At 43.2% G+C, this 72089-nt stretch overlaps 1 protein-coding gene across 1 annotated transcript; it reads left to right on the forward strand.

Moving 5' to 3' along the window:
- The first annotated feature begins 20586 nt into the window (after positions 1–20586).
- On the forward strand, positions 20587–46457 carry GAL3ST3 (galactose-3-O-sulfotransferase 3). Its single transcript, XM_033957222.1, has 2 exons — positions 20587–20763; positions 44399–46457. The coding sequence occupies exons 1-2, from the start codon at positions 20642–20644 to the stop codon at positions 45603–45605; spliced, it is 1329 nt and encodes a 442-aa protein (XP_033813113.1). The 5' UTR covers positions 20587–20641; the 3' UTR covers positions 45606–46457.
- Positions 46458–72089: the final 25632 nt, after the last annotated feature.

Raw genomic sequence — 72089 nt, forward strand, 5'->3', positions numbered from 1 at the left:
TGCCACATAATAGCTTCATGGCACTGTATGTCTGGTTGCGTGTCATCATCTTCTCGATCTGGTGAAATTTTCTCTTAACCCAGCATGTTAGCCAAATCATCAGAATGAGAGAGCAGAGCTGACCAATTTTATCACAAAAGGATGAAAGTCTATATGGAATAACATTTCCCAGTACGTGATTTTTCAAGGAAAATATTTCCTCATGACTATTTAGCTTCAATGCTTTAGTTACAATAAACACCCCTAGTGGTAAAAGAGAAGATAAGAGAAAAAGGAGAAAAACCGCTTTATGTACAGAAGGTGAGAACATGTGACACAATACTTGTGTTTAAAGTAGTATTTGTGTGAGATGAGAGAAACAATACTAATGCACTTAAAGGTCTTCTGTAGGACATTCAGAAAATACACCTTTTTATGTTCTGGACATAATTATTATGTCATTTAAGAGAGACCATACACACGTACAGAATGTGATAACATTTGACACAATACTTGTGTGTAAGGTAGTATTTGTGTGAGATAAGAGAAACACCACTAATGCACTTAAAGGTATTCTGTAGAACATTCAGAAAATACACCTTTTTATGTTCTGGACATAATTATTATGTCATTTAAGAGAGACCATACACACGTACAGAATGTGATAACATTTGACACAATACTTGTGTGTAAGGTAGTATTTGTGTGAGATAAGAGAAACACCACTAATGCACTTAAAGGTATTCTGTAGAACATTCAGAAAATACACCTTTTTATGTTCTGGACATAATTATTATGTCATTTAAGAGAGACCATACACACGTACAAAATGTGATACCAAAATAACTTATGTCAGAGATGTGCACTACACTGTTTATACCTGGTAAGTTAAATAAAGAGAGACCATTTTTTTATTTTATTTAGCAAATATCAAATACCAATGAACACCATTTTACCAGGTATAAAGCTTTCTAATTATTTCTCTTCAGATATCCTTTTATAATATAACCCCTAACTAAATTATCATTGGGCTGTATAGAAACATAGAAACATAGAAAAATGACGGCAGAAAAGGGCCAAGGCCCATCAAGTCTGCCCACTCTATAGACCCTTTGCCCTGACCCACATAGGGATCCCACATGGGCGTCCCCTTTATTCCTAAAATCTGGCACGCTGCTGGCCTCAATTACCTGTGAGCCATAGCATAAAATCATTGTGAGCATGGTTTTCATAAGATACTTTCTGGTATGTGGGGGAATCTTTTTTGGAAAGGGATATGGTACCATTAGAAGGGGTGGAATAAACTCTGGAAATGGCTAATGTGCAATATTGGGGTACCCCTTAAGCTAAAACAGACAACACATAACAGAAACAGACAAACACAGAGCTCCGGCATGCTTTCTTCCATCGGTAATGATTCAGGGTTGAATTTAATCTGTAAATAAGCACACTATTAATCAAAAGAGTCACAAACAAATGTGGTATCCATTGGATTCCCACTATCAGGTCACAGTACTGGACGTATTTTAAATGTGGCACAGTGAAATTGGTTCTCCATACCATGTCTGGATACTAAGCTTCTAAAAGAAAGAGAGATAGAAACTTAAGTTAATTGCTCTATATAGTTTTGCTGGTCTTCTTTTCTATTTTCTTCCATTTCAAAGCTCTGTCACACAATCGTAAGAGAATGCACGCAGGGAATTTTTAATCTATAAAATATACAAGAGAGGTTTACGTGCAGGTACAGTGGTTCACAATGTTAGTGTTTTAGGTAAAAGACACATTTGCAAAATTCCTTGGAGTGCAACTTCCTTATACTATCTAACAAAACTTTATACATTATAAAGGTCACTTAGCAATATTTCTACTTTTTTATTGTCCAACCAACCCCATATGTTACCCCAGATGTGAAATATGTTGCCTCCAAAATCCAAAAAGGCCCAAGTCTGTTTTTAACTTTGGGGAGAAGGGAAGTTTAGCTTTCTCTATCACCTCTCGGCATCTGTAAGTATTTTTTGTGGTAGTTTGGTATATGTATATTGCCTCCCTTGCCAAGTGGATGTAAATGGTTCTGGACATTGCTCCACTATAGGAATAGTACAATTTTTGTGGCGATCAGTACTACTATTGGTTTCTCCACCACTACTGATCTCATAGGAATGTCTGGCAATTTACCAAAACTATAGATTCCATCGGAAAGCTGTCATGTTAACCCTTTTTGGATATCTGGCAAGGAATCCCATAGATTAATCCCAAATTGGTAATTGTCCAATTTTAAAATTTGTTAAATTTTTCTTCCTGCTTGTATAATTTTCCCCCCAATCCTGATATTTATATTCCTACACCCCAGCGTCCACTACAGCTTGTACCTGTTGCTCCCCAGGTTTCTACTAAATATTTATCTCTACCTGTGGACGCTGTTCTAATTTGGTCCAGGCACACACTGAGGTTCGGCATTCACATTATTGATCCTCCCAACACTTCCACCCTTTTAAATCAGGATAAAGAATGGAAGCAGTTTCCTTAGGGGAAGCCGTTGGCACCCTCTCTCCTTTGTTCACTTGTGCTTGAGGCATAGATTTCTTTCCCAGTCCTCTACTTTTGTACATTCCCCATAATGTCCTTGTATTTTTTCCACCTATTTCTTCCCTCTTTACACCATCTTTTATTAATGCCAAAAACATATTCCTCCGAGACACCCGCTTAGCCCTGTTTGAATTGGATTGTCCTGTTCTCTTTTTATCAAAAGTATTTTGAGGTCCCCAGTCCCCCCGATCTCCTAACTGTCGGACCGCTTCTAAGGCTTCCAAAATAGTCCTGTCTATTTGATTGATCAACAAAGTTATCTTTACCTGTTTGTATGCTGGTGCAGCATACTTAATTATTTTATTTCTCATGGACTCAGTAAAAGGTAATGACATATATGTGTCAGCGTGACCTATTACTAAGGCTGCCTTCATAGACTCCTCCTTAATTCTCATTTGAGCATCTTTTAATGTATACCAAATCTTATCATTTGAGGGCCAATCAGATTCAAGTGGATATCGCCTCGTGACACCCCTACTAATTATCTCTAATAAAGACCATTGGGCATTTTTTGCAGGATAAGGATCCTCCCGCAACGCATGTTGCATTGCTACTTCTTGACTAATTTGAACAAATTTAGGGGCATCTGTGGCATCTAACATAATCCCTGCTGCGCCCAGCTCCTGCACCCGAACTACCCACTGTATTAGTGGTTCCCCAGGCTGCTGTGTAAAGCGTGCCATCATATCCATGATTTCATGTGGAGTAACATCCTCCCTAACTAGATTTTCTCCTGTTTGCAGATTTCCCTGTAATCTTTGTCTCCTCACAAGCTCTGCTTCTAAACTTTCTGCCTGTTCTCCTTTAACACATATATCCTCCTCACTGTTATTAGAATTTGAATCCCAAATATTCCCATCCTGTTTGTTTGGATTCCAATCATTCGGCAGATGATAAATTAAGATTTTAACTTTTCTGTAACTCACTTTCCACCTGCGTTTCTTGTATTTATATCGTGCATATTGCATAGCTGACTGTTCTATTACATTTTGATAGGTTTCTACCTTATCCATTAACAACTCATTCTGACATTGTAGCATTGTAATGGCATGCTGTTGTTTATTCCTTTTCTTTTCCAGCTCTTCTAATTTCAATTGTAATTCCTGTTTAGCTTCATGCAAATTCCTCCAGTCTGACAAAATCATCCTTCCTTGTCTAGAAATTACTTCTTGCTCTTCTCCTTTTGAGATTTTCACCTTTTGTAAGGAGGCACATAATTCATGTGGATCCCCACTTCCAAAAGTACAGGATTCACACAATCCTGCTTCTACAGACCACTCAGTGGCCATTAATTTTCCCATAATTTCATTCCCATTTGGAATGGAGGGATTGGGAGCCTGCTCCTCCACCCCTTGTTTTCTAGTTAGCTTTCCTGACCACATGATTACCCCACTTCTGGTACCAATATGTTCTGCCACTAATTTCTGACAGGTGGGATGATCAGTAACACTCAGAAAAGCACCCAGACATAAAAGCATAAACAATAACACTTTATTATACATATATATATATATATATATATATATATATATATATATATGATAAGAATTAAATACCTTCACCGTATCCCAGGCAAACACCTTCACAATTGGAGAATCCATACAATTGATAGGTGAGTGGACACGGGAGACTGACCCTTTAGCCTCGTGGCTTCTGTTCCTGTAGCCGGCTAGGATTCTGGATTCTAGGAGCAGAATTCCGTCCTTATAAGCTGCTGAGTTAAACAGCTGGTCCTGCAGTAACAGCGTCCTTTGATTCAGGCACACCCCAGGTCGGTCCCTTTGAAGTTGTTTGGACAATATTCAGGTCAAAGAGGTCAAGATAGCAGATCTCAGTTCTTTTGATGTTATGGGCCTCTTTTGTTATCTGTTTTGACAACACCCAGGTCAAAAGAGGTCAAGATAGCAAATACTTGTCACCGTCCCTTTCTTTTTGATGTAGTTTCCCATCTGTCTTTACTGATGTTATTTGAGCGGCAAGGAGGTCAAAGAGGTCAGGATCTATTGTCTCTTTGATGCTATCCAGTTGTTACTCAAATAAAGGAAGTCAGGATAGGTGTTGCACTGTCTCTTTGATGCTATCAAGAAGGTGTTACAGAGGCCATCTGTCTTTACTATTCTTTTGGTGTGGTCAAGGTAACACTCAGGACAAAGAGGTCAGATAAGCAGACTTGAGGAGACATATCAGTAATATTTAGTAAGTAATATGCTGAACATGTCAGTAATATGCTGAGGTATAACACTATGTTAAATTTAGGAAAGAGGAGGTGATGGCGTCCCATGGTTGGCAAACTGGATTTGGCTTTACTACAGACTTTGTATCTGATTTACTACAGCAACCTTCTGTTTTTCAGCTCCCTGAAACCTTGAATGTTAATGCTACCTGGGTTGAATATATGAACTTGGCTAAGAAATGTGTTAGAGCCACCCTTCATGGGGCTACATTATTAGAATATTGCAATCATCCCCAGGGGACTTAGGATTGTCAAGCCTCCCACTTTATTTACAGATGATTCCATTTTTTTAACTCAGTGGGCTGGCATCCTAAATAAATGCTCATTAGATCTCATGGTACTTATAATTGAAAAAACTAGGGTCACAACGGAATCTTTACAATTTGAATTGGACACTAAACTTGGTGAACTTAAAAGTAGTTTAGATACAGATACATATGATAAGGAACTGACAGATACACAGAAAAAAATTGATTCTTTTCGATCAAATTTACAAAAGAATAAAATCAAGAAATTCAAGAGAGACGAGGATGACTATGCGAAGAAGATGTTTATCCTTGGTTGACAAACCCTCCCAAACAAAAACGCAGAGAATTTGATTCCTCTGATCCCTCAGAAGGTGGCTCTATATCTAATTCAGAGGAGGATTTTTTAGACCGGGACAGCTCTGCAGGTTCAGGACAAAACAGAACCCAAAGCAAACAGAGGGGGCGCAACACCAGGCGCCCAATGACTCGTGCACAACGCAACAAATCGAAAAATGTCACTAGCAAGACCAGGAACAAATAGTTTTCAATTTATCTTCATATGAGTTAAGTCGAGTTGAAACCTCTGTATTATCTCGTGGCCTGACATTTGTCCCTGTTCATCCATTACAAACCTTTAAGCTTAGAACTAATATTGAAAAATTCTTTAGAAAACTCCATCTTAAAGAATATTTTGCTCAACACTCTTTTGATAATGTTGATGATTCTGTCATACGGAGGACATCCACATGGACTCCTCCTACGCCTCCTAGTCCTCACTTGATGTTGTATAAAGAATTAGTTGTAAGAGACATTAGGAAATTCATCCATAAAAAGAGAAAACTATATCAACCGTATAATCTTTCTAAAGAAGAATTCTCTGCTTTAACTAACTTAAGAAATAATCAACAGATATGTATTTATAGGGCAGATAAAGGAGGTGGAGTGGTGGTTCTTGACATAGACAAATATAAAGCGGAGGTGATCCAGTTATTGAATGTTTCAACAGATTATCGAGAACTTGAGGAAGATCCTACTCCTCAGTTAACCTTGGAGATTCAATATCTGACTTTTTCAGCTTTAGAACAAGGTCAGTTGACTAAGAAAGAATTTGACTACCTGAACAATCCTGATCCCAAAATTCCAACCTTTTATATTCTACCCAAGATCCATAAAGATCCACATAATCCTCCAGGACGACCCATTGTATCGAGTAGGGGCTCTTTGTTAGAGCCTTTATCTTCTTTTGTGGATGTGTTTTTGCGCCCCATTGTATCAAAAGGTTTTTCTTATTTACGGGACTCCTCTCAATTTTTGGTGAAGCTGTCTGAAATCACTGATCTTACTGAGATTACTTTTTTTGTTACTTTTGGTGTTAAATCACTCCATACCATCATTCCCCAGGATGAAGTCACTGTTATTATTAAGGAGTTTCTTCAAGAAAATATAAGAACATAAGAATTGCCGCTGCTGGGTCAGACCAATGGTCCATCGCGCCCAGCAGTCCCCTCACGCGACAGCCCTCAGGTCAAAGACCTGTGCCCTAACCGAGACCAGCCCTACTTGCGTTCGTTCTGGTTCAGCAAGAACTTGTCCAACCTTGTCTTGAATCCCTGGAGGCAGTGGCGTACCTAGGGGGGGGCGGGGGGGGCGGGCCGCCCCGGGTACCAGCCCTAAGGGGGTGTTCCCGGCCTTGCCGTTCAGTCCCCCGCCACCCCCGAAGGACCGCTCGCCCCCCTGGCCTCCCCGCACCACCTATGAACAGCCGCAGCAGGATCGCGAAGTCAGCGTCAGCATCCCTGCGCTGCTTCCTACGACGCGATCCCGCCCCTCCTCTGACGTCAGAGGAGGGGCGGGACCGTGGCGCAGGAAGCAGCAGGGATCGCTGACGCTGACTTCGCGATCCTGCTGCGGCTGTTCATAGGTGGTGCGGGGAGGCCAGGGGGGCGAGCGGTCCTTCGGGGGTGGCGGGGGACTGAACGGCAAGGCCGGGAACACCCCCTTAGGGCTGGTACCCGACGCTGACTTCGCGATCCTGCTGCGGCTGTTCATAGGTGGTGCGGGGAGGCCAGGGGGGCGAGCGGGTCCTTCGGGGTGGGTCGGGGCATCAGGCCTTCAGGGTGGGGCGGGCGGGCAGGCAAGCAGGCTTTCAAGGGGGAGGGGGTGACAGGCAGGCAGGCAGGCCTTCAAGGGGGGACAGGCCTTCGGGGGGGGTGCAGACATTCAAGGGGTGCAGGCCTTCAAGGGGGGCAGGCAGGCCTTCAGGGGGGTGCAGACCTTCGGGGGGGGGGTGTAGGCCTTTGGGGGGGTGCAGACCTTCAAGGGGGTGCAGGCCTTCAAGGGGGGAAAGGCAGGCAGGCCTTCAAGGGGGGGACAGGCCTACAAGGGGGGGGGGACAGGCCTACAAGGGGGGGACAGGCCTACAAGGGGGGGGACAGGCCTTCAAGGGGGGGTGCAGGCCTTCAAGGGGGGGTGCAGGCCTTCAAGGGGGGTGCAGGCCTTCAAGGGGGGAAAGGCAGGCAGGCCTTCAAGGGGGGGACAGGCCTACAAGGGGGGGGACAGGCCTACAAGGGGGGGGGGACAGGCCTACAAGGGGGGGGACAGGCCTTCAAGGGGGGGTGCAGGCCTTCAAGGGGGGGTGCAGGCCTTCAAGGGGGGTGCAGGCCTTCAAGGGGGAGACAGGCCTTCAAGGGGGGGAAAGGCAGGCAGGCAGGCCTTAAAGGGGGGACAGGCCTACAAGGGGGTGGGACAGGCCTTCAAGGGGGGGGACAGGCCTTCGGGGGGGTGCAGACCTTCAAGGGAGTGCAGGCCTTCGGGGGGGGGTGCAGTCCTTCAGGGGTGGGGTTTAGGCCTTCAGAGGGGGACAGACCTTCGGGTGGGAGGTAATGTATAAGTTTCTGTACAGACCATGGTTGCTTGTCTGGACCTTTTGCCATTCTCAATAAAAATACTTTGGAAAAAAAAAAAAAGAAAATTTTCACTGCCTGTTTCTATTCTGACCATTTATTCCATTTCATGGTTATTGCAAAAAAAAAAAAATTTTACATGAGGGGGGGGGGTGTCAAAAAATGATGGGCCCCGGGTGCCACATACCCTAGGTACGCCACTGCCTGGAGGACTTAGTGATTACCTTAATGTCTCTTGCTATGCGTAAGAACTACTTCAGATTTTTGAACAGATTTTTTCAACAAATTTCGGAGGTGGCCATGGGGGCCACTATGGCCCCATCAGTGACTAATCTGTTCATGCAGAAGTTTGAAAACATGTGGATCGTGAATAACCCTTTTTCTACTTTGATCCTTACTTGGTTACGTTTCATTGACGATATTTTTGTCATTTGGAAAGGTACAAGAGAGGAGCTAGATGCCTTTCATCTGTGGTTAAATTCAAGATATCCTACTGTTGAATTTAGTTTGACATGTCATTCACATCAAATTTCCTTTTTGGATATTCTGGTCACTAGAGATGATGATTCCATCAAGACCACAGTATTTAGGAAGGCCACGGACAGGAACACATTTCTTGATTTTTCCAGCAATCATCCTGGTCCTTTAAAACGTAGTCTACCTACCTCTCAATTTTTCTGCTATCGTCGCTTGTGTTCAGATATGAGCGACTACAAGTCCAAGAGTAAACAACTTTATACAAGATTGAAGAGGAGGGGTTATCCGACACAAATTTTGAAGAAAGCCTACAAGAGGGCTAAATTTCTAAATAGAGATCTGCTGTTTACTCCGATTAATAAAAATACTGATGAAAATATAGTGACTTGTATTTTACAGTATTCGCCAGGTATCAATGATGTCACCAAGATACTTTTGACACCCATTTTCGAATTGCGTTTACAAGACAGAAGAACTTCAAGGAGCTTTTAAGTCCTTCGAACCTGAGTAAATCATATGAACCTCAGACCTCTCCCACTGGTCATTACAAATGCGATAAATGTTCTATTTACCAAGTGACTCTGGAACTTACCAACAATTTTGTACATCCTTGTACAGGACAAATTTTTAACCTTAGACATCTGACTACATGTACATCGACTTTTGTTGTGTATGTTTATATGCCCATGTCCTAAGATCTATGTAGGCCAAACCACATGCTTATTCAAAACACGAGTCATAGAACACAAGAGCTGCATTCGTAATAATAGATTGCAGGCTCCTTTGGTGGTACACTGCTTGGAATATAACCATACCTTTTTAGATCTACGCTGCTGTGCCATTGATCACATTTCAGACAATCTGACTAATAGATCTCAGCGACTTTTACGAGAAGAGCAGTTTTGGATCCATATGTTGAACAGTGAAGAACCTATTGGTTTGAATGTAAGGTCTGATTGGAATAGTATCCTTTAAATTTAAATTCAAATTTATATCACCTCAATGCTTTCTCAGGGTTACAGGATATCTTTTTCTCCTTCCTTTTCTGTTGAAAAGATAAGAAAAGTAAATCTTTGAAAAAACAATTGAAAAAAGAAAAAATAATATAATAATGGGAAATAAACAAAAACAAATATAAAACAAAATAAAAAATAAATAGAAATATAAGGACAAATTTAGGATTTTAGATTGTAGTAATGTTTTTCACTGTAAACTATTCACTGAACTTTATGGGGTTCCAATATAAATGAGATATCTGAGCCATAAGTGGTGGATAAAAAGAGAGAAGGGTTTTTTTCAGTAAACATACTCTCCCCCCGCCTCATTTTGTATCATATCTAAATATTGATGTCATCACCGGCATTACTTGTCAGACTGCCACTTCCGGTGCTGGCGTATGCTTATGTCATTGCACTGGGAGGATTTAATCTGGCTTGTCTCTCATGCCGCCATCTTAGGATCTTTAAGACGCGGTTGGCGTCCGCATTAAAGGTATGTTGCCGGTTTCTTAACATAATTTTATGAAGATTATAAAGTTTTACACCGGTTTTACATGTTTTAAAAAACTTTTTGTATGCTTTTTAGTGCGATCATTCATGTTACACCCTGAGGCAGCTTAATAGTGAAACGCTGGCCACCATCGGTGTACCGATCCCGAAGAAAGGAAGATAAATTGTTTTTCTTCTATTTTTCATACAACTTTCAAAGCAATTATAAGTAGCATATTGCCTGGACCATCTGCAATAGGAGGTTTTTAGCCAGTGAAGTGATCGCTCGAACACCTCCACCATTGTGGAGGTGGGCGGGCCCCTGTCTGAGGCTTTTCCTCCATTTAGACTGGTCTGCTGGTTTGTGCTGCAGTCTTACTGTTATACCATTTATTATTTTCCATTTTTGTGAAAGTGTGTTGTTAACTACCAGTGGTTTTCACAATATCCGAGTATTTGTGGCATATTTTCAGCACAAACAGGACGCGGTTAAGTCACTTAGTCATAGTGCAGGCAGCTTAATATGTGAGATAAGTCAGATGCAGATAAGTCAGATCCTATGATTAAACACAAACCAGCCTTCTTGATAAAGCGAAAACTTAATTCAGTTTTTAGGGAAACCAGTCCCAGACTCCTTCCCAAGGTCAACGCAGTACACATTAAAATATGGACTAGGGGTGAGCGATGGTGGAAAATACATAAAACGTATGCAATGGCTTTTGGAAAATCAAAACTCCTTTTCATGAAATACAAAAAACAGAAATGGTAATGAAAAAACCCAACCCTGCAACCTTTCCAAAAGGACCTTTTCCTGTTGTTTATTTTTCTTTTATTCGAGTTGGATTTGTCCACAGTGGTACTGCAGTCCTATGCGCCAGCTTTAAAGTCTACCCTTACCGTTTCTCTATCAGTTCGCTGTTCGCTCAACAGATCAGAGGCGAAACTGAGCTAACTTATATTGGAGGGGGGTGGGCGGATTTGCGGATTTGCTTCCGACAGGGCAGAAAAAAAACAGTCAGATACTCTCCCTCAGCCACTGTGCCCCACTGTGTGCCATATTGCCCGGCCAAGGTTTCTGCCGTTACCTTTTGTGACCTCAGCCATGCAAACCAACTCAGGGGGCCCAAAGGAGTGGGTTGCATGGGCATGCCACCGCCAGTAGGAGGGTACCAGCGGCAGAGAGAAGAGAGAGCAGCGCCACCCCAGAGGTGGGGACCTTGCACAGAACCAGCCCAAAACTCACATAGAGGTGGTTGGGGAGGAGGAAGCGGCGGCAGCAGCGCCTGCTGCTACTAGCCCAGCCCTTTCCCCGTGCAAGGTGAGCACGCACGCAGCCACATGCCTCCAGACCATGGGTTCAATTCGCTACAGGCTAAGGAGATAGGGCAGCGAATCAAAGGAAGGGAGAGAAAGAAGCTTACAACTTGCTTGCTTCGAGCCTTCCTCGCTGCCGGGTCCTACCTCCGTGGAAACAAAGTAGGCAGGACTCGGCAGTGAGGAAGGCACGAATCAAGCGAGTTGTAAGTTTCTTTCCCTCCCTTCCTTTGATTCACTGCCCTATCTCCTGCCTTAGCCTGTAGCGAATTGAATCCCTAAGCCGGTGAGAGGGTTTTAAAAAAAATGTTGAGCTGCGGCACCTTCCAGATGACAGCCAGGTGCTCACCTAAATTAGCCAGGCGGAGCGCCCGGCTAAAAGGCGCTAGGGAGAGTGGTGACAAGGAGTCTCACTGAAATATTCCTCACTAGATCCTGGAATTACCCATCTTCATACTTTAGATGAAGTGTGGTTTGCCATATTTTCATGGTGAAGCTAATGTTGGCATCTATTGCAGTGAACAGCTTATTTAGATTGTAGGTAGACAAGTAATTGGTCTGTAATTTCTGGGTAAGTTACTTGCATCTCCCTTTGGAAATAGAAGCATTCTTCTTGTTAGCCAATGTGCCTGGTGGCGGCCTGCAATAAGTCTGGGAGGGGGCTGCTGACCTGAATATAAACCTGGACTCCCATTTTTGGTCCCCAAAATCCCAGTTTATATTCGAGCATATACGGTACTATATCAAGTGATTATTAAACATGAAATATTAATTCTACAACACAAATAGGATATACAAAGGTAAATTTAAAAGTAAAGGAGATTTTAACAGCTTTAATAGAATTAACTGTGAGCAATTGAACATATCACTTTTCTTCATAGTCCCCATGCAAGACAACACATTTGTTGTATCATTCAACTAGCTTCTGCATTCTTGCAGAGAAGTTTTTGCCTGTTCCCAAAGTCAGGTGAGCACCACTTCCTTTACTTCATCATCAGAGATGAATCTGTGGCCTCATAGCATCTCCTGCAGTGGACTGAAGATACAATAATTGCTAGGCACCAGATCTGGGCTATAAGGAGTATGTAGAAGATGTTTTAATCCAAGCTGTTGCATTGTCTCTTCTGTCGCTGCTGCTGCTGCTGCATGGGGACGTGAATTGTCATGGTGCAGCAAGACTGCTTTGGACAACATTCCTCTTCTGTTTCTGCAAATTGCAGGTTTAAGTTAATTTTGCAGCAATGTACAATAATTTTCACTGTTCACTCTTTGCCTGTGCACTTGGAAATGTGCTAGAATAGGCCCCTTCATGTCCCAAAATAAGGTTAACATGATTTTCTTGGAGGAGGGCTAACGTTTGAATTTCTTCTTTGCTAGAGAAGACGGATGTCTCCACTCCATACTTTGTTTTTTGCTTTCTGGGTTGTAGTGATGCATCCATGTCTCGTCACTGGTGACAGTTCTCTCCAGAATCTTCTTCATACCGTCTCAGGAACAGGTTCTCAACTCCACACGCTGTTGCTTGTGCAGAACAGTAACCTGTTTGGGAATCCATGTATGCAGACTTTCCTGTATCCGAAATCATCATGCATTATGGGAAATGCAGATTCATAGCTGATATCCAAATTTGAAGCCAATTGAGACACCGTTATCCATCGGTCTTCTCTAATTAAGGCATCCACCCTGTCAATGTGCTCTTGTGTACATGATGTTGATGGGTGACCAGAACGACCTTCATCAGTTACACCAGCTCTTCCCACTTTATTTATTTGCTCAGTTTTTTAGCCCATCCTCCCAAAGGAGTCCACAATATGATCGAGACAGGACAAAGATGACATAATTTACAATATACTGTAGACATGACAATAAAACATATTACACTAAGCAGCATCTGGAGATAGTAGGTGGTGTAGGTGCGTAGACTCTGAGTGGTTTTTCTAGGTGCATGTCCTTAAGGTGTTGGTTTTGTGAACAGGAAGGTTTTCACGGCTTTCCTGAAGCTCCAAAGTCCATCTAGTGTTCTAACAGATGGAGGGATGGTGTGCCATAGTCTGGGTATGAAATGTGAATAGGAACGTTTGCATGCAGTTTCAGTCTTGAGGGAACGGCCAGGAGGCATGGTCAGTCATTTTTCTCTTTGGAACTCAGTGGTCATTTTGGGAAGTAGATTTGTAGTTTAGTTGTCATGTAGTATGGAATCATTTCGTGGAAAGTTTTGAAAGCGAGGACCAGGGCCTTGAAAGCGCAGCATTTTTGAATGGGTGGCCACTGCATGGAAGCTAATGCAGGGGTAACGTGGTCAAGGATGCCTAGGTTTTTCAGGAGGCAGATTGCAGCGGATAGCACCTGTTCTTCCCGCTTTAAACCTTTTTACCCACTCATAAACCTATCATTCATTCATGGTGCTATCTGACAGTGAATTTCCTCAGGTTTCACTCCTTCAGCCCAAAGAAAACACACTACTGCACATTGTTCTTCGATGGTGTAATCTTGCAATGGAGCGTCCATGTTTCTGACCTCGTGGCTGCCACATGACTAAAGGCCGAGTGCTGCACTGTGCGTGGATGAACTATCCAACAGGCAATGCACGAGCACATATGTTGCATTTCGCTAGCTCCGTTCCGGTTATCGCATAATTTAACAATTGCCTTTAATTTTTGATTTGCCCTCCTATTTAAACTGTGGCTTATCAACTGTAGCAAATATCATTGAGACCTGTGTGCGTATTTTGTTTATCAGCATAGCAAATTGTGGCTCATATTTGTCTTGAACATTCGTAACAGATTTAAGAGACTACTTGCAGTTAGTCTGTTCCTCAGTTTTGACTTTAAAACATTCGTAGCTGAAAAAGTTTGTTCACATAGATAAGTGGAGCCAAAAAATGAAGAAATGTTTCCTGCACGTGCATCTGAATATGAATTCTGACTTTGATCTGTCCTGGGGCCTTTACTTATGCACACATAGTGCAAGTGTAGTATGGTTATAGCTTTACTAGTTTTTTAGCCCGTTACATTAACGGGTGCTAGAATATATGTGTAGACTTAGGCATTTCTTTCTTTCTATCTTTCTTTCTGTATGTCTGTCTGTCTTTCTCTCTCCCTGCCCCCCTGTCTTTCTTTCTGTCTCTCTCCCTGGCCCACTGTCTGTCTGTCTTTCTATCTTTCTGTCTCTCTCCCTGGCCACTGTTTATCTGTCTTTTTTTCTTTCTTTCTGTCTCTCCCCCCTGTCCAACAGCACCCCTTCCCTGCTCCCCCTGTCCAGCAGTAGCCCTCCCTTCCATTTACCTCCCCCCCTGTCCAACAGCACCCCTTCCCTGCTCCCCCTGTCCAGCAGTAGCCCTTCTCCCTTCCTTTTACCTCCCCCCTGTCCAGCAGCACCACTTCCCTGTTCCCCTTGTCCAGAAGTTGCCCTATTCCCTTCCTTATACCTTCCCCATGTCTAGCAGCACCCTTCCCTGCTCCCCCTGTTCAGCAGTAGCACTTCTCTCTTCTCTCTTCCTTTTACTCCCCCCTGTCCAGCAGCACCCCTTCCCTGCTCCCCTGTCCAGCAGAAGCCCTTCTCCCTTCCTTTTACCTCCCCCCTGTCCAGCAGCACCCCTCACAATGCCAAAGAGCCGCGGTCATGTTCTCACACGCTGTCTGTGCGCCCCGATAGAGAAACTGCTGTTTTTTAACTTTTCGTCGCCTCATCTTCCATGTCAGTGCGAGTAAGAAGGGGGACATCACACCCGCTATAATGCAGCAGCCAGACCGGAAGAGCAGAAATGCCCTCTCTCCTCCCCCCACCTGCTCCGCACACACGCCCCCTACAGCCCGTAGTACATCAATCCCAGTGGCCAACTGCCGGCGCTCGGTGTACTGCGCATGCGCAGGCACGACACCACGGATCACGGACTCACAGAGTTTGAAGTGCACATGCGCACTAAGGGTTTTATTATAGCAGATGGTTATAGAAACATAGGTGGAAATACCTTTTTCAGGAGGTCGTTACTTCAGATTAAACACGGATACCAATTGTGACTCCATGGGGGTGATTTATTATATCCAGTGCCCATGCCATAAAATATACATTGGGCAGACAACTCACAGGATTAAGACTCGAATTATAGAACATCTGAGCAATATTCGCATAAAACGAGTCTCCGCCCCCTTGGTGTCCCATTGGCTGAGTGAATCCCACTCGTTAGAGGATTTACAGTACACGGTGTTGATACACATCAAACAATATGAGGGGGACACCTCCAAACTTTTGATCCAAAAAGAACAGCGCTTCATTTACAACTGGCGAACTTTTAACAACGGAGGGTCTAAATTCAGACTAGAGAATGACACGGTGACAAAATTCATCACCGTCCCCATCTCCGCGGATAACCGCGGGAAACCATCTTCATGTCATTCTTTACAGAGAGAGCGAAGAATCAGGGTATGAATGGCCACAACCACTGACCCGCAAGCTTTGCTTTGAAGAATGCTGGTGTAGAAGGCTTGAGATTGAAATAGACACTAGAAAATGTTATGGGATTATTTCCCGCGGTTATCCGCGGGGACGGGGACGGTGCTGAATTTTGTCACCGTATCATTCTCTAATTCAGACATAGATTGGTTACTGGTGTAAAGGTCCATCTAGGGTTCTGTCCCCTTATTTTGACATCATTTCTGGTTCGGCCCAGAGGAGCTCCTCTCTCCCCTCCCCCCCCTGTCAGTTTACCTATAAAACCAAAAGTCCTGAGGTCGGAAGTTCAGTTCTCCCAACACTTTGGATTAGTCCTGTCCTAGTGAGCCAGTAACAGGTATGAAAATGTATTGATTTGATCCAATTGGGTATAAGAGATCTATTTAAATGGAATTAGTTATATTATATGATATCCAGGCTTTTAAATGACTTTTGATTTAATAAACATTTTTTTTTATTTGTTTTTAGTATTAGTGTGCCTCCTTGATGAAGAGATGAAACTCGGGTCGGGGGGACAGGGACTATAGAAAGAACGGCTTACAACAGCTTATTTTAATTCATCAGCACAAGTTTTAGGCACTTTATCATTATTGAGGAATAACGTCATACTATCAACCACCCGGCAAAGATAAGTACATTGTTGGATATTTCAACGCACGTGGAGTGCTTTGTATATAAAGGGTGGTCAGGGGACAGTGAAGGCGATGATGGTCCCCTTGTTAATCTCAAGTTAGTGACATCACTAAAGCACTGGTTAAAAGGTCTGAGCACTTCACTTTGATTTAATTTAAGAAATATTTTATTATTAAGTTGAGAATTTAACTAGAGCTGTGATAACAAAAGCTATAGAAACATAGAAACATGAAGGCAGATAAAGGCCAAATGGCCCAACTAGTTTGTCCATCCGCAGTAACAATTTCTCTCTCCGAGATCCCCGCCTTTCCTCTGCAGATATCAGACAGTAAGCAGATGCTCTAAGTCAGTGGTCTCAAACTCGCGGCCTGGGGGCCACATGCAGCCCGCGGTACTATTTTGAGGCCCTCGGTATGTTTATCATAATCACAAAAGTAAAATAAAACAGTTTCTTGATCATATGTCCATGATCATATGAATCCATGGCCAATGCAGAAGACATAGACATCATTGGAGTCTCTGAAACGTGATGGAATGAAGAAAACAAATGGGATACAGCACTGCCAGGGTACAAGCTCTATCGCCAGGACAGGTCAGGACAGAAAGGAGGTGGAATAGCCCTATACATAAAAGAAAGCATACAGTCTACAAAAATGGACAAAGCAGAGACGACCAACAAGCTGGAATCGCTATGGGTTAAAATACTGGGAAGGAAAGGGCCCGAAATAAAGATGGGTCTATACTATCGACCACCCGGGCAAACCAGAGATATCGATGAAGAAATGGAAGACGAGATGAAGCGTGAATGCAAAAGCGGTAACACGGTTATTATGGGAGACTTCAACTATCCTGGGATAGATTGGAGTCTTGGAAGCTCAAAATGCGCTAGGGAGACAGAATTCCTGGAGGCTATACAAGATTGCTTCATGGAGCAGCTTGTAAGAGAACCGACGAGAGGAAATGCCACTCTGGATCTAATCCTAAATGGGTTAAAGGGACCTGCAAAGGAAGTGGAAATAGTAGGACCGTTGGGAAACAGCGATCATAATATGATCAAGTTCAAGGTCGAAGTAGGAATACCGAAAGGAAATAGAACCATAATGACAACTTTCAACTTCAGGAAAGGAAACTACGAAGCAATGAGAAAAATGGTAAGGAAGAAACTTAAGAACACTTCCAGAAAATGGCAAATGGTAGAACATGCCTGGTCTTTTTTCAAGGACACTGTGAGCGAGGCGCAAAATCTGATTATCCCCAGATTCAGAAAGGGGTGTAAAAAGAGTCGAACAAAAGACCCGGCGTGGATAACTAAAATAGTGAAGGAAGCGATAGGAAATAAGAAATATTCATTCAGGAAATGAAAAAAGGACAAAACTGAGGACAACTGGAAAGAGCACAGGAAGTATCAAAAAGAATGTCACCGTGTGGTTCGAAAAGCCAAAAGAGAGTATGAAGAGAGGCTAGCCAGGGAAGCTCGAAATTTCAAACCATTCTTTAGATATGTTAGAAGGAAGCAGCCAGCCAGGGAGGAGGTGGGACCGCTGGACGATGTAGACAGGAAGGGAGTGGTGAAGGAAGAGAAAGAAGTAGTAGAAAGACTTAACATGTTCTTTTCGTCTGTATTTACAAATGAACACATCCAACATACCGGAACCTGAGCAAATCTTCAAGGGAGATCAAGCAGAAAAATTAACATCCATGGAAGTGAGCCTGGAAGACGTACGCAGGCAGCTAGAAAAACTAAAAACTGACAAATCCCCGGGTCCGGACGGAATCCATCCAAGGGTTCTGAAGGAACTAAAGGAGGAGATAGCGGAATTACTGCAGCAAATTTGCAATCTATCCCTGAAAACAGGTGTGATCCCAGAGGACTGGAAGATAGCCAATGTTACGCCCATCTTTAAAAAGGAATCAAGAGGTGACCCGGGAAACTACAGACCGGTGAGTCTGACCTCGGTTCCAGGGAAAATGGTGGAAGCACTTATAAAAGACAACATCGACGAACATTTTGAAAGAAACAAACTTCTGACAACCAGCCAACATGGTTTCAGCAAGGGGAGATCGTGCCTAACAAACTTATTGCACTTCTTTGAAGGAATTAACAAACGGATGGACAGAGGTGACCCCATAGACATCATATATCTAGACTTCCAAAAAGCCTTTGACAAAGTACCCCACGAACGCCTACTTCGGAAACTGAAGAACCATGGGGTGGAAGGAGATGTACATAGATGGATCAGAAACTGGTTGGCGGGTAGGAAACAGAGGGTGGGAGTGAAGGGCCACTACTCGGACTGGAGGAGGGTCACGAGTGGTGTCCCGCAAGGCTCGGTGCTTGGGCCGTTGCTATTTAATATATTCATAAATGATCTAGAAACAGGGACGAAGTGTGAGATAATAAAATTTGCGGACGACACCAAACTATTTAGTGGAGCTCGGACTAAAGAGGACTGCGAAGAATTGCAAAGAGACCTGAACAAACTAGGGGAATGGGCGACGAGACGGCAAATGAAGTTCAACGTTGAGAAATGTAAAGTGCTACATGTGGGAAGCAGAAACCCGAGGTACAATTATACGATGGGAGGGATGTTATTGAATGAGAGTACCCAAGAAAGGGACTTGGGGGTAATGGTGGACATGACAATGAAGCCGACGGCACAGTGCGCAGCGGCCGCTAAGAAGGCAAATAGAATGCTAGGCATAATCAAGAAGGGTATTACAACCAGAACGAAAGAAGTTATCCTGCCGTTGTATCGGGCGATGATGCGTCCGCATCTGGAGTACTGCATCCAATATTGGTCGCCGTACCTTAAGAAAGAAATGGCGTTACTCGAGAGGGTTCAGAGAAGAGCAACACGTCTGATAAAAGGGATAGAAAACCTTTCATAGGCTGAGAGATTAGAAAAACTGGGACTCTTTTCCCTGGAGAAGAGGAGACTTAGAAGGGATATGATAGAGACTTACAAGATCATGAAAGGCATAGAGAGAGTAGAGAGGGACAGATTCTTCAAACTTTCGAATAATAAAAGAACAAGAGGGCACTCGGAAAAGTTGAAAGGGGACAGATTCAGAACGAATGCTAGGAAGTTCTTCTTCACCCAGCGTGTGGTGGACACCTGGAATGCGCTTCCAGAGGACGTAATAGGGCAGAGTACGGTACTGGGGTTTAAGAAAGGATTGGACAATTTCCTGCTGGAAAAGGGGATAGAGGGGTATAGATAGAGGATTACTGCACAGGTCCTGGACCTGTTGGGCCACTGCGTGTGCGGACTGCTGGGCACGATGGACCTCTGGTCTGACCCAGCGGAGGAACTGCTTATGTTCTTATGTTATGTTCTTATGTTAGCTATAAATGACAATATTATTATTAAGACTTAGCCAAAAGGAAAGATTTATAAACTATAAAGAGTTTCACCTCTTGCAAAATTGTCATTTCTTTAATAAGACATTAACTGTTTTTTCTGTGACCCTCCAAATACCTACAAATCCAAAATGTGGCCCTGCAAAGGGTTTGAGTTTGAGACCACTGCTCTAAGTAGTAGGTCCTACATACCCGGCCTATAGCAGTCCTTTTGTAAGATATTTAGGCCCGGATTCTATAAATGGCTCTTTTGTCAATGGCTGCCTTAAAATCAGCCACCGATCGTGTGCCAATCAAGCGATGGCGCCATTTATAAAATGGCAGCTTCGGAAAAGGTAGGCTCCGGAAACATAGGCCAGGGTTTTCAAGGCCTACATTTCTGGCACCTACCTTTTGCATGAATTGCGCCTACAGAACCAGTCTGGACACCTGGACAGTCCTCTAAAAAGAGCACATGTCTGGATTTTCTTGGACAGGTGGTAATCCTATTCTAGCCATCATTTTTACTCTGAACCTGGTAATTTGCAAATTTGTAGAAAAAAAATTCCAGACAGTTGACAATCCAGGGTTCCCGAGTCCTTAGCACATTTAATAGGACCCCCTCTAAACTTCTGAGCCCAAGACACATGTCTAGTTTGCCTGTGTCTTAATCTTACATACATACAGTACTCCCTCTCTCAGCTGTCAGCCGTCTCCCTCCATCTTATCTATGTGACTTCTCTAAGTTTTATTTATTTAAAAGGTTTTGTATACTGTGACTCAAGTAACGTACTGTTCTATAAATTGACTATGTTTTTCTTTTCTCATAGGTTTTTCTTCTCATAGCTACGGCGACACACAATCCCCATGAGCTAAATCTGCATCTCACACACCAATGCATTCTGACTACGTCTACCAGATGGTGCCGGGTTAGAAGGGTGGGGGTGGAGGCTAAACCTCCCCCCTCTGAGAGTTCAGTGTCTGATGCTATGACTTGTACCCTGTGGTCCTACCAACTGCTGCTTAACATGTCAAGGAAAAAAGTCCTGCTGATGCTGGTGGGATTCTTCACCCTCAGTGTCCTCATCCATCAGGGCACCCTCTTCAACTGGTATGTGTCTACCCTATCCCTACTTTGAGCTCCTGTTCCACAGCAAACTCACCATTCTCATACACCAGAGTGTCCACCTCACCCCTATGGTCTAGCAACTTCCTGTCCATTCTCCTTTCCCCTCTACCCCTATGGATCAGCAGCTCCCTGTCCACTCTCTCTTGCCTTCCACGCTTATGGTGCAGCAGCTTCTTATCCCACCCTCTTTTCCTCTCCACCCTTGTGATCCAGCAACTCCCTGCCTCCTCTTCTTTCCCCTTTTCTCCTATGGTCCATCAATTCCCCGTCTGCTATCCCTTTCCCTCCACCCTTGTGGAGCTTCCTCTCACATTAGCTCCCTGTCTCCTATCCTATCATTCCCCCCCCCCCAGTGTAGCATCACTGCTCAGCAGCTTAGAGAGGAAAGTGGTATTAGAAAACCCTGCCCAACCACAGGAAATGCAGCTACAATAACCCCAAAGCTGAGTTCCTTTCTGGGATGTGTAGGCAACACAGTGGCGTACCAAGGGGGGGGCGGGGGTGCAGTCCGCCCCGGGTGCAGCCTTAGGGGGGTGCACAGCCTGCCAGGTCCGGAAAATTCTACCAGGCCGATCAGCCTGCCTCTTCCCGATGTCAATACTGCTGTCGGAGAGGAAGTTCGGGCCAGCCAATCGCTGCCTAGCTGGGCAGAACTTCCTCTCCGACGGCAGAATTGATGTCGGGGAGAGGAATGCTGGTCGGCCCGATGCAGGGAAGACGCAGGGAAGAAGAGATTGGGGCTGCAGCGGCTTTGGGGCATGTTACCCGATGGCGGTGACTTGGGGGGCTGTTCCCCAATGGCGGCGGCAATGGCTTGGGGGAGGGCAGGGAGAAAGAAAGAAAGGGGGCAGGCAGGGAGACAGAAGGAAAGAAGGGAAACGGAGAAAAAGAAAGGGGGCATGAAGAGAGAAAAAAGAAAGGGAGGCAGGAAGAAAGAAAGGGCAGGGAGAGAGGAAGAAAAAGTTGGGGGAGGGAATGAGGTCTGGAGGAGAGGAAGCATACAGGCTGAAAGAAGGGAAGAAAGATTTGATGCACAGTCAGAAGAAGAAAGTGCAACCAGAGACTCATGAAATCACCAGACAACAAGGTAGAAAAAATGATTTTATCTTAAATTTAGTGCTCAAAATGAGTCTGAATTTATATCTGCTATCTATATTTTGCACTATGGACCCCCCTTTTACTAAACCACAATAGCGTTTTTTAGCGCAGGGAGCCTATGAGCGTCGAGAGCAACCCTGGGCATTCAGCGCAGCTCCCTGTGCTAAAAACTGCTATTGTGCTTTAGTAAAAATGGAGGGGGGTATTTGTCTATTTTTGTATGGTTGTTACTGAGGTGACAGTGCATAGAGTCATCTGCTTGACCTCTTTGAAAAAACCCCCAGAATAGGAATGATAATTAACATTTTCTCAGCGTACAGTGTGCTTTGTGGGTTTTTAAAAAATTTTTATTGTTGATAGATCATTTTGACTTGGTCATTTTAAAAGTAGTTCGCAAGCCCAAAAAGTGTGGGCACCCCTGAACTAGAGCGTTGAAACTCCGTGTTTCTGCCGTAAAGGTAATCTCTGATGCAACCGGAAGTTGCATCAGAGATGACCTTTACGGCAGCCATATGCAACTACAACGCTCCGGCTGCTGTAAGAAGGCAGTTTAAACATCGCCGGCCACAGGGCAGGGAGGTTTGTCGGACCGGGCCGGGGGGGGGGGGGAGAAAGCGCCACAAAGGTAAGGGGCAGGGAGGGAGAAAGGGAGAAATGTGGGGTGGAGAGGAAAACAGGGTAAAACAGAGGGGGGAGAAGGATGCTGAAAGCACATGGGGAAGACAGAGGGGGGAGAAGGACGCTGAAAGCACATGGGGAAGACAGAGTGGGAAGAAGATGCTAAATGGAAATGGGGAACAGAGAGTGGGGAGAAGATGCTGAAGGGAAATGAGGAACAGAGTGGGGAGAAGATGCTGCAGTAAAATGGGGAAGAGAAAGTGGGGAGAAGACACTGGCAGGGAAGAAAACAGAGATGCCAGACTATGGGAGGAGCGGTGGGAAGAAGATGGGTGCCAGACCAATTTGGAAGGAGGGAGAAAGGGAGAGGCACAGTAACAGAGCAAATGGAAGATGCAGAGAGAAGAGAGACAGTGGATGGAAGGAAGAGAGTAACAAGAAGATGAGGAAAGCAGAAACCAGAGAAGACAAAGGTAGAACAAAAATTTTCTATTTATTTATTGCTTTAGGAGACATGTGTCACTGTTTCTGTGGTGTTGCATTGTATGCAGAGTCCAGCTTCTTGCTGGTTCAATTTAACCTTTGTCTATGTATTTCTATTTTATCCCCCCTTTTACAAAACTTTTTTCTGTTGAGTGACTTCATTTTTGGCAGCACTTTCGGCAGAATTAATATACAGGCAATTGTTGTTATCTTCATTTTTTGCGGTACACTTTATACCTTATTTACCATGGACCCCTGATGAAGGTGTTTGTCCGAAACATGGACCGTGTTGGGTCCCTTGGTTGTTAATAAGGTTTTTATATTCCTGCATTTTATTTTGGGATAATAAATTTTTGCCTGCATCGTGTACATTGTCTGCAGTTTTTGTTTGTTCTCCTGCTTCGCTGTTTATTCTGCAGATCTGGTTGGATTTCTTTTTGTTGTTCCAGAATTCTATGAGCATCAGAGCTGTTACCACCGTGGCTAAAATCTACACTACAGTTTTGTAAAAGGGGGAGGGGTTAGTTTGTGATGACATATTCCATACTAGGCAAAGGTGTTTTCTGTGTTCTGTGTGTTCGAAAGACATGGTTTTTTGTTAGGATTGACGTAGGATTGATCTGTACTAGTCTGGCTTGTTTAGTTTTACAATGGGTGTATTGATGTTGTACTGCTTACTGCAGTATGTAAGATGCTGCCTTTTCCTAGGTACTCATGTGTGATATGTGGCTTGTTACTAAAAATCATGTTTTTCGTACAGATGGGGAGGGGTGTGTGCCAAAAAATGATGGGCCCCGGGTGTCACATATGCTAGGTACGCCACTGCTTGTGCCTTTTCTGTACAGCCTGGAATCTTAATCTGATTTTTCGCTCTCTGGCTCGTCCGCCATATGAGCCTCTGGAGCAGGTGTCTCTGATGCTACTAAATAAGGTGTCTCTGATGCTACTAAATAAGATGAAATCAATGGGGTTGGGCGAGACGATAACCGCATGGGTCAATGATTGGCTGAGTGGTAGACTTCAGAGGGTGATGGTCAATGGTACCCTTTCTGAAACATCAGAGGTGACCAGCGGAGTGCCGCAGGGCTCGGTCCTGGGTCCTCTCCTTTTTAACATATTCATAAGGGACTTGACACGAGGGCTACAGGGTAAAGCAACGTTATTCGCCGACGATGCAAAACTGTGCAACATAGTAAGTGAAAGCTTTTTACAGGATAGTATGACACAGGACCTTCGTACGTTGGAAAACTGGTCCTCGACATGGCAGCTAGGCTTCAATGCTATGAAATGTAAGGTCATGCACCTCGGTAGCAGAAATCCATGCAGAACTTACACCCTAAATGGAGAAACATTAGCCACGACCTCAGCAGAACGAGATTTGGGAGTAATCATCAGTGCAGACATGAAGGCTGCATCCAAGGCAAGGCAAATGATGGGATGTATCAAAAGAAGTTTCGTCAGTCGGAAACCAGAAGTCATAATGCCGCTGTACAGGACCATGGTGAGACCTCATCTGGAGTACTGTGTGCAGTTCTGGAGGCCACATTACCGTAAAGATGTGATTAGAATCGAGTCGGTTCAGAGGATGGCCACTAGGATGATCTTGGGGTTCAAGGGTCTCTCATACGAAGAGAGACTGAGCAGACTGCGGCTCTACACTCTAGAGGAACGCAGGGAGAGAGGGGACATGATTGAGACATTTAAATACATCACAGGACGGGTCGAGGTGGAAGATGTCATCCTCTTGCCCAGGGGACCCTCGACCACAAGAGGGCATCCGCTTAAACTCAGAGGAGGGAAGTTTAGTAGTGACACCAGGAAGTATTTTTTCACGGAAAGGGTGGTAGATCACTGGAATAAGCTTCCAGTGCAGGTGGTCGAGGCCACCGGCGTGCTTGACTTTAAAAGTAAATGGGACATGTACGTGGGATCCCTACATAGCACGAATCACTAGCATCTAGACTTATCAGGGTGGGTCAGTAGAGTGGGCAGACTTGATGGGCTATAGCCCTTTTCTGCCGTCATCTTTCTATGTTTCTATGTTTCTATGATGGATCTCACGATCAAGACGTTTAAATACCTACGTATTATAAAAGCGCATGAGTTAAGTCTCTTTCATTTGAAAGGAAACTCTGCAATGAGAGGGCATAGGGTGAAGTTAAGAGATAAATAGACTTCGAAGTAATCTAAGGAAATACTTTTTTACAGAAAGGGTGGTAGATGCATGGAACAGTCTCCCGAAAGAGGTGGTGGAGACAGACTGTGTCTGAATTCAAAAGGGCCTGGGATAGGCATGTCTGATGGGCCATTTGGCCTTTATCTGCCATCATGTTTCTATGTCTTTCTGGTGGCTATTACTTCAGCCTGCAGGGGTTCGGAGCATCAGGCTCTCTCCTGCAGGGATCCCTTTCTGCATATTATGGATTCCACTGTGATACTGTGTACTGTTCCTTCGTTTCTTCCGAAAGTAGTCTACGTTTTCCATATGGATCAGGAAGACCGGCTTCCTGCTTTTGCTTCCTCTGGTTCAAGGGAGCAGGACCAGGTGGCATAAAAGATACAGTTTTTGCTCTAATCTCTTGTATATTTTATTAATATTTTGTTAACTGAGTCAAGCCCTTTTGTAGGAATGAATCAGTATATAAAATCAAAGATTAGATTTATAGATTATTGTTATGACACCTGTTTGTTCTGACAGGTCCTGCCCACAAAGGTAGTCCAGCTTCCAGGTGGATTCGCCTGGACATTTGATGGCTGGAAAGAAGCCCTCCCCACCCCTCCCTCGTGGTGCAGGCTCATTCAACCAGAGGTGACTCTTGGGCAGAGTCATTGGATGTTTCTCGGGATGAGATTTGCAGGGCCGCTAACTGGTCCTCCTTACATACATTCACCAAGTTCTACAGGATTAATGTGGCAGCCAAGCAGGATGCTTTTGGTGCCTCTGTTCTAGCATCAGGCTCATCAGTCCCACCCTGATTTTTTGGGACTGCTCTATTATATCCCACTGGTCCCGGAATAAAGTGGGATTGTACAAGAACAAAAGATTAGGTTCTAACCTTTGCTAATCTTCTTTCGTGTAAATCCACACTTTATTCCAGGAACCCACCCTATTCTTTGCTGATTTGCCAATCAGCAAAGTACTGGTAAGCTGGATTTCTGTTTTATGACCAGCCTTTATAAGACTGCAATCAGAAAGGGTTTAGCACTTGGTTTGGGAGGGTCCCTGTTTCAGGTATCCCCTTCTGACAGTGCAGGCTGTGACTCCTTATAACACTGTTTTATCGTTCTGGTTTCTAATGTTTCCTAACCCTGTTCTCTCGTTTTTCATTGTTGCTCTTTTTGCATTTGTGCATTTGTTGATATTAGCAGAATTAATTTACTTGTCGGGAAGTTGTCTGTGTTCCCCTTTCTCTTGTTTTTGTCCTTTACAGATTTCCTGGCTGCTTTTAGGCTGACTGAGGAACTGAGGCACTCACACAGTGATGAGGTATGAGGGGGATGGGTTTAGTTCTCTTAAATTTTGTTGCTTCCTTCAAAGTCCTGGCGGGTAGATGGAAATAACCCACTAGTCCTGGAATAAAGTATGGATTAAAGTATGGAGTTCAGTTTCACACGGGATAAACCAAAGTGTTCCTGCCTGTCTCCCATCAGGAGAAGCTTCGACAGGTTGTTCAAAGTGTTCCTGCCTGCCTAATCTTTCGTTCCAAAAAGCATACGAGTCCTGAACTTGTGGGTAGTGCATCTTCACCCATGAGGAATGCAGAAGGCACCATCTACGTTCTCAATTCTGCCTCCGTGCATCACCGGGCATTGCTCTCTTTCCTTAGTTTTATCCTTTTGCAAGCAAGTGAGAGGGTGTCTTTTTCATCTGCTCTGTTTAAATTTCTTACTTTCAGGTGTTATCCAATGTTTTTTTTTCAAGGCATTGGGTGCTATAGAGTTCCCCAGTAGTCCTGGGACACCTCTGCCTGGGAAAAGCTACAGATTCGGTGTTCTGAGGTTTCTAGCTGGGTTGGCTACCTTTGCTGCGGGGCACCTGTCTGGCCAGCCTGCTCTAACACTTGGTTCGGTTCAGGGTTCGGCTCTCAGAAGTCTGCTCACTTGGTTTTATTTGATGCACATGAGCGCAGGCTGTATTTGGGCTCCACACTGGTCAGGAGACCTTGCAGGTGCTGGCTGTGTCCCCCCCACCCCTCCAAGAATCGAGTAGAGACTGGTGAGGGTAGAGAGTTTCAAGCTTGTTCAGTCTATGTAAAAGGCAGCCCAAAGAGACAAGCCCCTAAATATCCTGCTTGTTTGTCTGAAGCATAAAAGCTTTTCCTTTATCCAGCTACAGTGAGAACTAATGCAGACACAGCACATTGCAGCACAGTGAGTATAGCCCATTATTGTTTATGACAGACATCGGGAGGAGTTGTTTTGGGATTTTTTTTTAAAAAGAGTTTCTGGTGCTTCCTTGAGAGTCATCCTCCCCTAAAATCCTGTTGTTGTTGGTTGGTTGTTGTTTTTTTTTACATATTTTGTTCATTTCTGTAGCTCCCCCAGGCTGTTTTTAGCACCAAAATTACTGCTGTGGTGGCCATCTTAGATTTTCTGATTTTTTTTAAAAAGCCTCTCCCTGCCTCAAGACACCTCATTTAGATCTAATAACAGTCAGGATGGACTCCACAAGTGGTTTAACCACTGTATCATGTGCTTTTTATGCTGGATGGGCACCTGAGGAGCACCCATGCACTGCGAGTCATTGCACATGAGGGGAGGAGCAGTGGGCTTAGCTCCCTAGGATCTTCCAGAGGTTCAGAGGCACAGAAAGCTTGAGACGTGGGACACAAATCCCTCCTGGAACTTTCTACTTGCAATTCAGCACCACAAGCAAAGCAAAACTGCACGGACGTCATTATTACAGGGAGATCCCTTGAGGGAGTCCTATAGAGGTCCTCTGGGGGGGTCCTCCAGGGACTCAAGTCAAGTTTTTGACTCTGATTTTGTGGCTCTCATGTATGATGCCTATGTGAAGTGCAAACAGTCCCCAGGTCCAGCTGAGGCTGTTCTTGGTATCACGCAAGCAGGTTTATCCTACAGAATTTGGCTCCCTTATAAGAAAGGGGTCTCCAGAGAAAGATTGGGGTACCAAATCTATGCCTCTTCTCTCCAGAAGTGTTTCCTCTGTAGGAGACGCAGGTTTTTGTGGGGTGAGTGTAACCAGGAGGCTATAGCAGCCCTAGACCAGGGAGAGGATTCAACATTGTACATACAGGCTCTTTTAAGCCGGCCAGCTTAAATGAGATCATTGCAATCTCACTGAGGGAACTAGATTTAGATGTTCAGCAAACTGCCTTGACACAACGCTCATTTTGCTGAGCAGCTCCAAGACACAGCCTACATTTTTTCCTTTGCATCCTGATATCACTAAGATGCTGACAGAGCATTTGGAGATGCCAGAGGAGCCCTTGTTAAGGGCTAGGGCGATGACTAAGCTGTTTTCCATGGCTCCCGATTTCCAGCAACTGTTTACGCCACCTAAGATAGATTCCTTGGTGGAACAGGTTACAAAGCATACTTCTCTTCCTAGTGAAGGCAGTGTGGTCCTGAAGAATGCTTAGGACTGTGAACTGGATCTGATACTGAAAAGGAAATTTGAGGTCTTGGCTTTGAGTTCTAAGGCAGCTATAGCGGCTTCCTTTGTGGTGTATGCTTGCCATAAAATGCTACACTAGGCTCCGACTTTGGACTGGAGGCAAGTGCATACCCCCAGACTGTACTGTCTGGTGTCACAAATCATAAGAACATAAGAACTGCCATCTCCGGATCAGACCCTGGGTCCATCAAGTCCGGTGATCCGCTCACGTGGAGGCCCAGCCAGGTGTAACCTGGTGAAAACTTAGTCATCGGTATCCCTCTATGCGCCTTTCGAGGAGATGTGCATCTAACTTGCCCTTAAATCCTAGAACAGTGGGTTCTGCAGCAATCTCCACCGGGAGAGCGTTCCAGGTGTCCACCACTCGCTGTGTGAAGCAGAACTTCCTGGCATTTGTCCTGGGTTTGTCCCCCCTCAGCTTCAGTCCATGACCTCTTGTCCTAGTCACATTTGACATCGTAAATAACATAGTAACATAGTAACATACATAGTAGATGACGGCAGGTAAAGACCCGAATGGTCCATCCAGTCTGCCCAACCTGATTCAATTTAAATATTTTTTTTTTTTTAATTTAATTTTTTAAAATTTTTCTTCTTAGCTATTTCTGGGCAAGAATCCAAAGCTTTATCCGGTACTGTGCTTGGGTTCCAACTGCCAAAATCTCTGTTAAGACTTACTCCAGCCCATCTACACCCTCCCAGCCATTGAAGCCCTCCCCTGCCCATCCTCCACCAAACGGCCATACACAGACACAGACCGTGCAAGTCTGCCCAGTAACTGGCCTAGTTCAATATTTAATATTATTTTCTGATTCTAAATCTTCTGTGTTCATCCCACGCTTCTTTGAACTCAGTCACAGTTTTACTCTCCACCAACTCTCTCGGGAGCGCATTCCAGGCATCCACTACCCTCTCCGTAAAGTAGAATTTCCTAACATTGCCCCTGAATCTACCACCCCTCAACCTCAAATTATGTTTTACCATTTTCCTTTCTCTGGAAAAGATTTTGTTCTACGTTAATACCCTTCAAGTATTTGAACGTCTGAATCATATCTCCCCTGTCTCTCCTTTCCTCTAGGGTATACATATTCAGGGCTTCCAGTCTCTCCTCATACGTCTTCTGGCGCAAGCTTCCTATCATTTTCGTCGCCCTCCTCTGGACCGCCTCAAGTCTTCTTATGTCTTTCGCCAGATACGGTCTCCAAAACTGAACACAATACTCCAAGTGGGGCCTCACCAATGACCTGTACAGGGGCATCAACACCTTCTTCCTTCTACTGACTACGCCTCTCTTTATACAGCCCAGCATCCTTCTGGCAGCAGCCACTGCCTTGTCACACTGTTTTTTCGCCTTTAGATCTTCGGACACTATCACCCCAAGGTCCCTCTCCCCATCCGTGCATATCAGCTTCTCTCCTCCCAGCATATACGGTTCCTTCCTATTATTAATCCCCAAATGCATTACTCTGCATTTCTTTGCATTGAATTTTAGTTGCCAGGCATTAGACCATTCCTCTGACTTTTGCAGATCCTTTTTCATATTTTCCACTCCCTCTTCGGTGTCTACTCTGTTACAAATCTTGGTATCATCTGCAAAAAGGCACACTTTTCCTTCTAACCCTTCAGCGATGTCACTCACAAACATATTGAACAGGATTGGCCCCAGCACTGATCCCTGAGGGACTCCACTACTCACCTTTCCTTCGAGCGACTTCCATTAACCATCACCCTCTGGCGTCTGTCCGACAGCCAGTTTCTGACCCAGTTCACCACTTTGGGTCCTAACTTCAGCCCTCAAGTTTGTTCAACAGCCTCCTATGAGGAACTGTATCAAAGGCTTTGCTGAAATCCAAGTAAATTACATCTAGCATATGTCCTCGATCTAGCTCTCTGGTCACCCAATCAAAAAATTCAATCAGGTTCGTTTGGCACAATTTACCTTTTGTAAAGCCATGTTGCCTCGGATCCTTAACCCATTAGATTCAAGGAAGTACACTATCCTTTCTTTCAGCAAAACTTCCATTATTTTTCCAACAACTGAAGTGAGGCTCACCGGCCTGTAGTTTCCTGCTTCATCCCTGTGACCACTTTTATGAATAGGGACCACATCCGCTCTCCTCCAATCCCCAGGAATCACTCCCGTCTCCAGAGATTTGTTGAACAAGTCTTTAATAGGACTTGCCAGAACCTCTCTGAGCTCCCTTAGTATCCTGGGATGGATCCCGTCTGGTCCCATCGCTTTGTCCACCTTCAGTTTTTCAAGTTGCTCATAAACACCCTCCTCCGTGAATGGCGCAGAATCTACTCCATTTTCTCATGTAACTTTGCCAGACAATCTCGGTCCTTCTCCAGGATTTTCTTCTGTGAACACAGAACAGAAGTATTTGTTTAGCACATTTGCTTTCTCCTCATCACTCTCCACATATTGGTTCCCAGCATCTTTTAGCCTAGCAATTCCATTTTTTATCTTCCTCCTTTCATTAATATATCTGAAAAAATTTTTATCTCCCTTTTTTACATTTTTAACCTTCGCCAAACTTATCTCTCTCTTGGCTTCTTTCAGTTTCACCCTGTAGTCCTTTCTGCTCTCCTCTTCTTGGGTTTTTTTTATATTTCATGAACGCCAACTCTTTCGCCTTTATTTTCTCAGCCACTAGGTTGGAGAACCATATCGGCTTCCTTTTTCTCTTGTTTTTATTGATTTTCTTCACATAAAGGTCCGTAGCCATTTTTATCGCTCCTTTCAGCTTAGACCACTGTCTTTCCACTTCTCTTATGTCCTCCCATCCTAACAGCTCTTTCTTCAGGTACTTTCCCATTGCATTAAAGTCCGTACGTTTGAAATCTAGGACTTTAAGTATTGTGCGGCCGCTCTCCACTTTAGCCGTTATATCAAACCAAACCGTTTGATGATCGCTACTACCCAGGTGAGCACCCACTCGAACATTAGAGATACTCTCTCCATTTGTGAGGACCAGATCCAATATCGCTTTTTCCCTTGTGGGTTCCGTCACCATTTGTCTGAGCAGAGCCTCTTGAAAGGCATCCACAATCTCCCTACTTCTTTCCGATTCCGCAGACGGAACATTCCAGTCCGCATCCCGCAGGTTGAAATCTCCCAACAGCAGAACCTCCTCTTTCCTTCCAAACTTTTGGATATCCACTATCAGATCCTTATCAATTTGCTGCGATTGAGTCGGAGGTCTGTAGACTACACCCACGTAGATAGAAGTTCCATCTTCTCTTTTCAGAGCAATCCATATCGCTTCTTCTTCTCCCCAGGTCCCTTGCATTTCGATCGCTTGGATATTGATCTTTACATAGAGAGCTACTCCTCCACCTTTATGACCATCTCTGTCCTTCCTAAAAAGATTATATCCCGGTATGTTTGCATCCCATCCATGTGATTCACTGAACCATGTCTCTGTGATAGCAACAATATCTAGATCTGCCTCTAATATCAGGGCTTGCAGATCATGAACTTTGTTGCTTAGACTGCGAGCATTTGTGGTCATCGCTTTCCAGCTATTTTTCAGCGATAATCTCCTTTTTCGTATGGATTTTTGTGTCGTTTCACTTTCCGTTGCAATACTAAGAAATGAGTTGCTGATATTGCTTATGTTGCAGCCTTTACTTCTATCACATCTTTTCTTTTGCTGGGGGTGGTCTCTATAATTGTCCTTCGTACATACACCACCCCCACCTTCTAGTTTAAATGCTTAGAAAAATATTGTCTAAATTTCTCTGCAAGGTTTCTTTTTCCTGCTGTAGTAATATGTAGCCCATCAGTGCAATATAGCTTCTTGTCCTTCCATGGATTTCCCCATCCTCCTATGTACCTGAAGCCTTCTTGATGACACCAGGCTCTGAGCCATCTATTAAAGTCCTCTGTGTTTTTCACTCTTTGCTCTCCCTTTCCATATGCAGGCAGTATTTCAGAAAAAGCTAAAGTCTTTACAAAAGGTTTCACGCCCTCACCAAGCTCCCGAAAAGCTTTCTGTGATGCAAGTGTGGAGTTGTTGGCCAGGTCATTTGTTCCCAGATGGATAACAACATCAGTGTTAAAATCCTTAGTTTCTTCCTTAATTATAGTCAGTATTTGCCTGGAACTCCTGGTAGCTGAGGATCCTGGAAGACATTTCACTTTTTGTCCTGCTCTATCTTGTCAATTCCTTTTATTATTTTAAAAGTCTCAATCAGACCCCCTCGCAGTCTCCTCTTCTCAAGGGAGAACAGTCCCAGTTTTCTAAGTCATTCTTTGTATTTCAAGTTCTCCATACTTTTTACCAGCTTCGTTGCTCGCCTCTGCACCCTCTTGAGCAGTTTTATATCCTTTTTTAGGTAGGGAGACCAGTGTTGGACACAGTATTCCAAGTGTGATCTGACCATTGCTCTATAAAGCGGCTTTATGACCCTCTTCAATCTACTCGTGATTCCCTTCTTTATCATGCCCAACATTCTATTTGCTTTCTTTGCCGCCACCGCACATTGTGCTGATGGTTTCAGGGTCCTATCTTTCAGTACCCCCAGGTCTTTTTCTTGTTCACTCCTACCCAGAATTGCACCTGACATGCTGTACTCATGCTCCTTGTTCTTTCTGCCCAAATGTATTACCTTGCATTTTTCCACATTAAACTTCATCTGCCATTTCTATGCCCATCTCTCTAACTGGCTCAAGTCTCTCTGTAGTTCCTCGCTGCCCTTTTGTGATCTGATTGTCCGACATAGCTTTGTGTCGTCTGCAAACTTGATGATTTCACTGGATGTTCCTTCTTCTAGATCATTGATAAACATATTAAATAAGATGGGCCCAAGAACCGAGCCCTGGGGCACACCTCTAGTCACTTTCTCCCAGTCTGAGTGCTTCCCATTTATGCCTACCCTCTGCATTCTGTTTTCCAGCCATTTGCCTATCCACCTTAGTATGTCTCCCTCTATTCCGTGGCTTTGTAATTTCCTGAGAAGTCTTTCGTGTGGAACTTTGTCGAATGCTTTCTGGAAGTCCAAGTATATTATGTCCACTGGTTCCCCGTTATCGATTTGTTTGTTTACTGTTTCAAAGAATTGTAGTAAATTCATCAAGCATGACTTCCCTTTCCTGAAGCCATGTTGACTGGCTCTCATCAGGTCGTGTGTATCCAAGTGCCGGACTATGCTATCTTTAATCAGTGCCTCAACCATCTTTCCAGGGACAGACGTAAGACTCACCGGTAGTTGCCCGGTTCTCCTCTTGATCCTTTTTTGAAAATTGGGGTGACATTCACTATCTTCCAGTCGTCCGGTATCTGTCCAGTTCTAATTGACAGGTTGGCAAGGTTTTGCAGTAGTTCACCGATTTCTACCTTCAGCTCCTTTAATACTCTCGGGTGAATTCCATCCGGTCCAGGGGATTTGTTGCTTTTAAGTTTGTCGATCTGGTAGTATATCTGGTCCAAATTCACTTCTAATGTGGTGAGGCTTTTCTCTATTTCTCCCTTGAATACTTTCACTGTTTCAGGTATTGATGTAATGTCCTCCTTCGTAAAGACAGATGCAAAGAAGGAGTTTAGTCTGTCAGCAATTTGTTTGTCTTCTATTATGCACCCTTTTCTTCCCTGGTCGTCCAGCGGACTCAGTGCCTCTTTTGCAGGTTTTTTCCCTTTTACGTATCTAAAAAAGGGCTTGAAGTTATTGGCCTCTTGTGCTATTTTCTCCTCATAGACCTTTTTGGCATCCCTCACCGCCTTGTGACATTTCTTCTGATTGTCTTTGTGGCTGTTCCAGGCTTCTGTAGTTCTTTCACATTTCCATTTTTTAAAGGAGTTCTTCTTTTCTCTTACGGCATCCTTCACCTCTTTAGTAAGCCATGCTGGTTCTCCTTTGCTTTTATTTTTCCATCCTTTGGATATCTGCGGAATGTAGAGATTTTGTGCTTCCGTGATAGTATTTTCCAGTAGGGACCATGCCTGATCCACCGATTTAATTGCGTTCATCCTTTTCTTGAGCCGTTTTTTTTACCATGGCTCTCATGCTATCGTATCTTCCTTTCATAAAGTTGAGGGTCGTGGTTAAGGTTTTGATACGTTTCCCCTTCCCGATGTCAAGTTTAAAGTTGATCATGTTATGATCGCTTGTCCCTAGCGGGACCGTGACTTCTACTTCTTTAGTCTGACCAGTAATGCCATTTAAGACCAAGTCCAAGGTGGCATTCCCTCTCGTCGGCTGTCCCACCATTTGATCTAGGAAGCAGTCCCCTATCATTTCTAGGAACTTTATTTCTTTGCCATAGTTTGAGGTTCCCAGGTTCCAGTCTATCCCTGGAAAGTTAAAGTCTCCCATGATCATTACATTGCCTGTCTTACATCTTTGTTTGATTTCCTCTATCATTTCTGAGTCTGTCTCCTCCGACTGTCCTGTCCATGTATGACGTGCTTAGAGTCCTGAGCAAAGTATCTGCTTACTCTGTTTCCACCCACAGGATGTTTTGGATCAGACAATGGGCAGGAGATATGGCTTTTACATTGAGCAAGCTGCCCTTTAAGGGGCAGATGATTTTTAGCAAAGGGCTAGATGACCTTATGACCAGTGTAATGGACAGGCATCCTAAGTCTCTCCTGTATAGCAAGCCAAAGGCACCTGGAGTGTCAAGATGTGGATCCTTTCAAGGCTACAGGTGGCCTTGGCAGTCTTTGGTGAACTTCTCTTTGCAGAAGTCATTTCAAGGGACTAGGCAGAGGTTTGTTGCCTCTGGATGAAACCCATATCAGGTGTCCATTTGGCACCCAGTTCTAAAAAGTCTCAATGATGCCAAATCCCTCTCTGATCTTCCCCGTATAGGTGGGAGACTTGCAGACTATCAGAAGGCCTGGGAATGGATTTGCACAGACATAGATTTTGCTTGACATCATTTGAGAGGGGTACAAGCTTGAATTTTATGTCACCTTGAGACTTTTTCATAGACTCTCTGGTGGGGAGGCCGGAGAAAGCAACCAGAGTATGAGAAACAGTGCAATAGCTGCTGCAGATCCAGGTGGTAGAAGAAGTCCCAGAGGCCAAATCAGGCTCAGGCAAATACTCTATATACTTCATCGTGCCAAAGAAAGATTCAGACTGGAGACCAATTCTAGATCTCAAGTTGGAGAATGCAGCTTTAAATGTGCCCGAGTTCCATATGGAAACAATAAGATCAGTTATTGTCTCGGTTGCTCTGGGGAAATATCCCCATTTTTTTTCCGGTGCACAGAAGGTTTCTCAGATTCCATGTGCTGGAGAAGCATTTTCAGCACTTCCATTTGGACTAGCATTGGCACCACACACTTTTACCAAGGTAATGGTAGTGACAGCAGCACATTTGCACAGAGCCAGGATTCATCAATGCTGTGTTCCAGGCAGAGGGCCACAGGGCAGTGACACAATTAATTCACATCTTGCAAGAACTGGACTGGATCAATTTCTAAAAGAGTTATCTGGATCCCTCGCAATCCCTGGAGTACTTGGGGATTGTATTCAACATGACAGAAGGCTGAGACAGTATATTTTAGAGATTCTGGCAATGCCAGCCCCAACTGCATGGCATTATCTATAGTTTTAGGGTCCATGGTGGCAACAATAGAGGTGGTACTGTGGGCTAAAGTTAATCTTTGACCTCTCCAGAGTGCACTCTTGTCCCGCTGGTCACCACAGACAGACTCAGATGCATATGGAGTTGACAGTGGAATCCCATCAAAGTTTGCATTAGTGGCTACTAAAACTGGAAGGATTGCCTCTATGCATAGCAATGTGGGTGATCCGGACTATGGATGCCAGCCTTTATGGCTGGGAATGTCATTGTGAAGGTCATCCAGCCCAGGGCCACTAGGAACTTTTGCAGAGAACATAGTCCATCAACAGATTGGAGCTGAGAGCCATTTGAATGACGTTACGGGCCTTCCAAGAGACCCTGGAAGGGAAAGCAGTCAGTCTTCTCAGCCAGTGCCACAGCAGTGGCTTATAACAACAGGTGAGGAGGCACCAAGAGTGCGCTGTTAAAACTGAAGGCCTGTTATTTCGCTAGGCAAAGAACCATCTGCTTGCCATCTTGGCAGCGCATGTAGTGGGAGTGAACAAGGTTCAGGCCGACGTTCTCAGCTGATGGACGCTGGACCCGGGAGAGTGGTCCCTCTTGCTGACTTACAAGTGCACTCACTCTGAAGCCCCCCGATATCTCTCCTCACTTACCTTTTCCCCTATGCTCCCCCTCCACCCCCCTCCCCGGTGATCTGTTCTCATCGGACAAGCCCCTTTTATCTGTACCCTTTTCTTCCACCGCTAACTCCAGACTCCGTCCCTTCTTTCTTGCAGCACTGTATGCCTGGAACAGGCTGCCTGAATCAATATGCCATGCTCCATTCCTGGCAGTGTTCAAACCCAAGCTAAAGGCCCACTTTTTTGAAACTGCCTTCAACTCTTAACTTCCACTCACTGCTGTCAGATACCTATACCTACTTATCATTTCCTCTACTATAATCTCCCCAACCCTGAAATGTCCTGTCTAAATTAGATTGTAAGCTTCTCTGAGCAGGGACTCTATTGCATATTAACATGTACAGCGCTGCATACTCCTTTCAGTGCTATAGAAATAATATATTAGTAGTAGTAAATATCGTATGATACTCGGAGATGGTCATTGCTACACTCCTTTGCTCCAAGAAACCAGTGACAGTAGCAGCTTATGCGAAACCCTGGAAAGCATTTCAACATTGATATTTTAAAAAGCTGTAAAAACCTACCTTTTTGCCTAGTCACTCCCTCAACCCTTCACCAGCATCAGTAAGTATTCCTATATGAAGATATATTGCAACACACTGTATGTAAACCCTATATTGTAACACTGTGAAGGTAAACTGTAATCCGTTCTGAGCTCTTTGGGGAGGACGGGACACATATCTAAATAAATAAATATTCAGAGCAACAGATAGAGCCAGTTAGATCTCCAATAACAGCAATCCTTTCTTTGCTTCAAGAAGGGCTTGGTGGCTGGTTCCTTAAAGGATTAAGTGGCCAGTATTTCCTGTTTTCAAGATGATTTGGAGAGAGGTTCACTGGCGTTTCACCCTGACATTTCCAGGTTCTTGAAGGGAGCAGAGTGGTTGCATCAAGGTTGTCCTTCATGGAACCTTAATCTCATGTTGAGGGCCCTAAGCAAGGCCCCTTAAGAGCCCTTGCTGGAGGCCATGCTGACGGACCTCACGTTAAAGATGGTCTTCCTGGTAGCTATCATTTCAGCTAGAAGAGTTTCAGAGCTCCAGGCCTTGTCATGCAGAGAACCATTCCTCAGAATTACAAAAACAGGAGTGTATCTGCGAACATTTCCCTCTTTTCTGCCAAAGGTGGTGTTGACGTTCCATTTAATCAGGAAGTCCGACTGCTGGCATTTCAGGCTATAGGTGTAAAGAAGCAGGACAAAATATTAGCATGTCTAGATGTCAGAAGGGTTCATTTTTGTTACCTGGAGGTGACCAATGATTTTTGGTTGTCGGATCATCTCTTTGTCCTAATGGTTTCTGGACGCACAGGAAGGCTGGCATCAAAGACCTTGATTTCCAGATGCATATAGGCGGCTATTTCCTCTGCTTATATAGGATGTGGTAAACGTCCACCAATTTCTTTGAAAGCACATTCCACCAGAAATGTGGCTTCTTCAGTTAGTTATTTTATTTGATATACTGCACTTTACTGACAAAAAGTCTAATCAAAGTGATTTACATAATATATGGACAGAGTCCAGGACAGTTTTGCCCAAGCAGATTTCTGGGGCAGCTACATGTAAATGCTATGTACATTTACTAAGTTGTACAAAGTGGATTTAACAGCACTAAAGGATTTTGCTTTTGGGTCGTGTTAGCAGAAGGCTCTTCTATCCCACCCTAGGCTCGAGGGACTGCTTTGATATGTCCCACAGGTTTAGGACTCATGTACTTTTTGTACTGGAATGGAATATTAGGTTCTTACCTTGATAATCTTCTTTCCAGTAGAAAAGCACATGAGTCCTGAAACCCCAACCTATCAGTTTTCAGAGTAGCCTGCTTTTGGCCTCAGACAGGTATGATACTGCAGAGACTTGTCTACTGACACTCAAGTAATACGAAGCAATACAAAGCTACGACTTCAGAGATACAGAAGTGTCATTATAGGATTGCTCTTGCCATACAAGTATTAGTGCTAGTTGCATTCAGGTAAGTGGCTGTTTTCATTCCATCTTGTTGATACTATGTTGCATTTGTTAATGAGGGTTTCTGACAGAGCAGATCAAAAATATGTGATTGGGAAGTTCCCAGCACCCTTCCTTGTTAATGCTTCTCTTTCAGGGGTTTTCTCTGCTTTGGTACAAACTGAGGAGAGAGGACATGTGCCTGGTGATGCATGGAGGTGGAATTGAAAAAATAGATGATGCCTTCTGCATTCCTTATGGATGAACATGCACGCCACACAGGTTCAGAACTCATGTTCTTTTCTACTGGAAATAAGATTATTGAGGTAAGAACCTAATCTTCTGTTGGAGGTCCATATGTGTTAAAATGATATATGATGAATATAGTTTGACATCTAAATTGCTGCTAAAAGACATAGAAAAGTAGGAAAAACTGCTCTGGATCTGCCTACAGTATATCTGCTAAAGCCAAGTAAAGCCAGATTTGATTTAAAAAAAACCCCTTGGATTGCAAGTAACTGGTTTGTAAGTGTTTTGCAAGACAAGCAAAATATTTAATTAAATTTTAACTTGATATACAAGCAATGTCTTGCAATACAAGTACATATGGTAAACAGACAGCACAACTGAACCGACGGTTCTTCTCTCTTTGACGCTGCAAGAGTGTAGTGACTGTTCTAAACAAGCAAAGTCCTGCAATACGAGTACATACAGTATACACGCATCACATCATCACAACTGAGCCGATGGTTCTTCTTTCTCTGACCCTGCAGGAATGTAGCGACTGTTCTATATGAACGAGCTCTTGCAATGCAAGTACGTTTAGTATTTTGTATTAAAGTTTTTGAGTTGTGGAACGAATCATCTTAGTTTCCATTATTTCCTATTGGGAAATTTGTTTTGATATGTGAGTGCTTTGAATTACAAGCATGCTTCTGGAACGAATTATGTTCGCAAACCAAGGTTTTACTGTATTAAGAATATATAACAGAGATTGCAATAATATCCAAGATACCTCATTCATTTTTTTTAATTAATAGCAACACGCAAAGACATAGCAGAGGAATTTAGCACTGTTAAACAAAAAATATCTTGACACAAAATAAACAATTATTTGTTGCATCAATGACTATATAAAAAAAGGATCAATATTGAGCTCACAGCAGTCATCGTTTCTAATTTTAAATGAAGGCCACCAAGGCATTTTATACCCAAATATTCAGTGCCAGACCTAATCTGGATTCTAGCATTGAATATCTGTGTATTCTCAGCTGCTGGAACTTATCAAGGTATCAGACAGTATTCAAACCAGTACCCAGTGCCTGGATAAAATTAAGATAGTAAAAAGGCTTAGGGAGGGGAACCTCACGATTGGGTACATGGTTATGGTTTATGGCTTAATTTTATTTAATATACCGTCTTTCCTTAGGCCCCCTTTTATCAAGCTGCAGTAGTGCTGCTGCCTTGGAAAATGCTCCGATGCTCATTCAATTCCTATGAGCGTCGTAGTATTTACTGCACTGGCCCGTGCTAAAACACTTGATGAAAGAGGGCCTTAGGCAATAACAGAGAGGTTTACAATAATAAAATCACAAAGAAATTAAAAGGAAACACAAATCATAAGAAGAGTAATAACAAAGAAAGAAAATAGAATTGAGGAGAGGAGCTCAGGGATTGGGTAACTGCTTCAAAGAGGCACTTGAGGATTGTGTGAGGGCTTGGTAAGGGGGCCCTTGGAAATTGGGTAAGTGCTTGAAGAGAGGGACTCAGTGATTGGGTGAGTCCTTGGGGCTAGGGCCCTTGGGGATTGGATAAATGCTTAGAAAGGGGGACTCGGGGATTGGGTGAAGGCTTGGAGAGGGAGCCTTTGTGTATAGGATGAGTGCTTGGGGAAGAGACTGAGGGATTGGGTGAATTCTTGGGGAAGGGACCCTTGGGGATTGGGTATGTTCTTGGGGAGGAGGCCTTTGGGGATTTGGGTGAGTGTCTGAGGGGAGCTCAGGGAATGAGGAACTTGTGGATGGAGGGTTTATGGATTGAGGAAATGTTTGAGGGAATTGGGCAAATGGTTAGACCGGGGGGGGGGGGGGGAGGGGGAAATTGGGTGAGTGCCCGGTGGAGTTGGCGGATAAGGGCTTAGAGATTTGGTAAGAGAGCAGATATGTCCTAACAATATTCGGGCACTTATCCAGTTAGCTGACTTAATATTGCTTGCAACTGGGCAAGGTCTCAGCACTGCCCCCACTCCACCCCAATTCCCCATTGACCAGCCTGGCACTAACTAAATAGAGCTGCAACAGTAGGATATGAAATTCAGCGGCACTATTTGTTGCAGTGGCTCTGAATATCAGGGGCAGAGCTGGTCAATGGGATTTAACCAGGTAGGAGCCTTCCTTCCTGATTAAATCCCATCTGAATATCAATCCCAAAATTGTCAGCCATGCTTTCACTCTCACCTGCGTCCCTCTCTTCCTACTCTTCCTGCCTTTCATTCCCTTATAAGCCCCTTTCTTCTGTCACTCTTTGACCATCTCTCTATTCCTCTGTTTCGCAGCCTTGCCATTTCTACCATCTCTCATCCTGCCTGCACAGTCCCCTCTCACTTTCTACTGCCTATCAACCCGGGTCCTTCACACATCTTCCTAATCTTCTTCATCCAGTCTCACACCATCCAGCCTGTCTTAACATCTTGGGTATCTACTAAATCTTATTATCCACTGTCCCCAATTCTAAATACTCATTCACCCACTCACCCTCCAATCCAATTCCATGTTTTTTCACTCTCCAACCTAATCTCCAAATTCTTGCAAGAAATGCTGTGCCACCATTTTTTGGGGGGGGGAGGGAGTAGCATGTCCCACTCCATAGCCTATGGGGCTCATAATCAAATTTAAAAAAAGTTCCCCTCTCCCCTGAACTGCTGCGAACCATGGAAGGAGAGATTAGGAATCTCTTCTGTCGCGGTTCACGGCAGATCGGGGTGGGGGTGGGGATCGTGACAGGAGAGATTAGGCATCTCTCCTGCCGTGATCGTTGTGGGGGGATTCTGTTACCGATGTTGTTTTTGAGAGACACCGGTTACAGAATCCAGCTTTTAGGCGAAGGACTGGCCTAAGGTCTTGTTTTGGGCATTTGGGACTTGGGCAATTTTTTGGTTGATAATGTGTTCTAAGGTTAGACGTAGTGGTGGTCTGGGTGCTTAAACTGCTGAACGTAGAGGTAGGCCATTCTAAAAAAAAACAACCTCATTTTGGATGGGTTTTTTTTTTTTTAGAATGGACATTTTCCCTGCTGCTACTTTCAGCGTTTAGGGCCTTAGGCCATAAGGGGACTTAGACTTTTTTTATTATGCCCTTCCACGCCTCATAAACCAGGCTTACCTCATCTTCTAGTGTCATGCCCACCATTTCATTGTCTAGTGTGGTTTCTAAAAAAAGAGTATGCATTTTTTCTAGTACTTAGCATTTTTGTGTTTATAATATTATTGTTACTCAATGCCAATGGAATTTTTATTACTTATTTCATCCGTTTTTTTTCTTATTTGTCTTATGGCATTTAATTATAGTAGTTTGTATATCTGCTTCCATTTTTATCTCAATGTTTCTGGATTTCTATACCACATTTTTTAATCCATTTTTCTCAATTGGTCTCATGTTGTACATTTGTTTAAATTCAATAATTCACATACAGTTATTTATGCCGTATTTATATGTATTTTATGTAAATTTGATCTTCAGTGTTTATTTATTTAAAACATTTATATACCATTTAGTATCTAAGTGGTTTCCACTAGCAAATATACATAAAAGTTACCAAAAAACATATTAACATAAAAAAAGAAAAAAACTCCCATATATGTATGTTTTCTCTGTAGTGTCCCCTGAGAAAGGCATATCCTTATGCTAAAACTAGGATCCTTGTTGGGACCAAGATCCACATTTTAAACTTTTGAGTTGGTTGAGTGGACATCTTTACTTGCCTGTGGTGGTTTTTTTTTTTTTTCTGTTATATTGTTGGGCAAAGTTTCCCTCTGTTTTCTGTTGCCACAGCAAGTTCACCATCCTCATATACCAGCCTTTATGCCATCCTAACTTGATCTGCAGTTATCAAGGGAGCTTCTGAACAATGCCAGGGCATTCTGTAAGAATTTTCAACGGCACTATCCAGATACTGCTGCTGAAAATTCACAGATAAGGTACTTGCCCAAGTAGTAGCTGCTGATATTCAGATAAGTCCTCTTAATATTGGGCTGTAAATTTATACTAGAGTCAACAACAGAGAGTGAAGTGACTTGCCCATCTTAATTGTTAAGAGTCTTGGGCCACAGCAAGCTCACCATCCTCATACAGTCATGTGAAAAAATTAGAACACCCCGTGAAATACAGTATTCAGTTCTTTCTTAAGAAATGTTCACATATCGATGTCAAATCTTTTTTTATTTATCTCTGGATAAGAAAGTGATATAACTGAAGGTAAGCAAAAATTGTCCTTGATTTACTCATGAAACAAAAGACAGAGTTGCGAGGAGCACGTTGAAGTTGTTACTCGTGGCAGTGAACATCTGGAGGTACAGGGGAAGGGGGGTGCGCAGCAGGGGGGCAGAGTTGAGGGTGGGGAGGGGCACCTCTCACCCTTGCTATGCCAATGCATGGCAGGAATAAGGAGTGAGTGTAGCTGTGACAGAGCAGAGTCTCTATAGAAGTGAACAGGTTTTTTTAAAATTTCAAAATAGGAATGTAGACTGTAGAAGAACTGAGCGTTCTCTTGAAGAGGCAAGAACTTTGCAGGAGAAGAGAAAGTTCCTCATGATCTAAGAAACTAGATGGCACTTTTTGACTATGTAATCTCACTACACTTTCGACCTGGTTTACAGCACAGCACAACTACTCATGAAAGATCAGCAGAGTCCACAAAGAGAAGTACTAAACATTCCACAGGCATAGAGTTCCAGAACAAAGCAGAAAAACCCACAATTCGCACATCAGCAACGCTTCTTCTATGAAAATTATTAAGAGGAGGAAAACCACCATGTTTGATCGAGGAGTTGATTTGAGAGATTGACTGTGACTTCACATCCTGAGGCAGCTTATGATTAGCGAAACGCTGGCCACCGTCGATGTGCGGTGTCTTTCTGTTTACTCAATAGAATTTGGCTTTTCAAAATCATTTTCAGATCATAGGGGTCCTGATACAAGGCAGAGTATATTCCACTTGCATTGCACAAAGCTTTTCTCTATTGAAATATTATTGAGGAGGTTTTTTATGCCAGTGACTTTATTACACCCTGTAAAACTCCACCTGTTTTCAACCTGAGTTTCTCGGTTTGGTGGAGGGGGGAACTGAGGCTTTTTTCCTCCTCTTAATAATTTTCATAGAAGAAGCGTTGCTGATGTGCGAATTGTGGGTTTTTCTGCCTTGTTCTGGAACTCTATGCCTGTGGAATGTTTAGTACTTCTCTTTGTGGACTCTGCTGATCTTTCATGAGTAGTTGTGCTGTGCTGTAAACCAGGTCGAAAGTGTAGTGAGATTATATTGTTTGGTTTTCGAGGGGCTTGTGTTGTGTTTGTTACTTTCTGACTATGTCTCATAACTCTCTTTTATCCTCTTTACAGGCTTCCCAAAACTCTTCCCTTTTATTGTGCTTCCCCGGGCATCTCACAGAAGAAACTAACTGCTGTAGCCTTTCTGAAGACACACAAGACAGCCAGCAGCACAGTGCAAAACATCCTCTTCCGCTTTGCAGAACGGCACAATCTCACCGTGGCCCTTCCGCACCACAACTGCGAACACCAGTTCTGCTACCCCCGCAACTTTTCCACCCGATATGTCCACCCCTACACACTACACCCCAGCATCGTAGCCAACCACATGCGTCTGAACACATCAGAGTTACAACGGCTGATGCCTAATGATACTACATATGTTACCATTCTGCGTGAACCAGCTGCCATGTTTGAATCACTTTTCAGTTATTATAACCAGCACTGCCTCTCCTTCAAGAAAGTCCCAAATGCTTCTATGGATGCCTTCTTCAGCAATCCCCTGAAGTACTACCAACCCCAGGATAAGTTTTCCATGTATGCTCACAACACATTGATCTATGACCTGGGTGGGGACAAGGACCATGCCACAGAAGACCAGGGTTACATCTCGGACTTCATCAAGAAGATGGAGAGTCTCTTCTCATTGGTTATGATAGCTGAATACTTTGATGAGTCCTTGGTCCTCCTGAGGAGGCTTCTTTCATGGGACCTGGAGGACATTGTGTATGTTAAACTCAACATGAGAAGCCAGGAGTCAAAAGTCAACATTACATTGGGTCTTTCAGATAAGATAAGAGCCTGGAATGCCCTGGATGCCCAGCTATATGATCACTTCAATGCCACTTTCTGGGAGAAGGTTCGGCAACTGGGCATGGGGTGTGTGCAAAAGGAGGTAGATCAGCTGAGACAGGCCCGGGAGCAACTGTCCAGGCAATGTTTTGGTGGCAGGCCCCAACCTCGCTTAGCTGCACAGATTAGAAACAAGGATCTGCGACCGTGGCAGCCCAGCAGCAAGGTTAGCATTGTGGGCTATGACGTTCCTACTGCTGCTGCTGGCTCAGAGCTCTGTCTGAAGCTAGTAATGCCTGAAATTCAGTACACTAAGTACCTGTTAAGGAAGCAGGGTCTAAAGGTTCGGCAGAAGATGGGCCGCCGAATACTATATCCAGCAAGATCACTGGCAAGGGGGCAGACCCAGCATCACAGGGGGTTCCAGACACACTACCCTGCCAGAGGGAGCACTACTGGCCAATGGCATCCAATAAAAGAAACATAGAAACATAACACCAGATAAAGGCCAAATGGCCCATCTGTAGCATCCACTATCTCCTCCTCTCCCTAAGTGAGCCCATGTGCCTGTCCCATGCTTTCTTGAATTCAGACACAAAATTCAAGAAAGCATGAACTGATGTAGGATGGCCACAGCCTCCAGGATCCTCTATAGGACTTTGAAGGACTGCAGTGACATTAAAAGAAAGATCCAACCCTTAACATGAGCCTATTTGTTCCATTAAACCAGCTCTCCATCTTCAGAATTCCTGCAAGCTGGAACAGGAGCTCTGGACCAAATAAGATAATTCTTCCAGTTCTTTTTAGCAATAGTTAGGAAATACAGGCAAAGATAAATTTTAATACAATTAGTGGGAATGAATGTTAACATGTCACCAGATGGTAGGTAGCCATCTTTGATTTGGGCAAAATCCCAAAGAAGTTCATGGAATTCTACAAGCAGGACAAAAATGTACCAAAGGAAAACCAAAAATGGGTGAAACCCAGAAACAGCAAATTAACTTTTTAGCACTACATTTTCTCTGAAGGAATAAGTTACTGATGCTTCAGGATTTCTCTGTGATTTTTATCTGAATCAAAGATGGTAAATGAGCACTTTAAGGAGAAAGGAGAGAGTTGCATTGACTGAACAATTCATAAATCAGTTACTGTCACTTGAAAAATCCCATTTCACTCTCCACTGATTTTCAGCATACTAGCGTATACATGTGTACCTATTCACTAAAACCAACAGAAACTGCACAAAGCAGCAATCATGGTTATAATATGAATTCTAATATAGTAACAAATCTTCTAGGGAGATAGTGTTCTGTGAAATTAATTACTATAGCCCAAAATAATCACAGAATAATCAAAATTTAAATTATTTAAAAAGTAAAGTGCTCAGACCCTTAACCATACTGTTCAGTGTAATCACCAAACTGTGGTTGCCATAAGGACCATCACTGCCTTTACAGTCCCTTACACCACCATGAGTATCCAAGAACTTAACATAAATATAAGAGTAACGGAAAGCACCTATCTTAAGTTCTATGGCGGACAGCTTACAGCTTCAAGCAATGGGCAGCCGCAGTATGAAAAATGCTAGTGCAAAGAGCTGGTGCTTAAAAAGCTTAACGCCGTCTATAGAGATGGCCCCCCCGACTCGAGCTTCATACTCTTCATCAGGAGGGGGCGCTAAGAAAATCAAACAAGCACACTTCTAAATGTATCAAATAGTCTTGTGTTAGATAATACTAAACAGATAAAAAAAACAATTTTTTTTATCTATATAATTCACCTAAATATTATACACATACTCAAAAACTATTGAATACCTTCTCAAGGCTTATTTATCACCAGAAGGACTGGCTTAGACCAGGCAGAGGGGAAGAATAGCGGAGGGACTAACCTCCAATTAAAAAAGGAGGCAAATGACGTAAGCAAACAGCCGAGATGAATTTCCATATTATAGTTCTGTGACATTATGGAGAAGATACATTGATGATGTGTTCTTTGTGTGGACTGGTGAAGCTCAGCAGTTACAGTTGTTTTTGTTGGAGCTTATGATGTCAATATTAAATTTACAGCCGTGACCAAGGTATGACAGATTTCCTTTTTGGACATTTTGGTGTCTAAGGGTCAAAATCAATTTAGCACCAGTCTATACAAAAAGCCGTCGGATCAAAATGCCTTACTTCAATATCAGAGCTTTCACCCCAGAGCCCTGAAGATCAGCATCCCCATTGGTCAGTTCCTTCGTTTAAGAAGGATTCCTGTGAAGAAGATTTTATAACCAAGCGATTTTGATGAACGAGAAGTTTATTAGCAGAGGTTATCCCAAACAAATCATCAGGAGAGCTTGGAAGAGAGCTAAACACTGTCAGCGGGAGTGTCTTATTAATTCTAACTCTCACAGAGTTGACAATACCTTAGCATGCATTTTACCTTATTCTGCAAATAGCACTACCTTAAGAGAAATAGTTAGGAAACACTGGCATGTCTTACAGGTACATCCACTATTTTCCCAGTGTCCCTGCTATGCTTTCTCTAGAGCAGTGTTCTTCAACCACCGGACCATGGACCGGTGCCGGTTCTCAGAAATTTCCTGCCGGTCCCCGGGGCCAGCATGTGCATCAGGCCCAAAACTGTGTTCTTCAACTGCCGGTCCGCGGTGCGATCGATGCGTTGTTAATAAGATTATATTGTGTGTGTATATATGAATGGAAAAAATAGTGTTACAATTAGGACTATGGGGGCAGGGTCTGGGGTGGAGATTGGGTAGAGATGGGCAGGGTCTGGCCCACGACTTAGCCCAGTGTTCTTCAACCACTGGTCTGTGGACCGATGCCGGTCCACACAATAATTCTTTTATTTCTGCTGGTCCATAGGTGTAAAAAGGTTGAAGAACACTGCTCTAGAGGATGCAATTTGGGTGAGTTATTACATCATAGGGGGAGTCACTGTATATTTGGCAGCCCAGCACCCTCACCAGCGCTGTGGGAAGTGTGTGTATTGCCAACATGTTCTTTCAGCTGATAATATTGAGATCCCCCCTAGTAATGATAAGGTATTTCATCTACTCTCAAACACAACTTATGACTCGTTTGGTGTAATTTATTACATTATATGCCCTTGTGGTAAATATTATATCAGACAGACCATCAGGAAAATCAAGGTTCGTAATATTAGATGCAGGCGTTTGTCAGTTCCCATAGTCACTCATTGGGTAGAGTATAATCACTCACTAATGGATGTCAAATACACTGTTATCTCATGTAAAAAAAACTTTTCAGGGGATTTATCAAAATTTCTGCTATTAAAGGAACATAAATTTATTTTTAAATGGCATATGCTAGCCCCGGGTGGCCTTAATGCGGAACTAGATTGGTTACAGCTGTGACCCTCTGTAGCTTTTAGTTTGCCACTCTCGGCCGTTTGCTTACATCATTTGCCTCCTTTTTTAATTGGAGGTTAGTCCCTCCGCTATTCTTCCCCTCTGCCTGGTCTAAGCCAGTCCTTCTGGTGATAAGTAAGCCTTGGGAAGGTACTCAATAGTTTTTGAGTATGTGTATAATATTTAGGTGAATTATATAGATAAAAAAAATTGTTTTTTATCTATTTAGTATTATCTAACACAAGATTATTTGATACATTTAGAAGTGTGCTTGTTTGGTTTTTTTTCTTAGCGTCCTCTCCTGATGAAGAGTATGAAACTCGAATCGGGGGGCCATCTCTATAGATGGCGTTAAGCTTTTTAAGCAACAGCTCTCTGTGCTAGCACTTTTCGTATTGCCGCTGTAAGCCTCCCGCCACAGAACCTAAGATAAGTGCTTTCTGTTCCTGGAGGAAAAGTCCATAGTCTGTTATTGAGAAAGACATGGGGGATGCCACTGCTTGCCATGTATTGGTAGCATGGAATATTGCTACACCTTGGGTTTTGGCCAGGTACTAGTGACCTGGATTGGCCACCGTGAGAACGGGCTACTGGGCTTGATGGACCATTGGTTTGATCCAATAGGGCTATTCTTATGTTCTTATACTTATGGCGGTGTAAGGGACTGTAAAGGTAGTGATGGTCTCTATAGCAACCACAGTTTGGTGATTACACTGAACAGTATGGTTAAGGGTCTGAGCACTTTACTTTTAAATAATTTATATTTTGATTATTCTGTGACTATTTTGGACTATATAATATGAATTCACCAGACTCAGCCAATCATGTTTCAGTCTTTGTGGGCACGTTCTGCAGATGCCTGTTCTGAATAGCCCTGGAATGACAACTGAAATTTGAAACACAAATAAAAAGGTTTGTAAAACGATTTTATTCTTGTTAACATTTTTCCCATAACAGCAGAACTTTCTAGGAAGCTGTGTTTAAAAAATTATCCTACAGGAATATAGAGCAATACATATATACAAACGCCATCAGCATACACTGTGCTATACAGTCAGAGAATAGAGATTATTTATTTATTTGTTTTATTTAGAAACAGAAGAACTGAATATGAACCATAAGACCCAGTCAGGTTAGCCTGTTCTGTTTCCTGTTACAATACCACAACCCCCACTTACTCTGCCTTTTCCCTACTGTTTTGCAACAAAATATACTCCGTGGGTCTCATTTTCAAATCATACATTTTAAATTGGCCAAAAATGTCCAAATCATGATTTTCAAAAGTCAGAAGTTGTATGTCCTGTGAGGCAGTTTGCCCTGGGTGTGTTCAGAGCTGGACTAGGGAGGGCCCAAATTTAGGACATCCAACAGCGATAATCAAACATGAAGAAACGTCCAAGTTAAAACAGAAGGCGGTCCTGTATTTAGACCTGTTTCAGTCACATCCAGGGTACAAAAAGATGCTGAGTGTTAGAGGGATTAAGGCATGACCCCTTTTTAATACCCCTCCTTCACCCTGAAAATGATACTGGAAAAGAAAATTAAGCTCCTTGACAACATCAAGTATTATGGGAATTCTGAACACAGCAGCAAGCAGGTCTGAAGAGTAGCCTAGTGGTCAGTGTAGGAATGAAGGGACCCAGGTTCAAATCTTACTTTGACTCTTCTTTTTTTTTTTTTTTTTTTAAACCTTGTAATTGTGAACCCACCAGAAACAGAGGCTTGATATTCAGTGGCTATTTAGCTGGCTGGGAATGGCTCCCGGCTGGCAAAATAGCACATATCTAGCTATTTATTCGATGGGCACTAGATGGCTCTCTCCCACTGTATATCTGCCTTAGTGGATTGACCAGTGATTGGCTATGTCACATGACCACCAACATTCAGTGGCTCACTGGCTAGGTTCACCGACCAGATAGCGCCACCTAAAAGGGTGGTATATCTTTGGCCGTTAAGACTTAGCTAGCCATTGAATAGCAACCTAGCTGGCTGTGTCTCAGAGAGCCAAAAATAGACCAGAAATTCAATGCTAAGTACAGTAGGTTTTTTCCGGTCTCTGGAGGGCTGACCTTTTAAAATAAGAGTTGCCACTGCATTGACCTCTAGGCTGCCTGTTGCCCTGCTCTGTATGGCCATTTCTGTAAAAATTCTGCGAAGCAGATATCTTGGTTCCTTGGGAGGGAGGGATTGGTGGTATTCATAATTTGGACATTTTATTTTGGGAAAGGGTTGTTCATGTTGGATATTATCAAGTATTTTTAAACAAGAAACCCAGACATTTATCCTGTTCAAAAATGGCTGTGAGATGGACTTATTTTTTTAGACAATATGGGCAGGCTGTCCCAGTTCTGACTTGGATGTTCTTTTGAAAATATCTCTCCACATGTATCCCAGGTGTATTTGAATTCTGTTGCTGTTTTACCCTCTACCACTTCTCTGGGGCAGCCTTGCCATGTATCCATTACCCTTTCCATGAAGAAATACTTCCTGATGTTACTTCTGAATTTAATCTTCTGGAGGAAAAGTCCATCAACTGCTATTGCAACAGACATGGGGGAAGCCATTTCTTGCCCTGAATCGGTGGCATGGAATGCTGCTACTATTTGGGGTTTTGCCAGGTACTTGTGACGTGGATTGGCCTCCATGAAGATGGGATACTGGTCTGACCCAGTAAGGCTGTTCTTATGTTCTTCTGCTCCATTATTTCTGTCTTCCAGATATTTAAATAGCAAATATTAAAGGGTTATGGATTTGATATCCTGCCTTCCTGTGGTATAATCAAAGCAGTTTACATTTATTATAGACTGGTTCTTTCTCTGTTCCTAGTGGGCTCACACTTTTAAGGACCCCTTATACAAAGCCACAGTAGTGATTCTTCCACAGCAAATGCACCAAAGCCCATAGGAATTTAATGGGCTTTGGTGCATTTGGCAATGGGGACTTGTATACCACCTTTTTCTGACACTTTGACATTCAAAGTGGTGGGCACTGAAACAGCACTGGGATTTGATCTCACAACCTCTTGGTGCACAGAGGCAGCAGCTGTACCGGAGCCACACCTTTGCTACTGTGGCTTTGTGAAAGGATCTCTAAGGTTTTTTTGTACCTGGACCAATGGAGGATTAAATGACTCGCCCAGCATCACTATGAGCCACAAGGCAAATCAGCCTGATTCACAGCTTCTTGGCTCATTGCACTAACCATTAGGCTACTCCTCGTTCCAGTTATAGCATGGAACATCACTACAATTTGGGTTTCGGCCAGGTACTTGTCACCTGGATTGGCCACTGTTAGAAACAGGATACTGGGCTAGATGGAACATTGGTCTGACCCAGTCTAACTATTCCGAAGTGATTTACATTTTAAAACAATGGGGTGACAAAAATAACACACAAGGAGGACTAGGTTACAAAATACATTTTGTAAAACTCAATAACTGAGTATAAAGGAAAGTGTAATGACAGCTAATTCTATAAAAGACATGATGGGAGGGAAAAGTGTGAGAAAGCAGGACAGTGCTAAGTAAGGTTATCAGACGTCTGGATTTCCCCGGACATGTGAGGCAGGGGTGTCAAAGTCCCTCCTCGAGGGCTGCAATCCAGTCGGGTTTTCAGGATTCCCCCAATGAATATGCATGAGATCTATTAGCATACAATGAAAGCAGTGCATGCAAATAGATCTCATGCATATTCATTGGAGAAATTCTGAAAACCCGACTGGATTGCGGCCCTCGAGGAGGGTCTTTGACACCCCTGGTTTGAAGACATGTCCGGGGATCTGGAGGGCTTTCAAAACCTAGCACTTTGTCCGGTTTTTGAAAAGCTTTCTTCCACAGCGTGTCGGGCAGGAGAAGGGGGGCATGGCTGGGGCACGATGGGGCAGGTATAAGTGGAATTGGGCGGGCCTTGGGCTGGGTCTAGGGCAGACATGGGCAACTCCGGTCCTCGAGGGCCAGAATCCAATTGGGTTTCCAGGATTTCCCCAATGAATATGCATGAGATCTGTCTGCGTGCACTGCTTTCAATGCATATTCTTTGGTGAAATCCTGAAAACCCGATTGGATTCCGGCCCTCGGAGTTGCCCATGTCTGCTCTAGGGGTCTGGATTTTCCAAACGGAAAATCTGGTAACCCTAGTGCTAAGGATCATGGGTCACTACATTGGATATTGCTGACCTAATGAAAGTCCAGTGAAAACAAAAAATGGAAAATATTAAGATTAATTACTAGGTGGGAAAGCCTGAATGAAGTAATAGGCCTCTAATGCCCAGATTCAAGCCAAATATCAAGGATAATGTATAGGGAAGAGAAAAAAGAAAAAAGTAACACTGTTTCACAATTATCACATGGTGAAGGATTCCTGCGGAGCCGAAGTGGAGCATAAATTGTGGGGCTTGAACAAAACAAAAACATCATTTATGAGAGAAGCGTCTTTCCAATCTATCAAAATTAGTTCATTAAAGCAATGGTTCCCAACCCTGTCCTGGAGGACCACCAGGCCAATCGGGTTTTAAGGCTAGCCCTAATGAATATTCATGGCGCAGATTTGCATGCCTCTCACTTCCATTATATGCAAATCTCTCTCATGCATATTCATTAGGGCTAGCCTGAAAAACCGATTGGCCTGGTGGTCCTCCAGGACAGGGTTGGGAACCACTGCATTAAAGAAATGTTATTGTTAAAAACAGATTAGTGATATAATTATCAGGATATGGTTGGTAGACACTAAGAGGCTCATAATCGAAACAGAAATACGTCTAAAAACCGGCCTAAATCAGCACTTAGACAATCAGCAAGACAGGTTGTCCAAGTGCCGATAATTAATCGAAACCGGATTTCAGACATATTTAAAAATGACCTGGGCCTTCACAGTGCTGCTGTTAGGAGCGTGTCAGGAGGAGTGTTGAGGGAGGGATTTGGGCAGGATGTGGGTCGTCCTAGATGTAGTCGTACTGCACATATAACCAAAAGTTTTACAACACTGCCTAGCCCTAGATGGAACCTGGACATTGTGACTTAGGCCATCTAAAACCAGGTCTAAGTCACAAGAAGGTATTCAAAGTGACCAGATAAACACTGCAGACACAAAGTACAGACCCCCCAGACACTGCCCCAGTGATCACTGACTTCCCCCCCCCCATAAAAATTGTAATAACAGCTTTACATATCTGCCTCCAGAACATCCGCACCTGGTAGCCTGGCATAGGAAAGCCTAGTAGAACTACACAGAGGTGGCTTAAGTGGTCTTGGGGGTGGGTTAGTGAACCATGGAGAGGAGGACCCAGGCCCATAAGCCACTCTAACCACTGCCTTTATGGTGAAAAATGTGCACCCTCCAGAAACCCCCAAAACCATTTTGTACTGCCATATAAGTGGCTCCTGCAGCCATAAGGGCTATTGGGGTGGTAGATAGGTGGGTCTAGTAGATTCTGGAGGTGTTTGGGGGGCTCACCATGACCTATAAGGGAGCTGTTGTGAGATGTTTATGTGGCACCCCTTTTCTGAAGTTTACAACAGTGCCCTGTAAGGTAGCTCTACTCTGGTGCCATGTCTGGGTGTCCAGTCCATCAGTTTTCTGGCCCCTCCCACGCCCAAAAGGTCTCTTCCAGGCATTTGTGACTTGGACAAAGTTTTGGATGAAAATGGGGTATAAAGATGGATGACATAGCGGTCTGGGCGATCAGACGGCTGGACGTACAGTTGGACAATTTTTGAGAAAAAAAAAATGTTGGATGTATTTTTTGAAAATGGACCTGCAATTGGAAAAATTAGAATAGATTAAACTTGCCAATAAAAATGATGTTGAGGGAAGATGGAATATGGTTAAGATACAGGTGGTAAATTATGTTATTGCCATATTCAATATTTATGCACCTAATATTGATGATCCGGCATTTTTTGATAATCTTACCTCAATAGCTTTGGCAGAGAATGCACAAGCATATATCATGGCTGGTGACTTCAATTTGGCTTTAGAACCATCTCTTGATAGGAAATCTACAGTATCCTACAGAATTACTAAAGCATGGCATAGTTTGCATAACATGTTGTCCCATTTAAATTTAATAGACTCATGGAGATTTTTACATCCTATGGACTTACAATATTCCTACTACTCGCCCCCCCATAACTCCTACTCTCGAATAGATTATTTCTTTATAAGCAAATCTTTAGTACCTTGTTTATTACATGCTTTGATTAATGAGATATCAATTTCGGATCATGCTGCCATAGAAATACAACTAGAGAATATGTTACCTAGACACACTTCCTGTGCATGGAGATTTAATAATACACTACTTGATGACTCAAAGTTCATCTCTCACATAAGAACTGCTCTAACTGATTATTTCAAGATGAATACTAGTGATCAAATAAATGAAGCTACGTTATGGGATGCATGTAAGGCGTACATCAGGGGTTGTATAATTGCTTATCAAGCAAAAATTAAAAAAGAAACCCAACAATCTCTTTTTGATTTAGTATCAGATATTAGAAGTTTAGAGATATCACACCAAGCGAATCCAACAAACATGCAGATATTGCAACAACTCAGAGAACGACGATTAAAATATAATTTAACATTAAGCACCCAAGCGGGAAACACACTATTTATGCAATCTGCATCCTATCATAGTTCGAATAATAGAAGTGGGCATCTATTGGCCCAATATTTGAAGATACGAGAGGAGAAAGCATATATCTATGCTATTATGAATGACTCTGGTATCACGCATACTGAACCTAAAGAGATTATACAACACTTCAAAGAGTACTATGACTCGTTATACTCTACAGAACTATCACATGCCGATTCGAATGAGTTTTTGAAGCCCCTAACTCCAAGACCACAATTGAATTTAGATGATAACATACCCTTAGAAGAAGAGATTACAACTCATGACATTGTAGCGTCTCTATCATCAATGGCTAAGAAAAGGTCTCCAGGACCGGATGGATATACAGTCGAATTCTATTCTACCTTCCAAGACATTTTAGCTCCTCATTTATGTTAATTGTATAATTATTATTCCACCTCTGAAGACATTAGAGGAACGTTCACAGAAGCATACATAATTGTACTACCTAAGCCGGGTAAGGATCCGTTGAAAATACAGAATTACAGACCACTTTCCCTAATCAATGTTGACGTGAAAATTTATGCCAAGATATTGGCTAGTAGAATTCAAAAGATTCTACCCATATTGATAGGTAAAGAACAGAATGGCTTCATGCAAGGCAGACTGGCCTGCGATAATACTAGGCTGTTTACCTCAATTATCCAAATTGCCCAGCATTCATCTCATCCTTACCTGGCTTTAGCGCTTGATGCTGAAAAAGCATTTGATCGTGTAGAGTGGGGCTTTTTGTTTCAAACAATGTCGTGGTTTGGATTTTCTGACAAATTTATATCTATGGTCCGGTTGCTTTACACTAGACCGTCTACTAATGTTAGAATCAATGGATTAAACTCTGGAATGTTCTATCCCACCCATGGTACATGTCAGGGATGTCCTCTATCTCCGCTATTATTTAATATAGCACTAGAGTCTCTTCTCCTCTTTATACACCAATCTCCTGAAATTGCAGGAATTCGCTATGGTTCAGTTGAACTTAAACTTTCTGCATATGCAGATGACGTGTTAATTTATACTGACCCCGCCTCATTGCCAACTCTCTTACAACTGATTAAATCTTATTCCCAATACTCTGGATACAAGCTAAATACATCTAAAACAGAATTACTCCCTCTTAATAAATACGTAATGCAACATAACATTGTGGATTATAAATTTCAGTGGAATCAAACAAAACTTAAATATTTAGGCATTCATTTTGGAGCTACAATAGAAGATATAATAAAGTTTACCACTGAAGATATTATACACATGATAAATACACTGACGGTTAGATGGACTCCCTTAAATTTAACCTGGTGGGGAAGGATGGAAACTATCAAAATGATGATAGCTCCAAAAATCTTATATCCATTAAATATGTTACCGATTTTGTTTCCTCTGTTGTTTTATAAAAAAGTAGACCAATTACTAACCAAGTTTCTTTGGAATAATAAAAACCCTAGAATAGCACTGAATAGACTAAAATTACCCAAATGTGAGGGTGGCACTAATTTCCCAAATTTTTTGGAATATCACTATGCCTTCTTACTCAGACAAGGAGCTAGGTGGATATTACATGACTCTACTAGAGTAGGGGATAATATTTGGTTAGCATTAGATGAAGAGACATATAAATGGTCATCACTATCTTCATTAGCCTTTATTTCATCTTCTGGTTTTCTGACACATAAAGATTATGTGATGGAGGCTACTGTGGCTGCTATACAAGCTGTAGATAAAATCTTACCTCATAAATGGAATGACTCACTACATATTTCAATTTGGAATAACCCAATTATCCAAATCCAGCACTCTATGATAAACTGGAAAAATTGGAAATCGAAAGGTATACAGACACTAGGACAATTATATGATGGAAGTAACTGGATTCCATATGATATATTAAGAACTCGTTATTGTCTTCCCCCATCTTCATTCTTTCAGTGGCTGCAACTGAAGCATGCATTTCGTGACCTTCTACATAAGAACAAAGGTAAATGGGCAGAACCTGATCTCTTAAATCAATGTTTAACTTTTACCTTTAAGAAAAAGGAAGCCTCTAATTGGTATAAACTAATTCAATTGTCCAGAACAATTCCTCAACATTCTACTCAAACTAAATGGCAAGAGGAATTAGGAATACCATTAGTAGAATCAGATTGGAATAAAATGTGGACTATGATTTATAAATTGACTAGCTCAGCAGCGTTATATCAGACCTTTTTCTTTCTGGTTTATCGAGCGTTTTGGACACCTAGTAAACTAGTGAAATTACAAAAAGAAAAAATTAATGGTCTATGCTGGTCATGTAAACTTTCCACTGGGACCCTTCGACACATGATATATGACTGTCCTCTTTTACAAGGTTATTGGCAGTCCGTATGGACACAAATTTGTACCTTTCTAGAGATTAAGGAACAATTTTCATATTTGACATTAATTATTAGTTTATCTAATTCATATGTGTCGATCACTACTGATAAAGTCCCGTTACTTCAATTTCTATTGTTAATAGCACTCCGCATTATATTCGCTAACTGGAAAGACTTTACTAATGTATCGCATGCTGAGTGGTGGAACACTGTATGCCTTTACGCTAAATATGAAAGAGTAGCAGCTACTAGGAAAGGTAGTCTATCCAGATTTGAAAAAATGTGGGAGCCTCTTCTTACACTTACGGAATATGAGTAATGAGTCATGAACTGCTGTGGCCCCTGTGAACATACTGTCCTTACCAATGATAGGACATTGGTGGTTACAATGCTATAAAGGATACAACTGCTGTGACTACTGTGATTCTATGATAATATTGGCGATATGATGATTATATTCCATGAACTAGCCTTTAAGTTTCGATATGCCATGTTATATTCTGATTTATATTGTTTAAATCATTTTCACGTCTGACCAGTTCTATTAGTTCTGGTTTTGTTGATTGTTTTTGTTACATCATTATTACTACTGTGATTATGCACTGAGGCATGGATGTTAACTTGTACAATTTGTTAGCAATGTCATGGATTTTGTCATTCATGCCTTTGGATGTATGTGCACTCTAAAATACCAATAAAGATGATTGAACTTAAAAAAAAAGAATAGATTAAACTACAGTTTTTGGTGAAATTCAGTGTGTCATATTTATAAAATGGAAAGAACATTAGCTATTCAGAAAGGAAATTTTAATAACTTTCAAGATGTGGGTGGGGCCATTAACAAATTATTGCAATGAATAAGTATTATTTTCCCTGATTTGTACAAATGTAAGAATGGGGTGGGGGAGGGGGGATTTTATTATATGGTATAAGTGTTATGAGATGTTAAAAGGATGGGAGGGAAAGGGATAATTCTATTTAATATGAAGAATTGTAGAATTTCAAGTGATATATTTAAGTTAAAATGGTTGATACTTTTTGATGCACTTGATGTAAGTTATAAAAATGAATAAAGAATTTAAAAAAAGAAAATGGACCTTTTCCCGTGTCCGACTTTGGGCGACTTGTGACTTAGGCCCAAGCCGGACTTAGATGTTTCTTTTGATTATGCCCCTCCAAGGGACTCAAAAGTGCAATGATGGTCCCTAATAATCTTCATGCGCCTCCAATGCGAGAGAATGGATCCCCAGCAGCATGGCTTTACTAAGGGAAGGTCTTGTCAATCCAATCTGATAAACTTATTTGACTGGGTGACAAAAAAAACTGGATAAGGGAGAGTCCCTGGACATCGTGTATTTAGACTTCAGTAAGGATAATTGATCGATGGAATGGTCTTCCACGTCAGGTAGTTGAGGACAGTACCACGCTCGACTTCAAGGGACGATGGGACCATCTGGTGGGGTCGCTCCAGAGGAATGCTTAAAGGATGGATTCTTAAGGAGGGAGGGTTCTTGAGTGGGCAGACTTGTTGGGCGTAGGCCCTTTTCTGCCGTCATACTCTATGTTTCTATGAGCACTTATATCACAATTCAAATTTTATGGAATATATATTTTAAAAACCTGGTGATTGGGTGACTAGTGAATTATTTGTTTTCACCATAGGGATATTTTGAATATATACTCCTTGTTTTATATATTGTTAATGTATAAGGTTACCATATTTTTTACTTGAAAAAAGGACACATGACCCCGACCCCCCAAAAGATAGTTTGGCAGGGCTGGGTTATAAAGAATCCCCGCTTACCTCCTCTGTAGGAATGGAACACAGCACACACACACACACAGGACAAGAGTCAGGCGGAGGCGTTGCCGTGGCAAGCTACGAGCTCCTTTTATTATTCTTCTATGCTAATGACATCAAAGTAACTCCCTCGATTACAGGTCAAATGATTGGTAGATACAAAGTCACATGCATTTACATAGTGTCACCCTCAACTCAGCACTTAGGCAATACCTGAATAACACGTAGACAAAACCTGAGTCTATGCATGTATTCAATGTCTGTCAGCTGATGTCCTATTCCTGGACATTGACCATTCTCTTCTCCTGGACAGATTAAAAACCATAGGCGTCTGCGACTTTACATTACAGTGGTTTACTTCTTTTCTATGCAATCGATCATTCACGGTACACTTTAATAATACAACTTCTAAACCTTTCTCACATGACTATGGAATTCCTCAGGGCTCTATCCTATCTCCCTTACTTTTCAACGTCTTTCTTTCACCATTATTAAGCCTAAGTCAATCAATAGGCTTTACTACATATGCTTACGCGGACGACATTCAATTAACTCACCCTTTTAACCCCGAAAATCCCAACGAAATATCACTAATTAATCAAAAATTAGAAAAAATAAAAAATTGGCTCACACAAAACAGACTAGCCTTAAACATAACAAAAACTAAGGCACTATTTTTCCCAATGAAACAGGGACTAAAACTATCGGCCCCATTCTTAATTGATAATACAATCATAACTTTAGTATCATCACTAAAGATACTCGGGGTCATTATCGATGACAAATTTTCTTATCAAGAACATATTAGTAATACAGTTAAATGTTGCTTCTACCGTTTGCGTTTGATTCGCTCCATGTCCAAATTTCTAGAACCCAAATCCTTAAACATCTTAATACATTCTCTTGTCATCGCTAAGCTTGACTATTGCAATTCGCTACTGTTAAATATTACGCAAAAGGAAAATAAACGCTTACAAATAATCCAGAACACGGCAATTAAAATTATTCACAACGGAAAAAAATATGACCACGTAACTCCTTTTCTCATAGATTCGCACTGGCTTCCCATTAATCAACGTATAACATATAAAATATTGCTTCAAGTATTTAAAACATTATCTACTATCGAATCTCAATTTATTGACCGATTACTAATTCCATACAACACGACTCGTTCTCTTCGTTCCACAACTCAAGGGTTGCTTATGGTTCCTTCCTTGAAAATTATTGGAACAAGACGTCATGATATATTCTCAGTAATGGCCCCTCTTACCTTTATACATAAGAGAAACAAAAGACCTCAAAATATTCAAAACCTATTTAAAAACTTTTCTCTTCAAAGCTTCCTTTAATCTTTAAACCAAATCTTTTGTAAAAAAATTTTACCCCAAACCTCATGTTTTTCCCCTGCCTGGCTTTTCCTTTCTTCTCATCTGAAGAACAACAATTTTGTAACTTTTACCCTCCCTTTTTCCTTTCCCTATGTACCTGAGTATGTTTGATTTGTCAGTTTGTTTTTTCCCTTTTTTTTAAAAAAACAAAACTGTACAACGTATATTTTATTGTTATTCGCTTAGTATGTAATAAGCGATTCATCAAATTTGATTAAACTTGAAACTTGAAACTTGATAAGGGTTAATTTGTGACAGGTAATGGGGAGAGAGGGAATGATTCAGCCATTCCACTTCGCTATTCAGACCCATTGGGTATAAAATATGTAATCTGAGGATCAGCCGTTGTTCTTTAATCGGGAGAAGTCTCCGCCTCTTAATGATTTAGGTCAGGGGTAGCCGTATTCCAGTCGGGTTTTCAGGATTTCCCCAATAAATATGCATGAGATCTATGTGCATGCACTGCTTTCAATGCATATTCATTGGGGAAATCCTGAAAATCCGACTGGAATATGGCTCTCGAGGATTGGAGTTCCCTACCCCTGGTTTAGGTGCTTCCACGACTGAAAAACGGAGGTCCTCAACAATATGGTTATTGTCTATCCAATGTTGTACTAGAGGGGCTTCCAGTTTGATTGTCCGGATTTTGCTCAAGTGTTCTGCTATCCCTGAGTTCTTTATAGTATTTATTTTTCATATCATTTTTGACCTCCTTACCCTTACGAATTTTAATAGACCAGCCCCCCTACTCCATTTATTGTGACTTAGTATACAGTTAATAATTGTAATCATATTCTGTTGGCTGAACCAGAATGAGCAAAAGCTATGGAAGGTTACATCCATCATATCTAATCTTGGACAAACCTAGATTACATCAAAGTTATCAGTATTTAAGAGTAGCAAACAAAAGACCTGGGCAAAAGCCTGTCAACAGACTTGATATGATGTGCGAAGGTCAGGTAGTTAGGGAAGAAAATGACCCCAGCTACAGTGTCAGAGTGAATCTAGAAATTTAACAGTGACTCCAATTTATGAGGGATAATTCACACCCCACATCTTAGTTACCAGTATTTCAACCAATTTACAAAAATATAATTTATTGTTGTTATTTGCTGAACCAAGTCTCAAAGTTATAAATATAAGAGGTTATAAAGATAAGAGGTTAAAATCCTTATCCTCTCTCTAGAGCTTTAGACCAACTCCTTCTTCGCTAATTTCTTTTCAGACCCATCTATCAGTCACACAAGAAAAACACATTCATCCAGGTAGACAGTCCTATCTTTCTCACACCCAGAAGCAGTCTCTAAATCCTCAGTTCTATTAAGTTAATTCCTGCACCTATAATCCTTAATCTCATCTCCTGCTATTTTCAATTCCTGTTCTGCTTGAATATACAAGTCTATGCCCGTATTTTAAGTTGTTTCAGATTTTTAATTTAACACAGTTGGCTTTGCGCTTGAAATTTCAAGGAGCATGTTATTGTAGTCTCTGTTTGTACCGGGGCCAGAGACCTGCCCGAGGGAAGTTTCCCGAAGGGTTGTGTCTCACTGTTTCTGAGTGACATTGGTTAGCCCAATGATATCCCTTCTTACATTTTGGACAAATACTAGGGGTTCGGCTCTGTTCAATATGGGCAGTTTATTAATATTTGCCTTGCAGTTTCGTTTAAAATGTCCTGGTTTCCCACAGCCATAACAATTGCCTTTTGGAGTGGAACTTTTTTGTACTGCAGCTGCTAGAAGGCTCATTTGATATGTTTGAGTGCCAATATCAGCACAGGCTCATAGCATATCGGCTAAGGTAATATCTGCCCTGTTGCCTAAGCCTTGTAATGCTTTACGGCAATCTAAATTAGCATTGTCTTTGGCTAATTTCATCATTAAATCACTTTGAACCTCAGTATTATCTACTTGTCTTTGTATTGCTTCCTGTAACCTGTTTATGAATTCTATATAAGGCTCGGTGGCTCCCTGTTTGATGCTCGCATAACTTTTGACTGGTTTTCCTAATGCTGGTACTTTATGATAGGCTCTGAATGCACATTGACTCCCTATCGTCAGTGTTTCTGTTGGAAGTACACTTTGTTGGGGAATAGTGGAGAAATTTCTTATTCCATATAACTTATCTGGTATATAAAGCCCTCCAGACTGTAAAGCTCCCCGTTGAGCTTCCCTTTGATATTCACTATCTTATATAATATACAGTGGTGCCTCGCATAACGGACGCCTCGCACAGCGAACGCTGCGCACAACGAACTTTATGTCTTGATCCGTACAACGAACTTCGTTTCACACAACGAAGTCGCCCGAGCTGCATCCTTCCGCGCAGGCACTGCGCTTAACTGCCCTCTCTCCGCCTGGTTCCCTCTTGCCCCCCCGACTCCCCGACACGATCGGGGCAAGAGGGAGCTCAAGCCCTCTTGCCCCCCCCGACTCCCCGACACGATCGGGCAAAAGGGAGCCCAAGCCCTCTTGCCCCGCCGATTCCCCGACACGATCGGGGCAAAAGGGAGCCCAAGTCCTCTTGCCCCGCCGATTCCCCGACACGATCGGGGCAAGAGGGAGCTCAAGCCCTCTTGCCCCCCCGACTCCCCGACACGATCGGGGCAAGAGGGAGCTCAAGCCCTCTTGCCCCCCCGACTCCCCGACACGATCGGGGCAAAAGGGAGCCCAAGCCCTCTTGCCCCGCCGATTCCCCGACACGATCGGGGCAAAAGGGAGCCCAAGCCCTCTTGCCCCGCCGATTCCCCGACACGATCGGGGCAAGAGGGAGCTCAAGCCCTCTTGCCCCCCCGACTCCCCGACACGATCGGGGCAAGAGGGAGCTCAAGCCCTCTTGCCCCCCCGACTCCCCGACACGATCGGGGCAAAAGGGAGCCCAAGCCCTCTTGCCCCGCCGATTCCCCGACACGATCGGGGCAAAAGGGAGCCCAAGCCCTCTTGCCCCGCCGATTCCCCGACACGATCGGGGCAAGAGGGAGCTCAAGCCCCCTCGCCCCCCCCCGACTCCCCGACACGATCGGGGCAAGAGGGAGCTCAAGCCCTCTTGCCCCCCCGACTCCCCGACATGATCGGGGCAAAAGGGAGCCCAAGCCCTCTTGCCCCGCCGATTCCCCGACACGATCGGGGCAAAAGGGAGCCCAAGCCCTCTTGCCCCGCCGATTCCCCAACTCCCCGACAATATCGGGCCAGGAGGGAGCCCAAGTCCTCCTGGCCACGGCGACCCCCTAACCCCACCCTGCACTACATTACGGGCAGGAGGGATCCCAGGCCCTCCTGCCCTCGACGCAAACCCCCCCTCCCCCCAACGACCGCCCCCCCCCAAGAACCTCCGACCGCCCCCCCAGCCGACCCGCGACCCCCCTGGCCGACCCCCACGACACCCCCAACCCCCTTCCCCGTACCTTTCTGTAGTTGGCCGGACAGACGGGAGCCAAACCCGCCTGTCCTGGCAGGCAGCCATCGACGGAATGAGGCCGGATTGGCCCATCCGTCCCAAAGCTCCGCCTACTGGTGGGGCCTAAGGCGCCTGGGCCAATCAGAATAGGCCCGGGAGCCTTAGGTCCCTCCTGGGGGCGGGGCCTGAGGCACATGGGCCCAACCCGACCATGTGCCTCAGGCCCTGCCCCCAGGAGGGACCTAAGGCTCCCGGGCCTATTCTGATTGGCCCAGGCGCCTTAGGCCCCACCAGTAGGCGGAGCTTTGGGACGGATGGGCCAATCCGGCCTCATTCCGTCGATGGCTGCCTGCCGGACAGGCGGGTTTGGCTCCCGTCTGTCCGGCCAACTACAGAAAGGTACGGGGAAGGGGGTTGGGGGTGTCGTGGGGGTCGGCCAGGGGGGTCGCGGGTCGGCTGGGGGTGCGGTCGGAGGTTCTTGGGGGGGGGCGGTCGTTGGGGGAGGGGGGTTTGCGTCGAGGGCAGGAGGGCCTGGGATCCCTCCTGCCCGTAATGTAGTGCAGGGTGGGGTTAGGGGGTCGCCGTGGCCAGGAGGACTTGGGCTCCCTCCTGGCCCGATATTGTCGGGGAGTTGGGGAATCGGCGGGGCAAGAGGGCTTGGGCTCCCTTTTGCCCCGATCGTGTCGGGGAGTCGGGGGGGCAAGAGGGCTTGAGCTCCCTTTTGCCCCGATCGTGTCGGGGAGTCAGGGGGGCAAGAGGGCTTGAGCTCCCTCTTGCCCCGATCGTGTCGGGGAGTCAGGGGGGGCAAGAGGGCTTGAGCTCCCTCTTGCCCCGATCGTGTCGGGGAGTCGGGGGGGGCAAGAGGGCTTGAGCTCCCTCTTGCCCCGATCGTGTCGGGGAGTCGGGGGGGCAAGAGGGCTTGAGCTCCCTCTTGCCCCGATCGTGTCGGGGGTGCCAGGGACTACACGGAGTCACCCACCGTACCACCCGATTCGGGTAAGCGCAGGTATCGGTGGGTGGCTTATTTGCGGGGGGGTGCCTTATTTTACATTTTTTTCTAAAAAGGGGGGGCTGTCTTATTTGATGGCCCTGCCTTATCATCGGGGAAACACGGTAGAAAAAAAAAAAATGAACAGTTAAGTCCCAGTTTTTGCCGCTGAGACTCTGCCCTCTCACTGTAAAATTAGATTCTACTTAGTCTGTCTTTAAATTTAAAAAATGTGTGTTGTTTTAAAAAACAATTATGTTTTTAGATGTATCTAAATAAAAATAATAACCAAAAATTTATCTTTTTTTATGTCATCTTAGCATATTTTATGCTACAGAACGAATTATTTTGTTTTACATGTATTCTTATGGGAAAACGCGTTTCACACAACGAATGTTTCACATAACAAACTTGCTCCTGGAACGGATTAAGTTCGTTGTGTGAGGCACCACTGTATTGACCTATAGTCAATACCATGCGCATAATGTCTTTCCAAAAGTATGTGCCCCAGCCAGGGTTTCAAATAACTCAGCTGTGAAATTACTTCGTAAACCTGTGCGCTAATGTTTTTTCCTTTTTTGCACTTCAAGCAACTGGAGGTAACTGTGCGGGAGGTATGATTTTTGGATATATGTTCTGACTGGAATAGTCAGGGGGAATGGTTAATGAGACCGTTGACACCTTGGACAACACCTCAGTCCCTACCTTCTCCAAGGCACATTTACACTTCTGCCACACCATTAATATGGCTGCTGATGCTCTAGGCTTAGCATACAAAACTTTCCTGACTCTAATCCAATCTTCTAATTTTAGAGATCTCTCTTCTGGATACCAGGGGCAGTGCTCTCATATCTCTTGTATTAAACATTTTTACTGTGAATCAGATACCTCTCTATCTGTATGTCTCAGAATATACTTTAATTCTTTCACATGAGCACGCTGTAAATCTGACAGGGAATTTCCCATACTTACTCGATAGGATCCCAGAGGATGAGATGCACCAAGTCTTATCATCAGATGGAGCAAGCAGGGTGAAGGGTCCCTCTTCAGGCGCCACATGTAGGGATGGAACACAGCACACACACACACACATGCAGGATAAGAGTCAGGCGGAGGTGTTGCCGTGGCAAGCTCCGAGCTCCTTTTATTCTTCTTCTATGCTAATGACATCATAGTAACTCCCTCGATTACATGTCTAATGATTGGTGGATACAAAGTCACATGCATTTACATCATGTCACCCTCAACTCATCACTTAGGCAATGCCTGAATAACACGTAGACAAAACCTGAGTCTATGCACATATTCAATGCCTGTCAGCTGATGTCCTATTCCAAATAAGCACTGCTTAAATAAGATAAGGGTTAATTTGTGACAGGTAAGGGGGAGAGAGGGAATGATTCAGCATTCTTTCACAGGGGCTTAGAAATCAGTACTGACCTCACCCTGTTTCAGAATGGCATCCCTTCATTCCTCCATGCTGCAATTCTATTTTCTTCAGGTCACCAGCAGCTCATGAGTCTGCTGCTGCCGGCCTGCCCCAGAAGCCACCTCTCTGCAGGTCCCGCCTCCGGGGGAACATGAAGTTGCTGCATAAAGGTGGCTTCCAGGGCATGGTGGTCAGGCAGGATAAAGTTGTTGAGCTCTTGGCCACCCGAAGAAAATAGAATTGCAGCGCTGAGGAAGTAAGAGGGGAAGAGCCACAGAATTCTTTGTATGCCAGCCCTGCCAAACCTGGACAGACTCAGCAATTTTTAAAGGACATCCAGACAGTCCTTTAAAAAGAGGACTTGTCTGGGTTTTCTTTGACATCTGGTAATCCTAGTAATGTAATAAACAGGACACATCTCTCTCCTTACCACTAGAGTACATGTGTAGGTACATTTCATAGGGCTTTTGGTTGCCTTACCCTACACATCCTCCATTCTGTCTGTTTCCTCTTAGAGGCCCAGGCTCCAGAACTAGACTCAATAGATTTGATATTCAAAAAAGCGGAACTAGGCAGGAGAGGCTCCCATATGGGTGGGGTATAGACATCTCCCACAATTACCTGCACATGTTACCTGTGGTGCAGCCATGGGTGGACACAGGCCTGCCCATTTTGAACTCAGGCACACCCAGCAGCAGCTCAACTGTAGCATGGCTGGCAGGGATTCCCTAGGGTTACAATATTTAGAAAGAGAAAAAGGACACATGACCCTACCCATACCCTGCCCTGATCCCACCCATAACCCTGACCTGCCCCTGCCTCCCTCTGTTTTTTGTTAAGTCATGAAGGAGAAGAGGGTTGTATAATCACACAACAACAGGGCTTAGCCATTACCTGATAGTGCACCCGCTGTCTCTCTCCTTCCAAGCCACTCCCCATCCCCCCCCTGGATCCGGCTACCCCACCTACCTTCTCCATGACCGCTGCATTAAATCTCTGGGCAGCTGGAAGCAGTGGCAATAAGGTGAGCTTTCTTCTGTCGCTTCTCTGCAACAACTTGCTATTGTGGGACCTGCAGAAAAGCAGCTTCTGGGGCAGGCAGACAGCAGCAGGCTAACCTTGTTGCCACTGCCGCCACCTGCCTGAAGATTCAATGGCTAGGGAGGAGGTAAGTGGGGGGAGTCAGGAGAGCCAGCTGAAGTTGAACAGACTCTCCCATTTTTTAAAAAAACTGTCTGTATTGGATCCTCCATGAGCTCATGGAAAATCTTCCAGATTAGTTAAGGTTGGAATGGCAGTTCATGTTTCAACTGAGATTAAGTCGTGCTGAGTATCAAGTTTTCAAGATTATATAAGGACAATAGAATTTTACTAGATACATGGCAGACATTGAAATATATAAATAATTTGACATCTATTCCAATACTTAAATCCACTTGTCAGTCCCTCTGGCTAAACTCCAAGATTCAAATTGGCAGATTTAAGGTCATCTGGAAGTATTGGATGAAGGCAGGTATATGCACTTTGGATGATGTGATATCAGATGGTAAGCTGCTTGAATTTTCACGATTGCAACATAAATTTGGTCTTAATAAATCACAAAGTTACAGATGGTTGCAATTGAAGCAGGCCATTCAGGAGGGGTTCCCTGGATGGAAAAATCTTACAAATCAATATAGCTTGCCGATATTATATTTTCAGGTGGACTTTCTGGGTCACCAGGCCACTCAGTGGTACAAATTAATATCTGGATATTTGAATAAGAAACCAAAAACTGGTCTTCGTGACATTTGGAGCATTGAGATTAAGCATCGGATTTCTGCGTCTCAATGGCCACGAATTTGGACTTGGAGGATGAGCTGTACGGTGTCAGTATCTATGAGACAAACTTGGTTTTTCTTATTACAAAGAGCTTTCTAGACTCCTGTTTGTTTACATAAATAAGATAGTTCCAAGTCTAATAGATGCTGGCATTGTCATCTTTGAAGCTGGGACTTTAGATCATTTACTTTACTATTGTCCCTTGATACTTCTTGAAGAAACAGCATGTGAGAACCACTGTTTATATTCATAGGCATTCTAATTTAAATATTCCATATATTTTTAATGCCACTTTCATTCAATTTAAATTTAATTATATTGTATTTAAATTCATAATTAATGACTAATTTCTAAAATGAGTATAAATGATTAAATAAATAAATAATTGAAAGTGCTCAGTGCCACCATTGCTAATGCAGTTCAGACCACGATAGTTATGGAACCATCTTTGCGCTTTACTGTTCCCTTCCTTCCATAAACATTATATGCAATGACTAAAACATGACTCAAGAATCGCTGTTATTAAAGTTACTTAATTGATTCTTCTTATGGTTCATATCATTCAAAGCATGTTTGAAACTGTACTTATCTTGTTAAAATCCTGTCCAGCGTTTTGCTATCGTGTGTCATAAACCACATTGAATTAATCCGTGTTGAAGTACTTTATGTGCTAAAGTGCTTTCCAGTGCCAAGTTAAAATAACATAGTCATGCTTGCAATCAAATCTGATATTGCCATGGAGGGCAGTTAAATATTAGATTTGATTGCAAGCATGACTATGTTATTTTAACTTGGCACTGGAAAGCACTTTAGCACATAAAGTACTTCAACACGGATTAATTCAATGTGGTTTATGACACACGATAGCAAAACGCTGGACAGGATTTTAACAAGATAAGTACAGTTTCAAACATGCTTTGAATGATATGAACCATAAGAAGAATCAATTAAGTAACTTTAATAACAGCGATTCTTGAGTCATGTTTTAGTCATTGCATATAATGTTTATGGAAGGAAGGGAACAGTAAAGCGCAACGATGGTTCCATAACTATCGTGGTCTGAACTGCATTAGCAATAACCTGGTGGTGGCACCGAGCACTTTACAATTATTTATTTATTTAATCATTTATACTCATTTTAGAAATTAGTCATTGGTTATGAATTTAAATTAAATACAATAAAATTAAAGCTAAAATTTAATGCCAAGAAATGCAAGGTCATGCATTTGTGCTGCAAAAACCAGAGGGAACTGTACAGTTTAGGGGCTGAAGAACTTATGTGCACAATGCAGTGGCGTACCTAGGGTATGTGGCCCCCGGGGCCCATCATTTTTTGACACACCCCCCCCCCCCCCCATGTAAAAAAAATTTTTTTTTTTTTTTTTTTTTGCAATAACCATGAAATGGAATAAATGGTCAGAATAGAAACAGGCAGTGAAAATTTTCTTTTATTGAACCTCATATATGTAACCATTATTCCAAACATAACATAACATAAATTATGTCTAAATTGTCATGACATTAGAAGTACATATGGAGTAGTTGCAGGTGATGCTTGGGACAGTTCTGATTGTGTTAGTTCGGTTTTATGTGTTTTTTGAATAGAAGGGTTTTTATTTCTTTTTGAAGGTTTTGCAGTCTGTGGTTGATATCAATTGGTTGTAGAGTTGGGGGTCGAGTGTTGCAGCTCGAATGGCTAGGAGGTTGTCGAACAGTTTTTTTTCTTTTGACGTTTTTGGTTGGAGGGTGTGTGAATGGTGCACAAGTTCTCCTATGTCTGTTTGAAGTGGATTGAATTATTTAGCTGAAGAAATTAGTTACCCCCCATTCCACACACATTAATTCTCTTCCATTTTTGTTCCCATTATAAAAAACACTGATAAGTTCCCAGAAAAAAAATACATTAAAATAAGAAGTGAAAACAAAGGCCCCTACAGATGAGAACATAACATAAGAATAGCCTAACTGGGTCAGACCAATGGTCCATCATGCCCAGTAGCCCATTCTCATGGTAGCCAATCCAGGACACTAATACCTGGTCAAAGCCCAAAGAGTAGCAACATTCCATGCTACCGATCCAGGGCAAGCAGACACTTCCCCCATGTCTTAATAACAGATTATGGACTTTTCCTCCAGGAATTTGTCCAAATCTTTCTTAAAACCAGCTACACTATCTGCTTTTACCATAACTTCTGGCCACTTCATTTTTAAGTTTAGATCTTTCCTTTCAAACAGAGACCTTGCTAGATGTCAAATACAGCACAAGGTAACTTCACATGGACTTAGCTGTGCAGGAAATGTGAATCTCCTCATACACCCACCATATAGTGCAAAAATGTGCAAAGGTCTGTTTTTTTCTTTCGATCACTACATAGCCTAATGCCACACAAGCAGCGCTGTTACAAACATATTCTGTAGGTCAATGCTAAGGATAACAAAGTTTCCTTCCTTGGACCAGAAGGAGATAAACCACTGGAAGAGATCCCAAAACAACACCCAAAGACCCACTCAGTGTGTGAATCAGTTGAGTGGAGTGGACTAACTGGGGGGTGGAAATGGGCCCGTAGTTTGCTCAGCAGAATTTCCCAGACCACCTCTTCCTCTCAACACATTGACATGCTGCCACCATCACCACTAGGAACACCTCACTGGGTAGGCCAGCTATGCTATAAACTTTATAAAACACATTATTATATTTTCTTATAAAGCACATATTTTAACTGACCTCTCTGACATCCTCAGCCTTTCCATTCACAAAAATAGAAGGAAGAAAAGTTCCCATTTCCTGCTGTCTCATGTCCCCGGCCTATACAATATTTTTTTTCTGCAGACCCTTCAAAAGTCTGACCAAATCCTCGTTTCACTTGCATTATAAAGTACTGAGGATGCCATCTCTCCCCAATCCCAGGTCCTAAAGTCTAAGACAGTAGCGCAAACTAATGCTGCCAGATACAGGAAAAAAAAATTTTGATTCGATTCAGCCCTATTGAATTGGTTTTCAATTCGATTTTCCTGCCCAGTTGGGTGATTTTTTTCAAAACTCCTGGTGGGTTTTATAGCTTTTTCACCCCCTTTGGCTTCTCCTAACCACACTGGCGCTGTGGTGTAAATAAAATAAAGAAACAAAAAGGACTTTTCCTCTTTCTGTTAAATCCTAGCTCACGTTTGCAGTCCAACACCAGCTCTGGCAGGATACACATTTCAAATCTGACATGTTATAATCACAAAACAGAAAATAAAATTAATTTTTCTACCTTTTGTTGTCTGGTTATATTTCAAATTTTGTTGGTCCAAGGCTCTGGTTTTCTTCTGATAACTTGCTTGCCAGGGTCTCCTTCTTTCTGCATGCTAACCATCCATCTGCCAACTCTGTCCTCCCTTTCCATTTCCCTTCCCTTCCCAGGAAGTCTGGTATCTTTCCTTTTTTTCATCTCCCTCCACAGATTCACCTTTTCTTAAATACCCTTTCATCCGGCATCTCTCCCTCCTTCCCCACCATCCCAGAGTCCACCATCTCTCCGTTTCTTTTCCTAATTACCCTCCTATCCAGTATCTCTATCCCTCCTCCACACCATCCCTTGTGTCCAATTTCTCTCCCTTTCTGTTCCTTCCCTCCCTAAATCCCATGGTCCATCATCTCTCTCCCTCTCCTCTATTTTCAGACCCATTATTTCTTCCCCCCCCAAAGTTTGGCATATGCATGTCTCTTTGAACACCCCCTTCCCTCTGTGTACTTCTAAATCATGGTCCCCCCCCAAAGGCCTGTCCCCCCTTAAAGG

Source organism: Geotrypetes seraphini, chromosome 8 (assembly GCF_902459505.1).
Source record: "Geotrypetes seraphini chromosome 8, aGeoSer1.1, whole genome shotgun sequence".
Lineage (NCBI taxonomy): Eukaryota > Metazoa > Chordata > Amphibia > Gymnophiona > Dermophiidae > Geotrypetes > Geotrypetes seraphini.

Excerpts from the sequence above, each read along its gene's own strand:
- GAL3ST3 (XM_033957222.1), top strand. The coding sequence starts at position 20,642 with ATGACTTGTACCCTGTGGTCCTACCAACTGCTGCTTAACATGTCAAGG. Across the intron at positions 20,764-44,398 it reads CAGGGCACCCTCTTCAACTG|GCTTCCCAAAACTCTTCCCT; the intron begins GTATGTGTCTAC and ends TCCTCTTTACAG.